This window comes from Drosophila persimilis, unplaced genomic scaffold (genome assembly GCF_003286085.1).
Source record: "Drosophila persimilis strain 14011-0111.01,24,50 unplaced genomic scaffold, DperRS2 tig00001355-arrow-arrow-pilon, whole genome shotgun sequence".
NCBI classification, from domain to species: Eukaryota; Metazoa; Arthropoda; class Insecta; order Diptera; family Drosophilidae; genus Drosophila; species Drosophila persimilis.
Window position 1 is genome coordinate 192,643 of NW_020825472.1, and position 72,089 is coordinate 264,731.

Consider the following 72,089-nt stretch of genomic DNA (forward strand, 5'->3'; position numbering starts at 1 on the left):
AATTTGGAACTTAAAGACGTCTTCGTGTGGCAGCCACGATATTCCTAACGCCTTAGTAGACTCTGAGTCCGAGATCGTTATCGGTTTAACTGTTCTCTCGGATGCGGTAACCTCAGGTGAGTTCGAAAACCATTTAGTCAATTCAAACCCAGCGGTTTGAAGAACCTGAGCCACATCAGACTTAATTGTCTTTAACTCCTCTACGCAACCAGAACCAGTCAACATGTCATCGACATAGAAGTCGGAGTCAATAACTTCAGCAGCTTTAGGGAATGAGAGTTTTGCAGACTCACTCAACCTCTTCAAACACCGAATAGCCAAAAATGGGGCTGGTCCAGTCCCATATGTTACGGTGTTGAGCTGGTATATTCTCAAGGACTCAGACGGGTCTCTTCTCCACACTATGAGCTGGAATTGTCTATCCGCATCAGCGACCCAGACTTGGCGATACATCTTCTTGACATCGGCTGTCAAGGCGTACCTGTGTAGTCTGAATCGGAGCAATGTCGAATACAGCTCATCCTGTATCGTAGGACCGACCATCAATATGTCGTTTAAGGCCACGTGAGAGGACGTTTTACAAGACGCATCGAAAACGACGCGGAGCTTGATCGACGTGCTTTGGGGCCTTAACACACACTGATGTGGAATGAAATAATGTGGAGTTTTGGGGATTGTGTTGTCCCAGTGACCCAAGGAGAGGTACTCTTCCATGAACTCCAAGACAATCTTTTTTCAAGCGATAAAAACCGCCGTTTAGCCACTTCAAAGGAGTTGCCTAAGATACTGGGATCTGATTTGAACGGCAGTCTTACTTCAAACCGACCTGAAGGCACGACCTGAGTAGTCCTTCTATAATGCTTTTCACATAACTTGTGTTCAGGAGATAAAGAATTTTTAGAAGACGGCAATTCTTCCAGTGACCAAAACTTTTGTAATGTGTTGTCGATGTGTATCACCGTCTCTTCTCGACAACTCAAACAATTCCTCGCTTCTTGGGTGGCAGTCACCTTTGGAGTGTATCTGCCCGACACAATCCAGCCGAGAAGCGTTTTCTGCAGAGTTGGATAGTCAGGACCTTGTCGAATCTGACCAACAGATAAAAGTTCGAAAAATGTTTCTGCACCTATCAACATATCTATCTTCTGTGGCTTGAAGAAATATGGCCTTTCGCATTGCAGTGGCTGCATTGTTGGTTTTTGGTATTCGCGGTGGAACACGCGAATGAGCTCCGATTATGCGGCTTGCTTGGACCAGCTTTCTGCTCCTGCTTTGGTTTGTCCGAATTTTCGGCCGAAAGATGCTGATGTCTGCGATTAAGCAACTTTTCACAGTCCGTCCAAAGTGGCAGTTTGTCATAATCGAGCTGTTCTTCCCATTTCTCTTTGGTCACCGGATCGACTCTGCTCAAGACGAGATGAATAATCAACAACGAACCATATATGGATGAGGCGGTATCGATAAGGTTCCTTAAGGACGATGCTGATTGCTGGGTCATTTCGGGAAGACTAAGTAGGGCATCAATGTGATTTTTAAAGATCAGACAATCATTATCGTAGACCCGTTTTAAGCTAGCCATTGCTTTCTCGTAGTTGGTCTCGGTTACTTGGAAAGCCCTAACTGTTCCCAACGCTTCACCGGAGAGACACGAAAGCAAATGGTTGAAATTTCGATAATTAGAATGCTGTGGTCATTGTGAACTAGAGTCTCAAATAAACCTATGAAGTTTTTAAAGTCCGAAAAGTTGCCGCTGAACTTCGGCAGAGCTAACTTCGGAAGGCGAGCACGAGTTGGGCCACCATAAGCTGGTACTGCCGGTATTGTCTCATCAGCTGTCTTTAATGCGCAAATGAGAGACATTAATTTTGCCTTTGTGACAACTGAGAGTTCTTCCAACTCGACTCCAAATTTATCGTCAATGTCTATATCTTCAATCTTCTCTTGAAGTTCGCGTGCCGTGTCAATGTGTGACGCCCAGCGCCAGGAAAACCAAGCGCCGGCGCCACAAACACCAAACCAACCTCAATAGAATCACCAAGACAAGCCAGGAAGATTAGAAAATAAGTATTAGTAGGATAAGTAGAACATAAGCGACAAATACATGAAGACCTGCCACAGAATAAAAGAAATATAAATAAACAAACAATACAAACAAACAAACCACAGCTGAGCCCCACCAATGGGCCCGTAGCACAGCCAGCCACGGGCACACCCCCAGCTGACCGGACCAAGTGTGGCCATAACCCACGCACCAACGGGCACACTATCAGCCGGCCCGTGCAAACGCGTTAGGGCCCCGCAGCACAACGCGCTAGGGACAGACCGTAAGATCAGCCGCGTTTTGGGAATAAAAGGAGCTCCGCCAGAGCGATCAGCATCAGTTCGGCTCCGGCCAGTGGAGAGGTAAGCATCAGCAGCAGCCACCAGCAGACCCAGCGATCCTCCCATCCTCCTCGGAGGGCATTAAACCTCCGCCTCCCTTCTTCTCCTCGGAGCGCATTAACCCTCCGCAACATTAATTCTCCTCGGAGCGCATTAACCCTCCGCAACATTAATTCTCCTCGGAGCGCATTCACCCTCCGCAACATTAATTCTCCTCGGAGCGCATTAACCCTCCGCAACATTAATTCTCCTCGGAGCGCATTAACCCTCCGCAACATTAATTCTCCTCGGAGCGCATTCACCCTCCGCAACATTAATTCTCCTCGGAGCGCATTAACCCTCCGCAACATTACTTCTCCTCGGAGCGCATTCACCCTCCGCAACATTAATTCTCCTCGGAGCGCATTAACCCTCCGCAACATTTCTTCTCCTCGGAGCGCATTAACCCTCCGCAACATTAATTCTCCTCGGAGCGCATCAACCCTCCGCAACATTAATTCTCCTCGGAGCGCATTCACTCTCCGCAACATTTACTTCTCCTCGGAGCGCATTCACCCTCCGCAACATTTAATTCTCCTCGGAGCGCATTCACCCTCCGCAACATTAATTCTCCTCGGAGCGCATTAACCCTCCGCAACATTTACTTCTCCTCGGAGCGCATTAACCCTCCACAACATTAATTCTCCTCGGAGCGCATTCACCCTCCGCAACATTTACTTCTCCTCGGAGCGCATTAACCCTCCGCAACATTTCTTCTCCTCGGAGCGCATTCACCCTCCGCAACATTTACTTCTCCTCGGAGCGCATTAACCCTCCGCAACATTTCTTCTCCTCGGAGCGCATTAACCCTCCGCAACATTTAATTCGCCTCGGAGCGCATTCGCCCTCCGCAACATTACCCCCCCTCGGAGCGCATTAACCCTCCGCAACCTTTAATTCTTCTCGGAGCGCATTAACCCTCCTCCACAGAATCACTCCTCGGAGCGCAGTAATCCTCCGCAACACCCTTCCCCGCGGAGCACAGACGACCTCCATCGATCCGGCCAGACGACTCCCCGGCCCCGCACGCAACCATCCGCCACGTGCGGCCCAACCGAAGGACGACCCCGAAGGACGAGCCCGCCGCAAAAACACCCGCGCAACTACCAAACTTTGTACCATTAAGCACAATAAAACTAACTCTATCTCTTTTATTACCGATCCAAGCCTGCCTTATTCTTGAACCACGAGACTCTCTTTCAGCTACCACACCCAGAGATCAAACAAATTTCTGTGGAACCCGGAGCGACGAGCATACCCCGGCCGAAGCGCCGTCACAGTGGCGCCCGAGCAGGTTGTGGTAGCATAAGAAACATAATCTCAAAGTCAATATGGCAAAACAATGGATAAACCAAGCAACGAAACTGGAGTTACAAAACTATTGCGAAGAATTCGGATTGGAGAAACTGGAGGGACTAGAAACCCAAAAGAAACAACTACTACAATTTTCAGAGAGAACAGACCTCCCAATACATATGCGAGAGAGGCTAGAACAACTAGCAAATACCCAAACACGAGGAAAAAGCCCGAGAACCAAGAGCCAAAAGTCACCAAAAGGAGGACCACAAAAACCAACAATGGAAGAGAGCCAAGGGGAGACCAGGACAGGCAGGAAGAAATCCCTATTTCCAAAACAAATAAAGAAAGGATCGCCAGAAGCAGTAGCGATAATAGAAAAAATACGCAAGTGGGACCTGATCTTTACAGGAAAAGGAGGGCTGCTAGAATTCCTGAGCAGGATGCAGGAATTAGCAGAAACCTACGGGGTAGAACCGGACCACCTCGTATTCGCAATGCCGATAATCCTGGAAGAAAGCGCACTAGACTGGTGGCACACAAAACCAGCGCCAATCACATCATGGGAGGATGCAAAGGTCGGACTAAAAGAGAACTTCATATCCCCCAGATACCAAGAGGAGCTGGCAAAACAAGTGGCAGAGCGAAAACAAGAGGAAACAGAACCAGTTCGAGACTATATCCAAGAAATAAGGAAGTTAATGAGGTTCGGAACCTACACAGAGCAGGAAAAACTGGAAATAATATACCAGAACTGCCGGCTGCCGCTTAAATTATACGTGAAGAGGAGAGAACTCCAAACGCTGTCCGAATTCATGATCATCACAGAGGAATTCGAAAAAATTGAGACAGATGCCGGACTCTCAAAAATTACAGGGCGCCAATGGAACTATCCACAAAACGACCAGCCAGCTTGGCAAAGGACCCAATACCGACAAAGGAAATGCCAAAGATGTGGCAACTATGGGCACGAGGCCCGAACATGCAACAGGGAACCCGTACTGTACTGCCGGACCTGCAACAAACAAGGAGTACGCACAATAGACTGCTGCAGAAAACAACCGGAAAACACACAGGGCGCAGGACCAACCCGCGAACCTCCTGTGGCCCAAAACCAGCGGAGCGGGACAACACACAACTAATATTTAACAAGAACCAGCTTTTAGGACGGGCCAGGATCGGATCACAACTGATGGATGTAATCATCGATACAGGGGCAACAAGATGCATGATAAACGAAAAGACGGCCGAAAAACTAAAAGAGGAAGGTATCGAAGGAGTGGAAAACAGATTAATCCGGCTAGCGGATGGAAGCACTCGGAGAACAACACGGAGAATCCAACTAACGGTAGAACTAGGGGGAAAAGAGACCAACCAATCATTCCTAATCATGACAGGGGTCCCAGATACCCCCATACTAGGAATGGAATTTTTAAAGGATGCAGTCACATCAATAACGTGTGGAGAAGCCACGGTAAACTTCAACGGGGAACCAAACCCAAACAGAAAGGAGGAAAACGCAAGAAACTCAGTAACAGAACCGACGGACGAAGAAATCGAAAAATGGATTAAAACGGAGGTACAAAAATCCAACACGCTGGAAGGGGTGAGCAATGTTACGAAACATCGGATATTCCTGAAAGATGACAGACCAGTCAAACAGAGGTATTACCCAAGAAACCCAGCACAAATGGAAATCATCAACAAAGAGATCAACGAGCTCATAAAGCAAGATCTAATAGAACCATCACACAGCCCATACAGCTCGCCGATTGTTCTCATAAAAAAGAAAACCGGAGATTGGAGGGTCTGCGTGGATTACCGACTGTTAAACGAAAAAACAGAGAAGAACGCATACCCACTACCACGGATGGACTTTATTCTAAATCAGCTTAAAGAGGCTAAATACATTAGCACGCTCGACTTAAAGTCAGGGTATTGGCAAATCCCAATGGAAAAACAGAGCCGACCCTACACAGCCTTTACAGCTCCAGGGCGAGGATTGTACCAATGGAAGGTCATGCCATTCGGACTCACAACAGCACCGGCTACGTTCCAAAGAGCCCTAGACTCGGTAATCGGACCCGACATGGAACCATTCGCTTTCGCATACCTAGACGACATAATCGTAATTGGGCGGACGAAAGTGGAACACATGCAAAAACTAAAAACGGTATTCGAACGGCTACGGACAGCAAACCTACGCATTAACGCAGCAAAATGTCATTTTTTTTTAAAAGAAACTGAAATACCTAGGACACATGGTAAGCGAGGAAGGAATTCACACAGACCCAGATAAAGTGGCGGCCATTAAAGAACTCACCGCACCAACTACACTGAAACAACTGCATAGTTTTTTGGGCCTGGCGTCTTGGTACCGCAGATTCGTACCAGCGTACACCGAACGGGCAAAAGCGCTACAAGACCTTCTCAAAAAGGGGCAAAAATTTGAGTGGGGCGAAGAGAACAGCTTCCAAGACCTAAAGCTGTGTCTAACGGAAGCGCCAATATTAGCATGCCCGGACTTCAGGAAAACATTCATACTGCAAACAGACGCAAGCGACTGCGGCCTAGGAGCAGTGTTGACCCAGGAAGATGCAGACGGAGAACATGTAATTTCCTACGCAAGCCGCAAGCTCAAAAACGAGGAAACGAAATACTCCGCAACAGAAAAAGAATGCCTAGCCATCTACTGGGGGATACACAAGATGAGGATGTACCTAGAAGGCTACCAATTTATCGTAGTTACGGATCACCTAGCCCTCAAATGGTTAAATTCCATCGAAAGCCCATCCGGACGAGTAGCAAGATGGGCATTGGGACTGCAACCGTTATCATTCGAAATACGATATCGGAAAGGCAAGCTGAACGCAGTGGCGGACGGACTCTCCCGCTTACCACGCGAAGAAACCCGAATAGCAGAAATCGTAGAATGCGCTTGGTATCAAAACAAATGGAACCAAGTAGAGATGACACCAAAAGAAGCTACGGATTATGCCATAAAACACGGCCGATTATACCGACACATACCAAGCCAAGACGATGAAGACGACCAACCCTGGAAACTGTGCGTTCCAAAACAAGAGCGACAGAGGGTACTAACCGAAAATCACACAAACCCAACAGCCGGACATCTCGGGATCAGACGCACGAAAATCCGAATAAGGCTGCGAATAAACACGATTCGTCCGAACATGCCAAAAATTTAAGGTATCGCAACAGGCAGCGGCTGGCAAAATGCTCACCAAAATCGCAAACGCACCATGGGAAACAATATGCGTCGATTTCGTGGGACCACTGCCAAGATCGCCGCGCGGCAACACCGCACTAATCGTATTTATCGATAAATTTTCGAAATGGGTGGAGGTCACACCGGCAAGAAGCGCAACGGCGGACGCATTCCTAAAGGCGTTCAGAGAAAAAATACTGGCGAGGGGAGGTGCACCAAAGCGAGTGATCTCAGACAACGGCGTACAATTTACAAGCAGAAAGACGAAACAGGTAATGAAAACGTGGGGCATCACCCAACAATTCACGGCACCATACACACCACAAGAAAACCCAACCGAACGAGCGAACCGAACACTAAAGACAATGATCGCACAATTCGCGGGAGGGAAACACAACAAATGGGACGAACAACTACCCGAACTAACCCTAGCGATAAATAGCAGCAAGTCTGAATCAACAGGGTTTAGCCCGGCATACCTGATATTCGGGAGAGAACTTAGATTACCGGGCAACCTATTTGACGAGGTAACACTAGGGTCAGGGTTCAACAATCAAACAAACCAAGAAAGCACCGACAAACGGAAACAAACAGAAACAATGGCCAGGCAAAACATGGAAGAAGCAGCAGCAAAACAAGCAAGACATTACAATTTGCGAAAGCGAGCATGGAAACCAAAAAAAGGGGACTTAGTATGGGTACGAAAGCACCCACTATCGAAAAAGATCGACAAGACAACAGCGAAACTAGAACCGAAATACACCGGCCCGTGTAAGGTACTCGAACAAACCTCCCCAGTGATCATAACCTTACAAGATACGACAACGAACAAAAGACTAAGGGCACACGTCTCACAACTAAAACCTGCAAAAATAGAGGAAGCAAAGACAATAACGATGCCCTCTCTCTACCTTTTCAGACAAATGGAAAATAAAGAAGAGAAATTCAACATGTCGGCCCGAAAATTCAAAGAGAGGATGGCACGGGCCAGCCACAAGAACCGAGCGACAAAACTACTACCGGACGCCCTCCCGCCAAGCTCACGGATGAAAGTATCGGGGACAAAGGTGTCAGCGCACAGGAAAGCAGAAACGAACATAACAATGGAAACCACGGCAGGACATCGCGAGACCCAAGGAGAACAAACAGCGACGCACAAGGAAGTAATACCAACAAAAAAGAGGATCAGCTGGGCAAACCAAGCCAACCTACTTTCGAAACTTTCCTGGTCCAAACAAATGGAAGACGAAGAGTCCGACCGGGACGTGCTGGACCTAAACCCCGAGCGGCCAACACCAGAACCGGAAACCCGGAGGCCCATCCATAGAGGCACCATCCCGGGCGAATGGAATGTCCCAGAAAAATTTGAACTAGCGACAACGGCGATCGAACTAGTCAAAGCAAAACTCCTCGACCGCCCAAAACACACTCAACGACGATTCAAAATGTGGAACGAGAAACAAGAGGCGTGTTGGGTGAAGATCGGCCGAGCTGGAGATGTCCGCATAAGCGCATGGTTCCCAACAAAGTCAGGCGGCAACTCTCCACTGGGAAAGGAGGGGGGAGTGTGACGCCCAGCGCCAGGAAAACCAAGCGCCGGCGCCACAAACACCAAACCAACCTCAATAGAATCACCAAGACAAGCCAGGAAGATTAGAAAATAAGTATTAGTAGGATAAGTAGAACATAAGCGACAAATACATGAAGACCTGCCACAGAATAAAAGAAATATAAATAAACAAACAATACAAACAAACAAACCACAGCTGAGCCCCACCAATGGGCCCGTAGCACAGCCAGCCACGGGCACACCCCCAGCTGACCGGACCAAGTGTGGCCATAACCCACGCACCAACGGGCACACTATCAGCCGGCCCGTGCAAACGCGTTAGGGCCCCGCAGCACAACGCGCTAGGGACAGACCGTAAGATCAGCCGCGTTTTGGGAATAAAAGGAGCTCCGCCAGAGCGATCAGCATCAGTTCGGCTCCGGCCAGTGGAGAGGTAAGCATCAGCAGCAGCCACCAGCAGAGCCAGCGATCCTCCCATCCTCCTCGGAGTGCATTAAACCTCCGCCTCCCTTCTTCTCCTCGGAGCGCATTAACCCTCCGCAACATTAATTCTCCTCGGAGCGCATTAACCCTCCGCAACATTTCTTCTCCTCGGAGCGCATTCACCCTCCGCAACATTAATTCTCCTCGGAGCGCATTAACCCTCCGCAACATTAATTCTCCTCGGAGCGCATTCACCCTCCGCAACATTAATTCTCCTCGGAGCGCATTAACCCTCCGCAACATTAATTCTCCTCGGAGCGCATTCACCCTCCGCAACATTAATTATCCTCGGAGCGCATTAACCCTCCGCAACATTTCTTCTCCTCGGAGCGCATTAACCCTCCGCAACATTAATTCTCCTCGGAGCGCATTAACCCTCCGCAACATTAATTCTCCTCGGAGCGCATTCACCCTCCGCAACATTTACTTCTCCTCGGAGCGCATTCACCCTCCGCAACATTTAATTCTCCTCGGAGCGCATTCACCCTCCGCAACATTAATTCTCCTCGGAGCGCATTAACCCTCCGCAACATTTACTTCTCCTCGGAGCGCATTAACCCTCCGCAACATTAATTCTCCTCGGAGCGCATTCACCCTCCGCAACATTTACTTCTCCTCGGAGCGCATTAACCCTCCGCAACATTTCTTCTCCTCGGAGCGCATTAACCCTCCGCAACATTTAATTCGCCTCGGAGCGCATTCGCCCTCCGCAACATTACCCCCCCTCGGAGCGCATTAACCCTCCGCAACCTTTAATTCTTCTCGGAGCGCATTAACCCTCCTCCACAGAATCACTCCTCGGAGCGCAGTAACCCTCCGCAACACCCTTCCCCGCGGAGCACAGACGACCTCCATCGCTCCGGCCAGACGACTCCCCGGCCCCGCACGCAACCATCCGCCACGTGCGGCCCAACCGAAGGACGACCCCGAAGGACGAGCCCGCCGCAAAAACACCCGCGCAACTACCAAACTTTGTACCATTAAGCACAATAAAACTAACTCTATCTCTTTTATTACCGATCCAAGCCTGCCTTATTCTTGAACCACGAGACTCTCTTTCAGCTACCACACCCAGAGATCAAACAAATTTGTGTGGAACCCGGCGCGACGAGCATACCCCGGCCGAAGCGCCGTCACAAATGCTACGCATCAGTGTTTCGAGTCTGCACTCGAGCTCCGTCAATACCAGCGGAATATCCCCCGCTTCTAAACGGCAACTGCGCTTTTTCTTCAGCTCTTTAAGGGCGATATTGTTGGCTTTTGAGGTCATATTGATTCTCAATACAAGCAACTGAAGGCGAAAGATCGTTTTTAATAATCGTATTTAATGCCGAGGCACTCAATGAAATAATGTGTAATTGTACCCAAACGAGGTGAAAAACCAATATACCCGACAAATTTAGGGTAGAGCGTCGCTTGGCTGGCGCGTACACGAAAACCACACAAGAATAGCAACGAACAGCAATGGTGACAAGCGAAAACGAAAAATTTCACCGCTGTAGTTCTGAAGAATGGATGTTGTGTATACGTATGCACCGACAACGATCGACGCTAAATTGATTTCCGAGGCACGACTTTGTCTTAATTGATAGTTGGATGACACCAAACGAATATACCCGACGAAAACAGGGTAGCGCGTCACTTGGTGTTTGGTTTGGATCAAGCGCGCCAAACAAAAGAACAACGATAAGCAACGGTGAAGAGCGAAAGCGAGACGAAAAAATTCACCGCTGCAGCTGCGTATTGGTATGCGTGCTTGGCCAACGACCCAACTATACATATGTATATTTGACACAACGAAAACGAGAAAGGGGAAAGGGGCGACAGCGATTGCAGTTAAAATGAGTTATATGTGTAGTTATTGCGTCCAAGAGGGTTAGATGTACATATGTATATATGTATTAATATATATGCTCAACTCTAACTACAGCATGCAATCGAGCTCTACTATGTCATACGTATGTGCCAAGAATTGAAAGCGAGGTGCAATTGTTTCAGCACAAGACAATAATTGCGAGTTTTTTAATCTTTTCGTCTTCACTAGAGCTTTCAATTTTTTGCACAAATACCTCTTGAGAGTTATGCTGGATGCTCCACTTGGATCTCCTTTGGTAGATGGTATATGTATATATCTCCTTTTGTATATAGCTGCAGACAGGGTATTGCACGACCGACGCGGTGATTTTTAGTTTTGTTTGTTCAATTTAGCGCACATATGTATGCATGTAGGTATAATAGATTTTGGCTATTGATCTTTTCTCCACTGTCACTGTCACTTTTGCCTTCCACTTGAATTAATACGTTTAAATTGCAAGTCCACCCGGGGGCGCCATGAAAATTTAGAATAGTTTTTCTAAATAAAAGATACCGAAAAAACTTGGGGGACTGCAAATTTGTATTTTAAAACGACGAAAAAAAAGGAGTGCGTGCGTTCGTTTTCATAGATTTTTCTCGACTTTTCTTCCTATATTCAAACAATTTCTTCTGCGCCTATCTTACCTACGGTGGCAAAGCGGGGCGAATTCGCCAAGAGCGAGAGAGCGAGCTTTTATTGCGCTCCCGCTTTGCCCTAGCCTAACTTACACTAGACTTCATAAAATACGATCCTAATAACAATTATTATTAGCCAAATGGCGCTACACTTGTATCAGTGACATATCACAGAAGTCCGGATTAAAAATTTCGTTGCTCTAGCTCTTATAGTCTTTGAGCACTAGGCGCTGATAGACGGACAGACAGACAGGGCTCAATCGACTCGCCTATTGATTCTGATCAAGAATATATATACTTTATGGGGTCGGAAACGATTCCTTCTGGACGTTACACACATCCACTTTTACCACAAATCTAATATACCCCATTACTCATTTTGAGTATCGGATATAACAAGTGGAGTTTAAATTCATTTCTCACAGTGCTCCATCGTTTGGCGGCCTCTGGGAAGCGGCGGAAAAATCAGCAAAAAGCTGTTGATAACAACCATCAACACAGCCTCATTAACATTTGAAGAATTGAAGTTGACGCTACCTCTGGCCTCAACAGCTCAGCTCGAAGTCTTCAGCATCATCCCAATTCCGTTTTAGGATTCAACAAGTTGGAGGTCAAATACCTCAAAACCACCATAGTAACTGCGAACATCCACCGGGACCAGTTGATTGACACTACCCAAGAGGAATTCCGACGTTGTCTTAAAGTACACAACGAGGAGTTAATCTGCTTTGACCATCAGACGATCTTCAATGTGGATAATCGCTGTGAGTTTCAACTGTTTAACAATAAAACAGAAACACAGTGTCAGGTAACACACACAAAGGCTGACATGGTGTGGCTAAAAACTCAGCATCCAAATAAATAGATCTTCGCAACGCATTCCACAACTAAACTTTAAGCAGTATGCAACGGAGTTCCGTCAACCACAACACTGGAAGGAACTGGTCTACTCTCCATGTCCCTTGGATGCACTGCTCACAATACTGAGGTAAGCATCAGCACCTTCAGTACCACAATCAGCGAAGTAATGTCAATATGTCAACTGAAGAATCAGACATCAGACTATCATCAAGAACTTGATGATCTACGCCAGCAACTATCAGCCATCAATCATCACGAGCTGCCACACCATCTCACCACCGTGCAGCACCATCAACTCGTTGCCTTCGAGCCTTCGTGCGTGCGAGAGAGACAGAAAATCAGTCTGTGCGTGACGTCGGGCGCTGCGTAGCCAGTGCAAATTGATTTGTTCCTATTGGCTATAATTATCTGATCTGATCCAGATTCAGCAATCTGATAGATATGGCCATTATTTATGATTCTGCGTTTGGTGGATGCAACAGATTTTCGTCCTTTGGGGGGGTGGGGCGAAATGGATACCAAATTTGGTTGCTCTTAAACTCATATTTTGTAATTGGCAAAACCGACCATGAAACCTGTGCGAGAGAGACAGAGCTAGAAAGAATGAAATTGTTTTCTTGATTCTGGCTATAATAATTATACGATCTGGTTCACTCTTTTACTCTTTTACACTCTAGAACATATAGTCATCCTCTACGATTCTGCGTTTTCAGTTTTCTTGTGTCCTCAATATGGTGGATGATCTGATTCAGATTCAGCAATCTGGTAGATATGATCATTATCTATGATTCTGCGTTTTTAGTTTTCTCGTATCCTCAATATTGTGGATGCAACAGATTTTCGTCTTTTGTGTGGGCGGAAGGGGGTGGGTCGAAATTTTGAGATATACGTTTTATAGCGAGATCTAACAGGAGTGCGGATACTAAATTTGGTTACTCTAGCTTTAATAGTCTCTGAGATTTGTGAATATCCCCAGACTTGCATCCTTTGCGGGGGCGGAAGGGGGTGTGGCAAAATTTTGAAACAAACTCGTCTCGGTCCGATATATTAGGAGTGTGGATACCAAATTTGGTTGCTCTAGCTTTTATAGTCTCTGAGATCTAGGCGCTAATGTTTTACTCTAAGCAAAGCCGCCTATGCTACGTGTGTGTTAGAGAGAGACAGGGCGAGAAAAAATGAAATTGTTTTCTTGATGCTGGCTATAATAACAATACGATCCAATTCAGATTCCGTAGTCTAAAAGATATCGTCATTCTCTACGATTCTGCGTTTTTGGTTTTCTCGTATCTTTAAAATTGTGGATGCCAAAGATTTTCGCCCTTTGTGGAGGCGGAAGTGGGCGGGGCAAAGTTTTGAAACATTCTTGTTGAAAATTTAGAATAGTTTTTCTAAATAAAAGATACCGAAAAAACTTGGGTGACTGCAAATTTGTATTTTAAAACGACGAAAAAAAAGGAGTGCGTGCGTTCGTTTTCATAGATTTTTCTCGACTTTTCTTCTCGGGGCGAATTCGCCAAGAGCGAGAGAGCGAGCTTTTATTGCGCTCCCGCTTTGCCCTAGCCTAGACTTCATAAAATACGATCCTAATAACAATTATTATTAGCCAAATGGCGCTACACCGGCCCCGTTGAAGGCCTGGAAGGCAGAAGCGCCAACTTGTGGATTGGCCTCCTGAACGTGGCTCCGCTGCTCGTCCTTAGGTCGACCACTCTGACCCTTCCGTTCCGCCCGGCGGTTGTTCCGTCCACCCTTCCGAGGAGCCACTGTTGAGGGGGCAGGTTGTCCTCGGCGACGATTACGAGGTCGCCTTCCTTTATGTTTGGCTCCTTCTGGTGCCACTTGCATCTTATTTGCAATCCCAGCACATACTCCCGGGACCATCGCTGCTAGAACATTTGCCTGGCTGACGAGACAAGCCACCATCGCTTTAAGCAGCTCAGACCCTCCTGGTCCGGGGTCCTGGGTGCTGGGGGTGCGATGAGCGGCCCGCCTGTCAGCAGGTGCCCGGGAGTCAGCGCGCCTCCGTCGCTTGGGTCTGGGCTTAGGGGTCCTAGCGGGCGCGAGTTGAGTACCGCCTCGATCCCGACCAGCACGGTCTCCAGCTCCTCTGCGGTGAGGAGAGCGCTTCCGACTGCCCGTAGGAGTAGGCCCTTGGCAGACTTCACACCGGCCTCCCAAAGTCCGCCCATGTGCGGTGCTCGAGGCGGTATGAAGGCAAACTCGCACCCGCTTCTTGACGCAAATTCGCGTATCGCGTCCGCGTCCGCTTCTATTTTCTTCCGCACTTCGCTGAAGTGGCGACTTGCTCCGACGAAATTTTTCGCGTTGTCGCAGTTCACGCGTTGCGGACATCCTCGACGACCGACGAACCTTTGCAATGCCAACAAGAAGGAATTAGTCGTCAAATCGGAGACAATTTCTAAATGAACCGCCTTGGACGCAAAACAGACAAATAACGCTATGTAGGACTTATAAGGGGGCCTTCCACGAATTTTCAGAGTCGTATAGACTGGGCCACAAAAATCAACGCCACATACTGAAAATGGGCGGAGAGCACGGAGCCGGTCTGCGGGTAAGTTGCCCATCATTTGGGTCTGGAGTAGCGGCTTGCATTTAAAGCAACGAATACACGACCTAACTGTCGCCCTGCAGACCGCCTGAGCATTCACTATCCAAATGCGCTGTCTAAGGATACTCACGAGTGCTCGTGGGCCGGCATGAAAATTCGTTTGATGCAGATAGCGAACGTATGTCTGCACAAACTGCGAGCGATTTGTCAATAAAAAGGGAAACTTGGCATTATATGACATAGGAGCGTTAACTAGTCGCCCCCCAACTCGCAACAACGAAAAAGAGCACCATGTCCCAGCCTCTTCATGGATGAAGGGATTCAAGCGCTGAAGACTGCTCAATATCTTCTTGAGACTCATTTTTCTGTGTTATTTCGACTATTTTTAGAAACGCCTCGTCGTATTCTACGGATGACGGAATTTTTCCAAAGTTGAGACTTTTGTCTTTGCATTTTCGGATGAAGCGGAACACGAAAACGAACACTCTTAGCAGTTTGAGGTGTGACGAGTATCCCTCGATTACATCCACTAAATAATTTGGCTTGGCCGCGACGGTCAGTCCGACCGATTTCTTCCGACTTTCCATCTGTAGCTTCGGAAAGCTCGAAGTGTGGATTTCTGGGACAGCTCTCTTCTTCAAACTTTAAGAACTCTGGTCCACCAAACCAGATCGACTGCACGATTTCCTCTACGTCACAACCTCTCGAAACTATGTCTGCTGGGTTCTGTTTTGTTGGCACATGCCGCCACGTAGCTTCACTTGACCACTCTTGAATCTCCGCTACTCGGTTCGCAACGAATGTTGACAACGACGAAGGGTGGGATCTGATCTGATCTGATCCAATGAAGAGTAACTTCTGAATCTGACCAGAATATCATTTTCTTAATTGGAACCTTGAGCAGTGATTTGATTCGGTGACAAAGGTCTGCTAGAAGGTGAGCGGCACATAACTCAAGCCTTGGGAGCGTTTTCGTCTTGAGTGGCGCTACTTTCGACATTGCAGTCAACAAGGAGACCTTGAAACCTTCTGCAGTCTTTCTACGGATATAGACGCAGGCTCCATAAGCTCTCATGGATGCGTCGGCAAAGGCATGTACTTGAATCGGTGACATGGGATCAGTATGCACAAATCGAGGTATGGTAATCTTCTCCAACTGACCCAAGGATTCTTTTAATAAGTTCCATGCTGTTTCCAAGTTCATTGGAATTGACTCATCCCAATCTAGCTTGTTAAGCCAAAGCTCCTGCAGTAGGATCTTTCCCTTAATTACTAAAGGACTTAACAAGGCAAGGGGGTCAAACAGCTTTGATGTCATATGATGTAATATGTTCCGTTTTGTCGCTCGGATACCCATAACTGACGTGTCAATTTGGAACTTAAAGACGTCTTCGTGTGGCAGCCACGATATTCCTAACGCCTTAGTAGACTCTGAGTCCGAGATCGTTATCGGTTTAACTGTTCTCTCAGATGCGGTAACCTCAGGTGAGTTCGAAAACCATTTAGTCAATTCAAACCCAGCGGTTTGAAGAACCTGAGCCACATCAGACTTAAATGTCTTTAACTCCGCTACGCAACCAGAACCAGTCAACATGTCATCGACATAGAAGTCGGAGTCAATAACTTCAGCAGCTTTAGGGAATGAGAGTTTTGCAGACTCACTCAACCTCTTCAAACACCGAATAGCCAAAAATGGGGCTGGTCCAGTCCCATATGTTACGGTGTTGAGCTGGTATATTCTCAAGGACTCAGACGGGTCTCTTCTCCACACTATGAGCTGGAATTGTCTATCCGCATCAGCGACCCAGACTTGGCGATACATCTTCTTGACATCGGCTGTCAAGGCGTACCTGTGTAGTCTGAATCGGAGCAATGTCGAATACAGCTCATCCTGTATCGTAGGACCGACCATCAATATGTCGTTTAAGGCCACGTGAGAGGACGTTTTACAAGACGCATCGAAAACGACGCGGAGCTTGATCGACGTGCTTTGGGGCCTTAACACACACTGATGTGGAATGAAATAATGTGGAGTTTTGGGGATTGTGTTGTCCCAGTGACCCAAGGAGAGGTACTCTTCCATGAACTCCAAGTACATTTTCTGTAACTCGGGGTCACGACACAATCTTTTTTCAAGCGATAAAAACCGCCGTTTAGCCACTTTAAAGGAGTTGCCTAAGATACTGGGATCTGATTTGAACGGCAGTCTTACTTCAAACCGACCTGAAGGCACGACCTGAGTAGTCCTTCTATAATTCTTTTCACATAACTTGTGTTCACGAGATAAAGACTTTTTAGAAGACGGCAATTCTTCCAGTGACCAAAACTTTTGTAATGTGTTGTCGATGTGTATCACCGTCTCTTCTCGACAACTCAAACAATTCCTCGCTTCTTGGGTGGCAGTCACCTTTGGAGTGTATCTGCCCGACACAATCCAGCCGAGAAGCGTTTTCTGCAGAGTTGGATAGTCAGGACCTTGTCGAATCTGACCAACAGATAAAAGTTCGAAAAATGTTTCTGCACCTATCAACATATCTATCTTCTGTGGCTTGAAGAAATATGGGTCTGCAAGTTAAGTGTTTGATCAGGGTGATACCCCGAAATGGACCTTAAAATCCAGAAATCAACCGAAAACTCACTACCAGTAATTCGCGACTTCACCACCGTGTGTATCTTTTTCTTTACTTGTGAATTGGATTCACCAATACCAAGCAAGTTGATACACGACTCCTCCCTACGGATCTGTAAGCGCTGTGCTAAGTCCTCAGTTATAAAATTGGTTTGAGACCCCGAGTCAAGCAGAGCTCGGGCCAAAACATGTTCACCATTATTTGTTCGGACGCTTACGATCGACGTAGCCAGAATAACTCTATCCATAGCTGTCGCATGGAGAGCATGCGAAGTGGAAGGTTGATTCTGATTGGGAGGAGGAGAAGAATTCTCTGGGGGTGATGGTAACGCCAGACTTTTATTCGCCACTGTGTACCTATGCAATAAGGTATGGTGTGAGCAGCCACACACTCGACACTTCTTAGCTTTGCATCGTACTACAGAGTGGCCTGGCTGCAGACAATTGATTCACAAGGATGCAGTTTTTGCGAATTCGAACCTTTGCATTACTGCCAGCCGACCAAATGGACTGCAATCTGTCAACAAATGGCCTTTCGCATTGCAGTAGCTGCATTGTTGGTTTTTGGTATTCGCGGTATTCTGCGATTAAGCAACTTTTCACTGTCCGTCCAAAGTGGCAGTTTGTCATAATCGAGCTGTTCTTCCCATTTCTCTTTGGTCACCGGATCGACTCTGCTCAAGACGAGATGAATAATCAACAACGAACCATATATGGATGAGGCGGTATCGATAAGGTTCCTTAAGGACGATGCTGATTGCTGGGTCATTTCGGGAAGACTAAGTAGGGCATCAATGTGATTTTTAAAGATCAGACAATCATTATCGTAGACCCGTTTTAAGCTAGCCATTGCTTTCTCGTAGTTGGTCTCGGTTACTTGGAAAGCCCTAACTGTTCCCAACGCTTCACCGGAGAGACACGAAAGCAAATGGTTGAAATTTCGATAATTGGAATGCTGTGGTCATTGTGAACTAGAGTCTCAAATAAACCTATGAAGTTTTTAAAGTCCGAAAAGTTGCCGCTGAACTTCGGCAGAGCTAACTTCGGAAGGCGAGCACGAGTTGGGCCACCATAAGCTGGTACTGCCGGTATTGTCTCATCAGCTGTCTTTAATGCGCAAATGAGAGACATTAATTTTGCTTTTGTGACAATTGAGAGTTCTTCCAACTCGACTCCAAATTTATCGTCAATGTCTATATCTTCAATCTTCTCTTGAAGTTCGCGTGCCGTGTCAATGCTACGCATCAGTGTTTCGAGTCTGCACTCGAGCTCCGTCAATACCAGCGGAATATCCCCCGCTTCTAAACGGCAACTGCGCTTTTTCTTCAGCTCTTTAAGGGCGATATTGTTGGCTTTTGAGGTCATATTGATTCTCAATACAAGCAACTGAAGGCGAAAGATCGTTTTTAATAATCGCATTTAATGCCGAGGCACTCAATGAAATAATGGGTAATTGTACCCAAACGAGGTGAAAAACCAATATACCCGACAAATTTAGGGTAGAGCGTCGCTTGGCTGGCGCGTACACGAAAACCACACAAGAATAGCAACGAACAGCAATGGTGACAAGCGAAAACGAAAAATTTCACCGCTGTAGTTCTGAAGAATGGATGTTGTGTATACGTATGCACCGACAACGATCGACGCTAAATTGATTTCCGAGGCTGGATCCTACTGACACCAAACGAATATACCCGACGAAAACAGGGTAGAGCGTCACTTGGTGTTTGGTTTGGATCAAGCGCGCCAAACAAAAGAACAACGATAAGATACGGTGAAGAGCGAAAGCGAGACGAAAAAATTCACCGCTGCAGCTGCGTATTGGTATGCGTGCTTGGCCAACGACCCACCTATACATATATTTGACACAACGAAAACGAGAATGGGGAAAGGGGTGACAGCGATTGCAGTTAAAATGAGTTATATGTGTAGTTATTGCGTCCAAGAGGGTTAGATGTACACATGTATATATGTATTAATATATATGCTCAACTCTAACTACAGCATGCAATCGAGCTCTACTATGTCATACGTATGTGCCAAGAATTGAAAGCGAGGTGCAATTGTTTCAGCACAAGACAATAATTGCGAGTTTTTTAATCTTTTCGTCTTCACTCGAGCTTTCAATTTTTTGCACAAATACCTCTTGAGAAGATTGGAAATTCCAGGTGCTGTTCTCTCCTCTTCTTATGCTGGATGCTCCACTTGGATCTCCTTTGGTAGATGGTATATGTATATATCTCCTTTTGTATATAGCTGTAGACAGGGTATTGCACGACCGACGCGGTGATTTTTAGTTTTGTTTGTTTAATTATTTGCACACACGTCGCGGTCAATTTGGCAATTTAGCTGCAGCACATTTGTATGTACATGTAGGTATAATAGATTTTGGCTATTGATCTTTTCTCCACTGTGTCACTGTCACTTTTGCCTTCCACTTGAATTAATACGTTTAAATTGCAAGTCCACCTGGGGGCGTCATGAAAATTTAGAATAGTTTTTCTAAATAGAAGATACCGAAAAAACTTGGGTGACTGCAATTTTGTATTTTAAGACGACGAAAAAAGGAGTGCGTGCGTTCGTTTTCATAGATTTTTCTCGACTTCTATTCCTATATTCAAACAATTTCTTCTGAGCCTATCTTACCTACGGTGGCAAAGCGGGGCGAATTCGCCAAGAGCGAGAGAGCGAGCTTTTATTGCGCTCCCGCTTTGCCATAGCCTAACTTACACTAGACTTCATAAAATACTATCCTAATAACAATTATTATTAGCCAAATGGCGCTACACATGCCAAATAGTAAGCATTAATAATTTAAAATTTGAATCACTTTCGAAGTACGAGGTAGTTCAAAATCTCATAGACAATAGAAAAGAGTCTGTAATTAATACATTAAAGAAAAATTTTCCAACTTTGTTTAAGAAACAACTTGAAGAAATATGCACTCAGTATAGCGATGTGTTCGGACTTAAAAGCGAACCAATCACAACGAACAATTTCTATAAGCAAAAACTGAGACTTAAGGATGATGAAAAAGGATATGTAAAAAATTATCGATGTCCGCAAAGCCAAATAGAAGAAATCCAGCATCAAGTTGAAAAATTGATTGAACAAAATATTGTTGAACCGTCTGTTTCACCCTATAATAGCCCACTTTTATTAGTTGACGATATTCTTGATCGAGCTAAATATTTTTCATGCCTTGATCTAATGTCAGGCTTCCACCAAATCGAACTTGAGGAAAACTCAAGTAACGACTTTTTCAACATTTCAAACTTTGTAGAAAACACATTACATCTGAAATTACATCCAAAAAAAGTTCATTTTTTATGCACGAGGTGACGTTTTTAGGTCACAGATGCAAAGATAAAGGAATCTTACCAGATGACAAAAAATTTTACGTCATCAATAATTATCCTGTCCCTACGGACGCAGACAGCGCTAGAAGATTCATGGCATTTTGCAATTATTATAGACGTTTTATAAAAAACTTCGCCGAATATTCAAGGCGCATAACAAGATTATGTAAAAAGAATGTCCCATTTGAATGGACAACAGAGTGTGAAAAAGCATTTCAGTACCTAAAAAATAAACTTGTTCAGCCAAATTTATTACAGTACCTAGTATTGCCGCGCCGGGCAACGCCTCCAAATCTGGGGCCGTACGTTTGATAAGCCTCCCGTGTTCAATACGCCTCCCGTGGTTTTGTTCTTTAAATCGGTTTTATTCATTTGTTTGTTTCACTTATTTATTCATTTACAATGTCGGGCGGGTGTTAAACTACGAGAGCTAGCGCTAAAAAACTTGTACCGCTTCAGTGCTTTTTCTGCTGCCTTTTGTTTTCGTTCTTCCTTCTTCCTGCCTTTGTCTGCCCTTCGCCCTAATTAACCCTTTGCTCAGCGCTGTTAATGTTTGTGCTGTTAACGCAGTGATATTCAGGGCTGTTAGGCGCAGTGATATTCAGGACTGTTAGGCGCAGTGATATTTAGAGCTGCCGCTGCGGTTTCTGCCGTAACATTCCCCCCTTCGCAAACTTCGTCGCTTGTCGTGATGTTTGCCAAACTTCTGGTTACGCCTTGATCCATTAGTGTGTTCGTTGTCCTCACGTCTAACTTGGCCAGTTTAACTATTGGCCGAGTTAGCAGTCCAGATGCAGTGCGGATCACCGCGCTTCGGGCGATCCCGTCCTTGGCTACTCGAAGGTCCATGATGACGCCTTTCCTCCACTGCACCTTGGGGCTTGTTTCGTCCGCTAGAACCACGACGTCTCCGAGTTGGATAGGGTTGGTTGGGGGTCCATGCCATTTGGTTCGTGTCGTCAGGCACGGTAGGTACTCCTTCAGCCATCGTTTTCTGAAGCTGTCCACGATCTGCCCTGCAATGCGAAAACTCTTACCAAGCATAGCTCCTATTGCGCTGCCGTCGCTCTTTGCTGCCATCGAGCTGGTCTCTGCTCTCAGAAAGTGATTCGGTGTAAGTACGTCGGCTTCCGGACACTCCAGCGGCACGTAAGTCAGGGGTCGGGAATTTAGCATATTTTCTATCTTTGCTAGTGCTGTTCTCAGCACTGGTTCTTGTACGTGCGTCTCCTCTAATATTTCGGCTAGTATGGATTTCACCGATCTGATCATTCTTTCCCACGCACCTCCCATGTGGGGTGCTCCTGGGGGTATGAAGGACCACTCTATTTGCGGGTACTTGGTTTCCAGTTCGTTCGGTAGAATTCTTTCAATTTCTTCTCGTAGTAAGCGGCTGGCTCCTCGGAAGTTCGTCCCGTTGTCCGACACGATTCTCTTGGGGACTCCTCGACGGGCTACGAACATTTCCAATGTTAGCATGAAGGCGTCTGTTGACAGGGAGTTTGCCAGCTCGATGTGTACTGCTCGCACGGTGAGGCACGTGAATAGTACTCCCCATCGTTTCTCGCGTCGTCTTCCTACGTTTACCTCCAGTGGTCCGAAGTAGTCGATACCTGTGTTTGTGAATGGCAATTCGTTGATTGCTAGCCTCTCTGGTGGTAGGCTTCCCATCTCCGGTGCCTCTGGAAGCGCTCTTTTATTGCGACATCTTTGGCAGGTTTTCGCTACGGCGCGAACTCTTGCTCGCAGTCCTGGTATGTGGTACAATTGTCGCATCTCGTTGACGACGATCTCAGTAAGCTGATGCTGAAACTTCCGATGGAAATAATCAATGAGAAGATTAGTGACGTTATGTCCTCCGGGTAGAATTACTGGCCGTTTCAGGTTCCTCGTTATGCCGATCGACTTATCTATACGGCCGCGTATTCTCAGTACGCCTGTTTCATCGAGGTACGGCGATAATTTGTAGATCGAACTTAACTTACTCACGATTCTTCCTTGTCGTAGAAGAGCCATTTCTTCAGAGTAAGCCTCTTCTTGTACCATCCGGTATATAACGATGTTGACATCTTCCATGTTGCGAAAGCGTGCGGCTAAATTTGCCTCCTCTGATGCGAAATCTCTTTTGCGTATTTTGTCCAGAAATCTCATCACGCATCTCAGGGCTCCCGTGAACTTTGCCCATTTGCTAAAGCGACATACATTTGGGATTATGCTACTCAGCTTTGATGGTGGTTTCGGCGTATCTGTCCATTCGTGTACGTGTATCCGTTCCAGATTACTCGGGTTGAGCTGTGTAGTTGGCCAGTGTTCTTCCTCGTCAAATAGGAACGGCGGACCGGAGAACCATCTCGCTTCCGGTTGGAAGCTCGACTCTTTGGTCCACTTCGTTCCATCGTCTGCTACGTTCAGAGTGGATGGAACCCATTTCCATTCTGATATGTCCGAGGTTTCCAAGATCTCTCCAATTCGGAGCGCGACGAACTGATGGTACTTTCGGGCGTCTGAACATATCCAATACAACACGTTCTTGGAGTCGGTCCAAAAAACACGTCGCTTGACCTCGACGGAGAGCTCCTGTGTTATGAGTTTAGCTAGTCGTAGGCCGAGGATCGCTGCCATAAGCTCCATCCTGGGAATCGAAATTGGTTTCAATGGTGCCACTCTTGTCTTGGATGCGAGTAGTGTGCATCTGACTTCTCCTCTTTGTTCGATCCTTATGTAGGCGACGGCTGCAAAGGCGTTTATGCTCGCGTCTGTAAAGATGTGTAATTGGATATTAGATGTTTCTTTCGTTAGACCGAGATATCGTGGAACCCTTAATTCTTCGATGTTTTGTAGTTGCCGTGCCCATATCATCCAACGTTGACGTTCGCTTTCTTCGACCTGTTCATCCCAGCGTACGGCCGACCTCCACACGTCCTGCAGTATTATCTTTGCCTGTATAATATAGAACCCCAGTAGTCCTAAGGGATCGAAGATGGTCATGACTGTACGTAGAATTGACCGCTTCGTCACAGTTTTCGCTTCGTCGTATATGTCATTCGGAAACTTATTGACGAAGGTGAAGTAATCATTCCTTGGATGCCACCACATGCCAAGCACTCGTTCTCGTCTTGTTGAGTCCGTCATCTCAATGGGTCGTTCTTGATGATCTCCGTCTCCTGAGAGCGCTCTCATCACAGTGCTCGAGTTAGATATCCATCCTCTCATCTCGAAGCCTCCTTCTTTGTGTATGTTCCTCACTGCCAGCGCTAGACGGACCATTTCGTCTTCTGAGTCACAGCTTTGGAGCCAGTCATCTACAAAGGTGTTGCGAAGTATGGCCTCTACTTCCTCTCTTTGTTCCTCGATGAACCTTTCAGCGTTCCTATCTCTCACGTAGGTCGCTGCTGCTGGGGAACAAGAAGCACCAAAGGTCATTACGCTCATTACGTACCTATCCGGTTCTCGACTGGTGTCACCATATCTCCAGAGAAACTGCTGTGAGCTTTGATCCTCCGAACGTATCCTAACCTGGTGAAACATTTCTCTAATATCTCCGCATATGCCAATAGACTTCTCTCGAAAGCGCGATATTACTCCTACCAGCGATGGCAATTGGTCGGGGCCCTTTAGTAGCATTGAATTAAGAGCGATGCCTTCCACTTTGGCTGCTGCATCCCATACGAGTCTTAATTTGCCTTTGTTCGGGTTCTTAGTCACGAATACGGGCAGATACCAGGAGCGTTTGCCTTCGACCATTTCATCTTTTTCCAGTTTTCGGACGTAGCCGATGTCTTCGTACCTCTTAATCTGTTCGTTTACGAACTCTCGTAGCACCTTATCGCGTGTCATACGAGATTCTAGGCACCGAAGTCGTCGCATTGCCATCTCTCTGGAGGAAGGAAGTTCCACGTTGTCGTACCGCCAGAGGAGTCCTGTCTCCCATCTCTTCATTTCGCTGCTAAACCTCGTGCAATTTTCCAGTATTGTTTTTGCTCTTTCGTCCTCTTTGGACCTGAGTGTGCTCTTCGCCATGTTTATGCCAACCGCGTCTAATGAGAAACTCTCTTTTACAAGAGTGTCCAGCTGTGGGTGTTTATTACATTCGCATACGTGCATTACCCTCGGACTCGCTGGCCCGTCGCCCTTTCTGCGGCCGTAAACAGACCACCCCAACCTGGACTTGGCGGCGATAAATTCGGAATTCTCGCGTTCTTTGACGGTCAGTGGCACTCCAAGTTTCACGTTGTCCAATCCGATGATCAATGACGCTCTCACGTCCTTGTAGCTGAGTATCGGTAGCTTTTCCAGGTGCGAATGGGATTTTAGGATTGAGTCGTCCAGCGTCTGCTTCGGCAGATCCAGGTTTTTTACTGTTCTCACGTTTTGAAGCGTGAATCTGCGAGCCGCATTGTCCCTTGGAGAGATCGCTAGGCTTATCCATTTGGATTGAGATTCTCTCTGCGTGATGTCTCCAGTCCAGCGTAGGCATAGCTCGTCCGAGGGGCCATCGATACCTAGTTTTTCCGTTATCTCCGTCTCGATTAGGGTACAGGCGGATCCTTCGTCTATCAGTGCGAACACTTGCATTTGGCCGTTCGGTCCATACAATGTTAAGGGGACGTATCTAAACAACGCAGCTTCGTTCTGCATCGTGTGCAGTACCGTAGTGCTTTCCTTCGGTCTATTCTCTACCCTAGAGCTTTGCTGGTTACTGTTGTGGAGGAGAAAATGGTGCTTTCTCGAGCAGCCGTCGACGGAACATACTCTTGTTGACTTACAGTGCCTTATAAAGTGTTTGCCAAGGCACCTCCAGCATAGCTTATTTTCTCTGACGAAGTTCCATCTACCTGGCCCTTCTAGCTCCAGGAACTGCTTACAGTCCTCCAATTTGTGGGCCCCATTGCACCTACGGCAGGGCGGTTGTGCGCTGCTATCATTGTGCACCATAAGCCGGATTCTTGGGTTCTTCTCCTTCGTGCAGACTTCTTTCTCGGGTGATACTGGCATCACGGTGCTTGCGCACGATGCGACTCGGAATAGCCAATCGTCGAAAACAGCGATATTTACCCTCGGAAGTCCAGCGCTTTGTCTGGCCCAATCCAGTTTCAAGTCGAATGGGAGTTTCTCCACAAGGTCGCGAAGTAACATTGGGTCGTTCAGATAGGCGGACAGTCCTATCGCGTCAACAGTAGCGCGATAATTTTGCACCGACAGCGCCAGGCGCACTAAGCTTTCGATGCTGCTCGATTTCACGGACGGCTCCATTCTTAGCTTCGTCTGCAGGGTGTGATATATGGCCTCTGGTCGGCCGTATAGCATTCGAAGAGTCTCGATGGCTAGTCGAACTGTTGCGGGCATCATTAATTTTCCTCGTACTGCTTCCAAAGCAGCACCTTTCAGGCACCTTTGCAGCCTCATGAGATTCTCTTGATCGCTGAGTCCGCAGCGTTCTGTGGATTGCTCGAAGTTTACTATGAACATGGGCCATTCCTCGGGGTTTCCAGAAAAGCATGGTAGGTCCTTGTTGATGACTTGTCTTGCGGCTATCTGGGATGCTGTCAAGCATCTCTCCGCCCCCGCTGGCGCGACCGCTTGATTACTCCCGTACGCATACGGGTCCGAAATATTTCGACTCGTACTTGGGTAATACTGTGCAGTCGGGGCGCGAATGAAGGGGTTTTGCCCATGCAGGTTGGTACCCAGCGCCGGTGCGGCCATTGGATGCCACATAGCGCCGACTGGCATTGTCTCGTTCGGATTCAGCCCAGTAGGCATTCCAATCCGCGTGGCTTCCGTGGGTCCTGACATGTGGACTCCGGTCCAGTTGGGAACTGCTCTGTCCCAGCCTCCGTTGATTACCGTGGAGCTCATGAGCCCTCCTGCTTGAGGCAGTCTGGAATGCGTCGGGATGGAGCGCATTCCCTCGAAGGCCGTGGCGTACGTCGGCCTTCCTAAAGCATCCGCTCTCTGCTGAGCGAACGTTTCCCAGCTATCTAAAAGGCTCGTTCTTGGTGAGAAGGCTTGATCCACCCCTCCTCCTTGGTTGGTATGCTCTGGTGCTTGATGGCTCGTTGGGGCTGTGGTGGACACGTTAGGTGTGGACGTTGTTGCCGCCGAGATCACATCTATATATGTATCCCTAACGCGATGAGTTTCCCTTGCACCTCCCTCAGTCTCAGAACACGCACCAAGCATCTTTTCTGGCACATTTATTTCTCCTAATCCACACGGGGTCTCACCGCCAGATTCCGACTGCTGACCTTTGACGCCGTCCATTTTACTCCGGTGTCTTTTTTGTACAGTCCTGGTTTGAGGTTATACACGAACCACGTGTCGCTCGAATGTAAGAGATTAGCCTTTCTGTCCAACTGTATGAGGATATCTCACCTGCAAAGTCGAATCCCTCGTGACGCAGCTGACTGCGTCGCACGCCGATCTTCTTTCTGTCGGTCGTAATTATTCGATTTGCGCTCTGTTGCGCAGGAAAAGTTTTTTAGAATATTGCCGCGCCGGGCAACGCCTCCAAATCTGGGGACGTACGTTTGATAAGCCTCCCGTGTTCAATACGCCTCCCGTGGTTTTGTTCTTTAAATCGGTTTTATTCATTTGTTTGTTTCACTTATTTATTCATTTACAATGTCGGGCGGGTGTTAAACTACGAGAGCTAGCGCTAAAAAACTTGTACCGCTTCAGTGCTTTTTCTGCTGCCTTTTGTTTTCGTTCTTCCTTCTTCCTGCCTTTGTCTGCCCTTCGCCCTAATTAACCCTTTGCTCAGCGCTGTTAATGTTTGTGCTGTTAACGCAGTGATATTCAGGGCTGTTAGGCGCAGTGATATTCAGGACTGTTAGGCGCAGTGATATTTAGAGCTGCCGCTGCGGTTTCTGCCGTAACACCTAGATTTAAGCAAAGAATTTTGCATAATCAATGATGCAAGCAAGCAAGCATGTGGAGCAGTTTTAACTCAAAACTATAATGGACTCCAACTCCCAGTTGCATATGCATCAAGAGCATTCACTAAAGGTGAAAGCAATAAGAGTGCTACAGAACAAGAACTAGCAGCAATACATTGGGCAATAACACATTTTCGACCATATATATATGGCAAATATTTTACAGTTAAAACATATCACAGACCTTTAACATATTTATTTTCTATGGTAAACCCAAGTTCAAAATGAATACGCATGCGATTCGAGTTAGAAGAATATGATTTTACAGTAGAGTATCTGAGAGGGAAAGATAATTTTGTGGCAGATGCCTTGTCAAGGATAACAATATCCGACCTAACTGACATGAATAGAAAAGTCCTGAAAGTCACTACCAGACAACAAAGTAGACAAAACGATAGGAATAAATAATAAAGGAAATAAACAAGAACTATTGCCAAAGTAAAGTCTTGAAAAAGCTTCTAAGCCCAACGAATACGAAGTCATCACAAATGACGAGGTATGAAATACCTTGCGAATAACAGAATCCACATGTTTATTGAAACATAGAAAAACAGTTGTAGCAAGAATTAATGTTATCGATTTGTACTCCAATGGAATTCTCGACTTAGGTTAGTTTTTCCAAAAGTTTTTAAAATCATTAAGAGTAGCGCTACTCAAGCCGGTGACCCAAATAAATAATGAAAAAGAAAAAGAAGCAATATTGTCTACATTTCATAACGATCCTATTCAAGGAGGTCATACAGGCATAAATAAAACGCTAGCAAAAATAAAGAGACAATATTATTGGAAAAACATGACTAAACATGTAAAAGAGTACATAAATAAATGTCCAAAATGCCTGACGTCAAAAACGACGAAACACACCAGATGACCTATGATACTAACCGAAACACCACAATATGCTTTTGACGGAGTGATAGTAGACACAATTGGTCCACTACCACGTTCAGAAAATGGAAATGAATATTGCGTATTTGACAAAGTATTTAGTAGCAATTCCAGTTGCAAACAAAAGTGTAACAACTGTCGCAAAAGCCATAATCGAATATCTGAAGTACGGTCCAATGAAGACGATCATTACGGACATGGGAATAGAATACAAAAATTCCATTATAACTGACTTGTGCAAATATTTAAATATAGACAACATAACGTCTACAGCACACCACCACCAGACATTAGGTACCGTTGAAAGAAGTCATAGGACATTCGATGAGTCATTCGTTCATATATATCAGTAGATAAAACTGACTGGGAATATTTCGTGTATTGTTTTAACACAACACCATCAGTAACTCATAATTATTGTCCATATAAACTATTATTTGGAAGGAAAAATAACTTACCAATACAATTTAAAAGCGTAGATATCATAGAGCCTATATATAATATAGAAGATTATTCTAAAGAAGTCAAGTTTATACTAGAAAACTTTTAGAAAAACATAAAATTAATCAAAAAGAAATAATTGATAAGAAAGTATCAGAATTTAAAATAGAAATAGGAGACCAGGTTTACTTAAAAAACGAGGGGGAACGTTGTGAGTTCCGATACTAAGTCAGTATGGCTCTCCTCCGGCAGACGCCGCAAATATTAAACGACACGACAAAGAGTGCGTGCGAGAGAGACAGAAAATCAGGCTGAGCGTGACGTCGGGCGTTGCGTAGCCACTGCAAATTAATTTGTTCCTTTTCGCTATAAAAATTATCTGATCTGATCCAGATTCAGCAATCTGATAGATGTGGTCATTATCTATGATTTTCTTGAATCTGCAATATTGTAGATGCAACAGATTTTCGTCCTTTGTGTGGGCGGAAGAGGGTGGGGCGAAATTTTGAAATATTCTTGTAGCAGTGACATATCACACAAGTCTGGATCCAAAACATCGTTGCTCTAGCTCTTATAGTCTTTGAGCACGAGGCGCTGAAGGGGACGGACAGACGGACGGACGGACAGACGGACAGACAGACAGGGCTCAATAGACTCGGCTATTGATGCTGATCAAGAATATATATACGTTATGGGGTCGGAAACGATTCCTTTTGGACGTTACACACATCCACTTTTACCACAAATCTAATATACCCCAATACTCATTTTGAGTATCGTGTATAAAAATGAAACAGGTCATAAATTAGAACCCTCTGAAATAGGACCTTTTGAGGTCGTTGGTATAGAAAAAAATTATAACATAATTATAAAGAACGAGGGGGAACGTTGTGAGTTGAGGCGGACACCGCAACTCTACAGTTATACCCGATACTTAGTCAGTATGGCTCTCCACCGGCAGACGCCGCGAATATTAAACGACACGACAAAGAGTGCGTGCGAGAGAGACAGAAAATCAGTCCGAGCGTGAGGTCGGGCGCTGCGTAGCCACTGCAAATTGATTTGTTCCTTTTGGCTATAAAAATTATGTGATCTGATCCAGATTCAGCAATCTGATAGATAGGCCATTATTTATGATTCTGCGTTTTTAGTTTTCTCGAATCTGCAATATTGTGGAAGCAACAGATTTTCGTCCCTTGTGTGGGCGGAAGGGGCTGGGGCAAAATTTTGAGATATACGTTTTATAGTGAGATCTAACAGGAGTAGGGATACCAAATTCGGTTGCTCTATAGTCTCTGAGATTTTTGGATGCCCCAGATTTTTGTCTTTTGCGGGGGCCGATGGGGGTGTGGCGAAATTTTGAGATCAAATGGTCAAGGTTCGATATCACAGGAGTGTGGATACCAAATTTGGTTGCTCTGGTTCTTATGGGTTCTGAGATCCTTGATCCCATATTTTGTAATTGGCAAAACCGACCATGAAACCTGTGTGTTAGAGAGAGACAGAGCTAGAAAGCATGAAATTTACTCTTTTACTCTTTTGCACTCTAGAACATATAGTCATCCTCTACGATTCTGCGTTTTCAGTTTTCTTGTATCTTTGAAATTGTGGATGCCACAGATTTTCGCCCTTTGTAGAGGCGGAAGTGGGCGGGGCAAAGTTTTGAAACATTCTTGTATCAGTGACATATCACAGAAGTCCGGATATAAAATTTCGTTACTCTAGCTCTTATAGTCTTTGAGTACTAGGCGCTGATAGACGGACGGACGGACTCGCCTATTGATTCTGATCAAGAATATATATACTTTATGGGGTCGGAAACGATTCCTTCTGGACGTTACACACATCCACTTTTACCACAAATCTAATATACCCCAATACTCATTTTGAGTATCGGATATAACAAGTGGAGTTAAAATTCATTTCTCCCAGGGCTCCATCGTTTGGCGGCCTCTGGGAAGCAGCGGAAAAATCATCAAAAAAGGTGTTGATAACAACCCTCAACACAGCCTCATTGACATTTGAATGTTGAATTTTATGCCTCGGCATAAATAAAACGTACCTGAAGAATCATTAGTTTTGGTAAAGGAAGACAACCTTCCAGTAATGAAGTAGCCAATGGGTCGCATCATTAAGACATATCCTGGACAGGACAACACAATGGTACACAATGCGCAAACAAGCCTGGAATATTCAACACTTTCAACATGTGTATAACGAGCTACAAACAGGAAGCGTTTTAATGATAGATAGCCGCTGGATATCATAGGAAATGTAGCAAGCAGTTTTTTTTGGTGTTCTCGAAGCAAAATACGCTGAGGAGATGACTCAAGTAATTGAGAAAGTGAAAGCCAATGAAGACTTTCTACTACATCTACTCCAAAACCAAACATCAATTGTCGACGTAGTCAGAAAAGACAAAGTATCAACTGATAATCGCCTAAAAATTTTGGAATAGCATATAGCTACTATTAACCGAGAAAGAGGGTCAATCACAGCGATCATCTGACTCAAGCGCACTTAGGACTAATAGCACAATTATCCCTGCTCACAACAAGTCTCCAACGAATGCAGTCCGACATATCTGATGTTCTAATCGCTATTCATCATCGGAGAATAAGCCCCACGCTGGTGTCTCCCGAGCAACTAAGAGACCAACTAGACCAGATACGGGATCATTTGCCGCAAGAGCAAATGCTGCCGGTCACAACGAAAGAAGTGATTCAACTATACAGAATCATGCGAGCCGAAGGAACCCCGACTGCAAAACACGTCATCTTCAAGTTGACGCTACCTCTGGTCTCAACAGCTCAGCTCGAAGTCTTCACCATCATCCCAATTCCGTTTTGGGATTCAACAAGTTGGAGGTCAAATACCTCAAAACCACCATAGTAACTGTGAACATCCACCGAGACCAGTTCATGGGCACTACCCAAGAAGAATTCCGACGTTGTCTTAAAGTACACAACGAGGAGTTCATCTGCTTTGACCATCAGACGATCTTCAGTGTGGACAATCGCTGTGAGTTTCAACTGTTTAACAATAAAACAGAAACACAGTGTCAGGTAACACACACAAAGGCTGACATGGTGTGGCTAAAAACTCAGCATCCAAATAAATGGATCTTCGCAACGCATTCCACAACTAAACTTCAAGCTGTATGCAACGGAGTTTCGTCAACCACAACACTGGAAGGAACTGGTCTACTCTCCATGTCCCCTGGATGCACTGCTCGCAATACTGAAGTAAGCATCAGCACCTTCAATACCACAATCAGCGAAGTAAAATCGACCTACACTCGGTTTGGTGACGTGAGCCCACCGAAGACATGACCCTCGCCACCAATATGTCAACTGAAGAATCAGACATCAGACTATCATCAAGAACTTGATGATCTACGCCAGCAACTATCAGCCATCAATCATCACGAGCTACCACACCATCTCACCACCGTGCAGCACCATCAACTCGTTGCCTACGCAGCCCTAGCAATATCAATTCTATTGATCATTGCCTACATTTTCCGGAAAAAGTATCAACTATGGAAACCAAGGCCATCAAATCCCGATCCAGCCATGTCATCACCCCCTATCCTCTCGCACGCCGATTTGCCGTCGACTTGAACGATGGTTGAACACCGTTTCAACGGCCGGGAGAATATTCAGTTGCAGTGTCGGGTCAAGCAGCTTAAATATTTTAAATTATTGCCAGTGGTGCGGCCCAAAGGAAATGCATTTTGGTGTTGTCGTTTCCAATGCCCCCACTACAAAGATCATTTGCTACCGCATATGCGCATGCAGCGGTCGCAATCTCTCGGACTCGGCTTTACAGCATCCCCGAGCAGCTCTAACGCTCTCGGGCTATCATACGCTTTCGCTCGCGTCTAAGCTTGCTGCATAGGGCCCGGCAGATTGGCCCGTCAGCCCTTAGATTAACATCCTCGCATCAATAGTTCGCCCAATCATTGCCATATGTACATACGCGATAAGTTGGTTTACATATACAAATAAATTGTGAATTATAAACAGCCTCTCGACTTTCATTAACTTCAAATTGCAACAGTTATTAAAAACGCTTAATAGCTTAACATTTGGTGACCCCGACGTGATTGTGCAATAAATAATCCATCAGTGCAATCACAAACTAATATAGCATTCAAAGATCTAAACTAATTGCCATCTCAACCAGTGTCATCGACCACATAAGTTATCCATACATATATACACCGGCCTCCCTTGCATATTCGGTAGTGCACGTAGCTGTTGGCTTGCGCTTCCCTTTTCGGTCATCTTCCCGCAAGAAAAGTTTCTTACACCGGTCGCCTTTGTATATACAGTTCGTACATAGCTGTTCGCTTGCTGGGCTCGGTTCTTGTCGATCGTGTTACTCTTTGCGATCACCTTCCCGCTAGTGACTTTGGTCTTTCGGCTAACGCTGCCGCTACCATGGAAATTAATGCAGCTAACGAAATTCCAATGACAGGTGACCAAAACAGGGTGTCTTTTTTGAAGCTTAAGTCAACGGAATTATGCGAGAAAATGAAAAGGTTAGCTACCGCTTGGCAGAATGAGTCGTTTGACTGTGACTACTACATGCTCGTGGTAAAGCAAGAGCAAGTCGAGAAGTTGATCGGCAAATTTGAGACGTTTCAAGGCGAGCTTGAGGAATTGGATCGAAGCGAAATACACAGTGGTTTGTGTGACATTTTTGAGTCACTGCAAGCTCGCTGAAGGCGGCGATTATGAGGGAAATGGCTAAGAGTAGCGGCCGCATGCCGTTTCATTCTACCTTGGCTGGAGGAAACACTACGGTTGAGTTTGCCGGCTCGCAATTTCTACCTCACCGTAGACAAGTACCATCCCTACCTCCTATACAATTGCCGACGTTTTGCGGCGGGTATGCGAACTGGACGGACTTTTATTCAATGTTTGCCACCATCATCGACAGCCATCCGGACTTAACAAACATAGAAAAGCTCCAGCATTTGCGTTCCTGTCTGCGGGATTCGGCATTGGAGACATCTCAGATGGCAATTATGCTGTGGCATTAGATTTGTTGGAAAACAGATTCAATAATCGGCGATTGGTTTTTCAGGCACACATCAATAAGATCTTGGCGCTTCAGGCTGTGGAACCTGGGTCAGTGGTCATACTTCGGGAGCTTTCAGACAAATTCAATTCACATATGCGCGAGCTCCAGGGTTTGGGCACCACTGAACAGATCGCAGGATGCATCATCGTGCAGGAGCTTCTCCGAAAACTGGATCCAGCGAGCCAAGAGAAGTGGGAGGAACGATTCAACGACCCCGCATTCGCCAACTTAATTCCGTCGTGGGAATCTATGGCCTCGTTCTTGGAGCAGCGATGCAGATCATGGGAGACGATGGACTTTTCTATGGCAAGCTATGCGTTGAGCAATCAGGTGGGCAGAAGTAGAAAGCATAATAATTCTAGGTCCACATTGGTTACAACGAACCAAACCGTAGCACGCTGCGCGCTGTGCAACGATGGTACTCACGAGGTCCAACACTGTCAGAAGTTTAAAGCGCTGTCCCCCACAAATCGCCATAAAGAAGCCAAGCGGCTTTCGTTATGTATAAATTGTCTCAGAACAGGGCATCGATTACTTCAGTGCACCTCGAGCAACTGTCGTACCTGCGGGGGTAGACACCATACCCTCCTTCATTTTGGTAGCCCTGAAGGTACCGCAGTCCAAGGGAAATCAGCGCCGTATGAGACAGACTCGAACTGGGTTTCTGGATGTCCGGAAACAATTTGTGGCTCTCAACGAGAATTTTCTTGCCCTTGAATCACAGTTTCTTGGGCTCAAACTCTTGAGCGAATCGCCTAGACGGAAAATTCCGCATAATGATACCAATCTCTTGCAACCTAATCCGATTGGTACGCCTGCCTCCCACCTTCATCTAACGGCAGCATTTCCGTGTAGTCATGTCACGCCGTTGTCTGTAAATCCGCCAACGGCGGCTCCAGAGTTCTTTACACCGAGCAATGTGGCCGTCACTTCTAACGCGGTGAGTGCTCCTAGTGCGGGTGTGCTGGTTGCTGACGACGTCTTGCCAATTCCTGCTCCAATTCCTGCTCCAATTCCTGCCCCAATTCCTACTCCGATTCCTGCTACAACCATTGCTGCCAATTCCTCTGCCCTTGGACCGAGATCTCTTTTAGGAGTGGCTCCACCATCTCGATCTCGCTCGGGACTTCAACTTAGAGCAGTGGTCCCTCGGAAAGCAATATTTGTTTCTCGTCTTATTCCTGAGGCTACAACAGAGGATGTTAAACAACATCTTTCCTCTAAACTTAACACTTCGCCTGTTGATATAGTTGTGACTAAATTTACATTTAAACATAAGCGCAACATATCATCATTTAAAATTCTTCTCCCTGATTCTTTACTATCCCGTTCTCTAGAACCGTCAATATGGCCTGAGCATACAATTGTGCATGAGTTCCTTCTCAAAGATTCGAACTCGAATCCAAGAATTACCGAACATGCTCCAAAAAACTGATGTACTATTTTCCATGCACTATCAGAACGTTCGCAGTTTGCTGGGAAAATTGCGTCAAATTTATACTAATAGCGCGTCCTTTGATTTCGATGCCATCGCGTTTACCGAAACCTGGCTTAACTCCTCTGTCAATGATCATGAAATTTTCATTGATAGTTACACTATTTATAGAATGGACCGCCCATCTTTTGCAGGTGGGGTTCTGATTGCAGTTAAATCTGTTTTCTCATCTGAGTTATTCCCATTTAATAACATTCACGGAATTGAATTTGTTGCAGTCAAAGTTCGTGTTGGCTCCGCATTTTTCTATTTAACCTGCTCTTACATTCCTCCCAGGTCTGATGCTGAGCTTTACTTACAACACCTCTCAGCAATTAATATTGTTGTTTCTGCATTAGGGTGCAATGATCGAATTATTGTCATGGGGGACTTTAACTTCCCATTTCTTTCTTGGCTGTCTTGTGATGATGCTAACCTGTTGTTTCCCAATTGCCATAACGACTTTATGAATGGGCTAACGGATATTTCCCTTGTCCAAATTAATGCCGTTAAAAACATTAGGGACAGACTTCTTGACCTCGTTTTTGTTAACGATGGTTCTCTTGCTACGGTATCCTGAGCAAGCCCAATATCTCTCCCTGAAGATCCTCACCATCCAACTTTGTTGATATCACTGGAGTGTACTCAATCTGGAGGTGCTGACAGTTCCATGGCTCCTTGTCACATAAAGTGTTTTCGCAAAACAAACTTTATCGATTTAGATCTACATCTCTCGCGTGTTGATTGGTCGTTTCTTTATTCATTACCGAACATAGATGCAACTGTTAACTCGTTTTATAGTTCTATTTACTCCGCCCTAAATATGTTTGTTCCAGATATCACTGTACCTGTATCGTCCAAGCCTCCCTGGTTCTCCAAGTATTTGTCATACTTAAAAAATAATAAATCCCGGCCTTAGCTCTATACTCCTCCGCTCGCTCTCTATTCCTTGCCGTCAATAGTCAGTGTTATAATCATTACCTTTCACAATGTAGTAGAAACTTTCGTAGTGATCCTAAAAAATTCTATTCGTTCGTTAACTCTAAGCGCAAGTCAAACGGTTTTCCTCCGTCCCTTCATTACCAGAACAAAACAGAAGCTTCTGCTGTTGGTATTGCAAATTTATTCGCTAACTTTTTTCAAACAACGTACTCGTCTCATATCTACAACGCATCCACTCCGTATCCGTACCAGCTACCTCAAGCTAACAGCATTTTTCTGCCCTTTTTCGAGGAAAGCGTTGTTCTGGAAGGTTTGTCATCTATGGACATGTCGTTTTCTGCGGGTCCAGATTAGGTACCAAGTTGCATCTTAAAACACTGTGCCCAGTCCCTTTGCAAACCCTTGACCTTTCTCTTCAACCTCTCCTTGGAACAGTCTTGTCTCCCAGTAATTTGGAATGAGTCCTATATCATTCCGCTTCACAAAAAAGGTTCAAGATCAAACATTGAAAACTATCGTGGTATCGCAAAGCTTTCCGCCATCCCGAAGCTTCTTGAGTTCCTGGTCACCCGGCAACTGCAACATCTTTGTTGCAGCTTGATATCTCCGTCGCAACACGGTTTTTTCAGACATCGTTCAACATCGACTAACCTTCTTGAGTTTTCTAACCTAATCCACCCTGGTTTTCAAATTGGTTTGCAGACGGATGTAGTTTTTACTGACTTCAGCAAGGCATTCGATTCTGTGAACCATGCTCTGCTTATTCACAAGCTCTCTCTATTAGGGTTCCCAACGAATCTTCTAGATTGGATTTTGTCCTATCTCTCTAACCGTACTCAACGTGTTTTGTTTTCTAACGTGTTGTCAAATACTGTAAATGTTACTTCAGGTGTGCCACAGGGAAGTCATCTGGGCCCGCTTCTGTTCATTTTATTTGTGAATGACCTTCCTCAAGTTATAACATACTCTACTACACTAATGTATGCTGATGATGTCAAAATCTGTCTTTCTCACTCTGATTGGTATTTGCACACACGCCTTCAACTTGATCTAAGTGAACTACTATTGTGGTGTTCAACTAATCATCTTTTTCTGAACCTTTCCAAATGCAAACTTATGACATTTTACCGTTGCGCTCCTCATTTTGTCCCATATGTTCTAGGAAATCATGTCCTTGAGCGAATTTCGAGTTCAAATGACCTCGGAGTCCTTTTTGATCATAAGATGTGTTTTAACACCCATATAGCGGCAACTGTAAATAAAGCTAAGGGTGTTTTAGCGTTCATCAAGCGTTGGTCCAAGGAGTTTGACGACCCGTACGTTACGAAACAACTGTACATCTCGTTAGTACGTCCTATATTGGAGTATTGTTCTTGTGTGTGGAGCCCGCAGTATAAAGTACAGCAGGCTGTTATTGAATCCGTGCAAAAGCAATTTTTAAATTTTGCCCTTCGGAACTTTAACTGGGACTCAGGTAGAATCTTGCCACCCTACCGGTCTAGGCTAAATCTTATTGACCTGCCGTCGTTGCACCATCGCAGAACATGCAATGGCGTAATGTTCGTGCACAAGCTCCTTCTTGGGACTGTTGACTCCCAAACTCTCTTGGGTCAGATTGACTTGGCCGTTCCATCTAGACCTACCCGTACTTTTAGGCCTATCCGTCTACCCATATGTAGGTCTAATTATGCTGATCATGAACCTTTTAGGGTTTTATGCCATAATTATAACTCCCTCTGTCAAACCCTATCCCCTGAACTGTCTCTTAAACTAATTGCATGAAATATTTATAATCATTTAAATTTAGCTAACTTTTAACTTATCTTTTTCCGCCTTTAGTAACTAAGTATCATTATTAACAGATAATTGTTAATTTAATAAATAAATACTCCATCTCAGTCTGCGCTGTCTGAGTCTACGCCGTCTGAGCATACCACTGAGCCCTCTACTTCAGCGTCGTCCTCGTCTGCCCTTATTGCCCAAGATCTCAGGAATGGTGTTGTTCTACTTGCCACGGCCACGGTCTTAGTCAAAAATCGTTCCGGAGTTTTAGTTCCCTGCCGAGCGTTGCTGGATTCCGGCTCCCAGTTGCATCTAATAACTTCTCGTTTCGCGAATCAGCTTCAGCTTCGAAAAATGAAATCATCGACTGCAGTCTCGGGAATAGGCGACTCTAGCTTCGTCAGGGATGGATTTTTGGTCAACGTTAGCCTGCACTCTCGCTCATCGGATTACTCAACTCTCATCACTGCCATTGTAGCCTCTAGCATTCCATCTAACATACCACTAGCTGATCCGGAGTTTTATAAGCCGCAGCGCGTCGATCTGCTAATTGGCGCAAGTCTGGTTTTCGAGCTCCTGTGTGTTGGTCAGGTCAAGCTACTGCCAGGATTGCCTTCAATTCAGAAGACGCGCTTGGGATGGGTCGTGTCTGGAAGTTGTTCACGTTTAAAAGGTTCCTCGTTGATGGTCTCTCGCGCTCGGGCCGTAGCTGCTGAGGATAATAGTACAGAAGATCGGCTTGAGGTGCTTCTTCGGAGGTTTTGGGAGGTAGAAAATTGCATCGAACCAATAATAAAGTCTACCAAAGAAGAGCTAGATTGTGAAGCACACTTTGTGCAGCATTTCCGTCGACTACATAAAGGCGATTATTGTGTTCGGCTGCCAGCAAAATATAATTTGGATCTCCTTGGAGAATCTTACAATCAAGCGCTTCGTAGATTCCTGACCCTTGAGAGAAAGTTAGATCGTCGCCCTGATGTTAAATCTCAGTATGCAGCATTTATAAAGGAGTACCTTGATTTAGGCCATATGTCTCAGGTTCCTACCCAGTCAATTAGCAACTGCCGATATTTTTTGCCTCACCATTGCGTCATGAAGGAAGATAGTTCTACGACCAAGCTTCGCGTCGTTTTTGATGGATCCGCTTCAACCTCATCTGGATATTCCCTGAACGACGTTTTAATGGCTGGTCCCGTAATCCAACCCAAACTGTTTCATATTCTTGCTCGATTTCTGTCATACGCCGTTGCGATAACGGGAGATATATGTAAGATGTATCGTTGTGTAAGAGTCTCGACCGAGGATAGCAACTTGCAGTGTATTCTGTGGAGAAACTCCAGGGAAGAAGACTTGCGTGTGTTTCAATTGGACACCGTTACTTATGGAACGAAGCCTGCTTCCTATATATCTGTGGGAGCGATGCATCAGTTGGCAATGGACGAGCAGATGGCGTTTCCAGGGCTACTAGGGTGTACTCGTTACAGTTAAGGGACGCTCTATGATCGATGTGATACTGTGTAGGGCCATTTCGGTGGATCTTCCCTTCCGATAGGAATGCTAGGAGTCTGAGATTAGACTAGGCGGAATATTCACCGTCAGATGCATCCCCAAAAGCCGTTCCATCTTCTTCTGAAGGAAAGACGGGTCTGAAATTTTTGGGGGCAGTGTGCGAGGTCTTGCCTGCCTTGGGAATGATGACGACTTTGTTATGAAGCCAGGTTTCCGAAATATATCCATGGGAGAAGATTTCTTCGTATACCTTTTTTTAGCCATTAGTGGCTTTTTGTCCAGCGTGAATCAGTTAGGCAGGGATGATGCCATTTGGTCCCGCAGACTTGTATGGTTTGAAGCTTTTGATTGCCCAGGAAATGTTCTCCTGGCTTAGCAGGTTCATGATATCACTTGAGGCAACGGAAGGAGCCGCGATGTAGTGTGGTCTGTTTTCATCGCAGCCGTAAAGTGGGTGTTAAGGAGAAGATTGATCGACTCATTTCTGGACGTTGTCCACGATTGGTCGGCATTCTTCAGGAAGCCCAGAGTGGGTGTAGTCTTTGAAAGAAATTTGCGCAAGCGCGAGGCTTCTGAGTTATTCTCAATGTCGCTACAGAACTTACGCCATGAGGCGCGTTTGGCTTTTCTCAGTTCTTTATTATAAGTTGACAGACTGCCCTTATATTCGTAAAGAACGACATGCGGGTTTTTATGAGACAGACTCATACTGAATTCGCTGCGCTCAACTCCGGATACAAAATGCTACAGGATAAGTTTCTTGTGTTGGAGTCTCATTTCAAAAATCTAAAAATTTTGACTGAGTCGCCAAAGCGAAAGAAGGTTACCAATTATTTGCCAATCTCTAATCCGGTCGTTTCTCTTCCAGTCCCGGGATCACCTGCACCGCAATCTCGATCACCGTCACTTATAAATTCTGACGCCATGGACCTTTGTTATAATGGTTACATTGCGCCGACTACGACGGTGGCCTCATCTGCAGTCTCTCCTGCAGTCGCACCTGCCGCCACTCCCGCGCCCGTGTCTGACCAGGACGTCGGTCCGAATGTCATCGAGGAAGCCATCGCAATCGCTTCCGTGGTCCAACTTAAAGCCGCTAACGCTGCCGTCCGGAGGGATGTTGAGGCTCCCCAACTAACACCTCTACGTCCACTGCTCCCGTCTCAAAAAATAATTCTGTGACCCCCCTATCTGTTCTTACTGCGGTTGCTCCTTCAAAACCTATTTTCGTCTCTCGACTCATGGCATCGGCTACGGAGGTCATGGTCCGAAACTTTATATTGTCTAAACTCAACATAGATAGTTCTGCGGGTCTCGTAGTTACCAGTGGTGCCAGTGGTGCGGAAATGCATTTTGTTGTTGTCATTTCCAATGCCCCCACTGTAAAGTTCATTTGCTACCGCATATGCACATGCAGCGGAATTCTTTCGTCTCTTAATATCGCAATCTCTCGTACTCGGCTTAACAGCGGCCCGAGCAGCTCTAACGCTCTCGGGCTATCCTACTCTCTCGCTCGCGTCTAAGCTTGCTGCATAGGGCCCGGCAATTTGGCCCGTCAGCCGTTGCATTGTCAGTCTTGAGCTAATCGTCGCAGCTATTAGATTAACATCCTCGCATCAATCGTTCGCCCAATCATCCTCATATTTACATACGCGATAAGTTGTACATATGCAGTACAGCATATGCAGTACGCAGCATATAAGTACATATGCAAATAAATTGTGAATTATATATAACCTCTCGACTTTCATTAACTTCAAAAATTGCAACAGTTATTAAAAACGCTTAATAGCTTAACAATCTCCATGCTAGGGATCTCCGGGGGCTCCAGTTCTGGCTCGACCTTCGGTTGCATGCCCTTAGAGTCGGACTTGTACGAGGTAGTCTTCTTGTAGCCGTAGTCCAGTGCCCTCCGTGACGTGCAGAAGTCTAGCCGACTCCTCGTTCACGACGAGGATGATTTGGCGCCTCTGTCCGTTGCTCTCCTCTACCTTGGCCACCTTCTAATCGTCTGTGGGAAGGTGGGGGTTGCAGACCTGCAGAATCCGGAGAATCTTATCCGGTTCTGCAGGCTTCGCCGAGACCCACGCTCTGACCCTCGGCTTGCTGGGGATGTCCTTCCACTTCACGGCCTCCAGCTTGGCTCCTGGGTAGACCTCCTTGAGCGATGCTACCGGCTGTGTAAGACTGCAATTAGGGTTTTTCCTCTCGCCACCTCGGCAAACGAGCTCAGTGTTTTCGTCCTCTTGGCCGGTTGGAATTGCGTGGTGGTGTCCTCCGCCTCCCTCCGTTGCCGCTTGCTTGGGGCCTTGGCTGCGGCCTTGCCAGCTTTGGATGGCTGGTAGTCGGGCAGGACCGTCTTGGCCCATCGCCGCGATTCGATTCCCTGGGCCCTCCGACGTGGATTGGCCCGATTGCATTTTCGGTCCTCTCCTCGCAGCGCCTGCTGCCTCGAGACGGTGGACCGACTTAGTCTCCTTAGACTTAGACGTCGTTTTGGGCACTGGTTTCCCAGATGCGTTATTATAGGGATGGTCAGTTCCCTCCAGCAATTTAGGAGGAGTGCCGAGCTCCTTTGCGGTGTTTTTTGTATGTATAGTAAAGTTTGGCATAGTTGGTCCCACGAGTAGGCGTTAGTCGCCCGGGGCATAGCCCGCGTGCCCCGGGAAGCCTTATTAAAACTGGAGGTCGGAAGGTATCCAGAGTCCGCATATAAACGACCGAGCACCCCCTCTGCCATTCATCTCTCGGCATATGACAGTGTCACCTTGGATTGGAGTTATTTCACTGAGAGTTATCTTCTCATCGCCCGACTATAGTTAGCCAGCATCCTGGCAGACACATGACCGTACCAGGACCTGTTCCAGCCGCCCTCGCGGAGAGAGTATAGTCGCACTTCCGCCGGCGTGTACAGTTACGGTGGGTGCCGGTTGGCTCGTGCCAATTAGTGCTAATTTTTCTCGAATATTAATCTAACAGATATCCTTCCTGCATGCTCGCGTAACAGCCTTCTGCTGGTTTCAGACGGGAAACTTGACGGTGCAGTAATTACATTGCCTCCTGCAAGATGCAAGAGTAATCTTATAGTAGATAATTATTTTTACTGAACTGAAAATATGTTTCGTAGAAATAATATACACTGCAGATAGTTGCACATAGTCACAGAGTATATATGTATTCAACGAAACCCAATTGCCTTTCCTTTCTGTGACGACTGAAAGGAGTTAAACTGGAACATACACCTCGTCGTTGGATAATTGATTCTCGATCCGGCCCCCTACACTCAATCACTTTTCAGTTTAAACGACTGAGGAAGAAAGTGATAAATCAGCTATTTTCTTTAGATTTTCTTTAAATATTGATTCTTTTCTTGCGATATCCATTGCAATCCAACCTAGCTTGCTTCTGCGTAAACGATTGTGCATCAGGATCATCAGATGAGTCCCTGCAGTGCCAATAAAGTGGTTTACAGATCCCAATTACACCAAAAAATAAACTCACTGAACTACAGAGAAATCACTTAAATCGCCATAATCTATTGGGCGATGACACAGGCAGCATTTGTTGTTGGATTCGCTGAAACACCTCGGGCAGAAGACACCTTTGCGTCCTAGTGAGTCGCAATTTATGCGGGTGGAACTGGAGGACAGAATGAAAGTCTGAACAATAGCAGAACAAAATATTGACGAATTACCTACGAGCTTAAGGACTTGGCGCAAATGATGCAGATATCACTACTCATGGCACCAACCAGACAGGCACAACAGCAGCATCTAATGGCGAAAGTTTCAATTAAATATGTGGAAATGTCTGCTCCGCGAATCTCACCGATTCAGATTGCCCCTGAACGAGCTGATGTGCCCTTTTCGATCCTGGTACATTAAGGCAGCGCGGATCTGGCGACGGGCCAACTTGAATACGCTTATTTGCTCAGTCAAGATCTTGTTGTGCAGATACATGGCCCTCTCATGGTCTCGCTCCGGGTAGAAGCAACGCATAATCACATGACGTAGGCGCAGGAAATACGGCTCCGTCAGCAGGACCAGCCAGGCGAATAGACAGAGTCCCAATATCTCAGCATATCTGTAATGGTTCGGTTCTACAGGCTGAGGCAAACATTCACTCGTTTCCAAGACGGTTTTCTGAGTGAGGGGCCGAAACCCCTTGGATATCCCTCGCATTATTTCAACCAAAAACCCTCCACCTTTGATCTTCAGATCTGTATAGGCAGGCACTTCTAGTCCGGACTTCTGATGGCCATAGTACGACATGGTGGCCAGCATCCAGAAGAGGCTATAATCCAAAAAGCAAATGGAAAACAATTGCAGGGAGGTAAAAATCATGAAAAAGGAACTCTGGCGGGTCAAGCAGCTTAAAGAGATCTATCGATATCTATCGTTGCTGATGGTCGCGTCTTTACTTCGCTCCGCCTAATAGTTATTTTTTTCCGTGATTTAAGGAGACGTGATTTATAAAACGTTTATTGTGTTTGTAATTAATCGAGCATTCTGTTTGCTACATGTGCATAACCAGTACTCCTGTTTTCGTGTAGTTATTCCCAAATTTTTAATCCAATTTGTGTTTTCTTTCCTACCCCGTCATTCTTAGTCACCGGCAGCTGCATTGTTGTTGACATATGTATTGTCGATGCACTCTATCTGAGCCGCTCTCTCTTCTTATCTACATTTTAATCTTCTCCGCATAAATACTAACACAGTCGTATTGCGTTTGCCGCCTCCCTCTCCGCGTCGGACGCTTTGTGTTTTTCGTGTTCGTTTTGTGTTTGTGATTTTGCGACGGCCAAATCGTTGTTCGTTGTTGTTGCTGTATTGATCTACGTAATTGTTTGTGCTACTTGATCATTATTAGTTTCGACTTAAAGTCATCGCTCAAGCATTTTCCTCGAATAATCTCACCTTTCTCATATTTATTTTCCTCATCTTTTCATAATGAGTATTTGTTGTGCTAAACGCTGCCGCTCAGCTGCCACACGGCAAACATTCACCTTCTGCTGTTTGTGTGATAACATGGCACACATTGTTTGCGCCGACTTTGGGCAAATTGGAGGACGCGTAGTCGACCTCATAAAGACTCGCTGCGGTAAAGAACGACATGCGGGTTTTTATGAGTCAGACTCATACTGAATTCGCTGCGCTCAACTCCGGATACAAAATGCTACAGGATAAGTTTCTTGTGTTGGAGTCTCATTTCAAAAATCTAAAAATTTTGACTGAGTCGCCAAAGCGAAAGAAGGTTACCAATTATTTGCCAATCTCTAATCCGGTCGTTTCTCTTCCAGTCCCGGGATCACCTGCACCCCAATCTCGATCACCGTCACTTATAAATTCTGACGCCATGGACCTTTGTTATAATGGTTACATTGCGCCGACTAGGACGGTGGCCTCATCTGCAGTCTCTCCTGCAGTCGCACCTGCCGCCACTCCCGCGCCCGTGTCTGACCAGGACGTCGGTCCGAATGTCATCGAGGAAGCCATCGCAATCGCTTCCGTGGTCCAACTTAAAGCCGCTAACGCTGCCGTCCGGAGGGATGTTGAGGCTCCCCAACTAACACCTCTACGTCCACTGCTCCCGTCTCAACAAATAATTCTGTGACCCCCCTATCTGTTCTTACTGCGGTTGCTCCTTCAAAACCTATTTTCGTCTCTCGACTCATGGCATCGGCTACGGAGGTCATGGTCCGAAACTTTATATTGTCTAAACTCAACATAGATAGTTCTGCGGGTCTCGTAGTTACCAGTGGTGCCAGTGGTGCGGAAATGCATTTTGTTGTTGTCATTTCCAATGCCCCCACTGTAAAGTTCATTTGCTACCGCATATGCACATGCAGCGGAATTCTTTCGTCTCTTAATATCGCAATCTCTCGTACTCGGCTTAACAGCGGCCCGAGCAGCTCTAACGCTCTCGGGCTATCCTACTCTCTCGCTCGCGTCTAAGCTTGCTGCATAGGGCCCGGCAATTTGGCTCGTCAGCCGTTGCATTGTCAGTCTTGAGCTAATCGTCGCAGCTATTAGATTAACATCCTCGCATCAATCGTTCGCCCAATCATCCTCATATTTACATACGCGATAAGTTGTACATATGCAGTACAGCATATGCAGTACGCAGCATATAAGTACATATGCAAATAAATTGTGAATTATATATAACCTCTCGACTTTCATTAACTTCAAAAATTGCAACAGTTATTAAAAACGCTTAATAGCTTAACAATCTCCATGCTAGGGATCTCCGGGGGCTCCAGTTCTGGCTCGACCTTCGGTTGCATGCCCTTAGAGTCGGACTTGTACGAGGTAGTCTTCTTGTAGCCGTAGTCCAGTGCCCTCCGTGACGTGCAGAAGTCTAGCCGACTCCTCGTTCACGACGAGGATGATTTGGCGCCTCTGTCCGTTGCTCTCCTCTACCTTGGCCACCTTCTAATCGTCTGTGGGAAGGTGGGGGTTGCAGACCTGCAGAATCCGGAGAATCTTATCCGGTTCTGCAGGCTTCGCCGAGACCCACGCTCTGACCCTCGGCTTGCTGGGGATGTCCTTCCACTTCACGGCCTCCAGCTTGGCTCCTGGGTAGACCTCCTTGAGCGATGCTACCGGCTGTGTAAGACTGCAATTAGGGTTTTTCCTCTCGCCACCTCGGCAAACGAGCTCAGTGTTTTCGTCCTCTTGGCCGGTTGGAATTGCGTGGTGGTGTCCTCCGCCTCCCTCCGTTGCCGCTTGCTTGGGGCCTTGGCTGCGGCCTTGCCAGCTTTGGATGGCTGGTAGTCGGGCAGGACCGTCTTGGCCCATCGCCGCGATTCGATTCCCTGGGCCCTCCGACGTGGATTGGCCCGATTGCATTTTCGGTCCTCTCCTCGCAGCGCCTGCTGCCTCGAGACGGTGGACCGACTTAGTCTCCTTCGACGTCGTTTTGGGCACTGGTTTCCCAGATGCGTTATTATAGGGATGGTCAGTTCCCTCCAGCAATTTAGGAGGAGTGCCGAGCTCCTTTGCGGTGTTTTTTGTATGTATAGTAAAGTTTGGCATAGTTGGTCCCACGAGTAGGCGTTAGTCGCCCGGGGCATAGCCCGCGTGCCCCGGGAAGCCTTATTAAAACTGGAGGTCGGAAGGTATCCAGAGTCCGCATATAAACGACCGAGCACCCCCTCTGCCATTCATCTCTCGGCATATGACAGTGTCACCTTGGATTGGAGTTATTTCACTGAGAGTTTTCTTCTCATCGCCCGACTATAGTTAGCCAGCATCCTGGCAGACACATGACCGTACCAGGACCTGTTCCAGCCGCCCTCGCGGAGAGAGTATAGTCGCACTTCCGCCGGCGTGTACAGTTACGGTGGGTGCCGGTTGGCTCGTGCCAATTAGTGCTAATTTTTCTCGAATATTAATCTAACAGATATCTTTCCTGCATGCTCGCGTAACAGCCTTCTGCTGGTTTCAGACGGGAAACTTGACGGTGCAGTAATTACATTGCCTCCTGCAAGATGCAAGAGTAATCTTATAGTAGATAATTATTTTTACTGAACTGAAAATATGTTTCGTAGAAATAATATACACTGCAGATAGTTGCACATAGTCACAGAGTATATATGTATTCAACGAAACCCAATTGCCTTTCCTTTCTGTGACGACTGAAAGGAGTTAAACTGGAACATACACCTCGTCGTTGGATAATTGATTCTCGATCCGGCCCCCTACACTCAATCACTTTTCAGTTTAAACGACTGAGGAAGAAAGTGATAAATCAGCTATTTTCTTTAGATTTTCTTTAAATATTGATTCTTTTCTTGCGATATCCATTGCAATCCAACCTAGCTTGCTTCTGCGTAAACGATTGTGCATCAGGATCATCAGATGAGTCCCTGCAGTGCCAATAAAGTGGTTTACAGATCCCAATTACACCAAAAAATAAACTCACTGAACTACAGAGAAATCACTTAAATCGCCATAATCTATTGGGCGATGACACAGGCAGCATTTGTTGTTGGATTCGCTGAAACACCTCGGGCAGAAGACACCTTTGCGTCCTAGTGAGTCGCAATTTATGCGGGTGGAACTGGAGGACAGAATGAAAGTCTGAACAATAGCAGAACAAAATATTGACGAATTACCTACGAGCTTAAGGACTTGGCGCAAATGATGCAGATATCACTACTCATGGCACCAACCAGACAGGCACAACAGCAGCATCTAATGGCGAAAGTTTCAATTAAATATGTGGAAATGTCTGCTCCGCGAATCTCACCGATTCAGATTGCCCCTGAACGAGCTGATGTGCCCTTTTCGATCCTGGTACATTAAGGCAGCGCGGATCTGGCGACGGGCCAACTTGAATACGCTTATTTGCTCAGTCAAGATCTTGTTGTGCAGATACATGGCCCTCTCATGGTCTCGCTCCGGGTAGAAGCAACGCATAATCACATGACGTAGGCGCAGGAAATACGGCTCCGTCAGCAGGACCAGCCAGGCGAATAGACAGAGTCCCAATATCTCAGCATATCTGTAATGGTTCGGTTCTACAGGCTGAGGCAAACATTCACTCGTTTCCAAGACGGTTTTCTGAGTGAGGGGCCGAAACCCCTTGGATATCCCTCGCATTATTTCAACCAAAAACCCTCCACCTTTGATCTTCAGATCTGTATAGGCAGGCACTTCTAGTCCGGACTTCTGATGGCCATAGTACGACATGGTGGCCAGCATCCAGAAGAGGCTATAATCCAAAAAGCAAATGGAAAACAATTGCAGGGAGGTAAAAATCATGAAAAAGGAACTCTGTCGGGTCAAGCAGCTTAAAGAGATCTATCGATATCTATCGTTGCTGATGGTCGCGTCTTTACTTCGCTCCGCCTAATAGTTATTTTTTTCCGTGATTTAAGGAGACGTGATTTATAAAACGTTTATTGTGTTTGTAATTAATCGAGCATTCTGTTTGCTACATGTGCATAACCAGTACTCCTGTTTTCGTGTAGTTATTCCCAAATTTTTAATCCAATTTGTGTTTTCTTTCCTACCCCGTCATTCTTAGTCACCGGCAGCTGCATTGTTGTTGACATATGTATTGTCGATGCACTCTATCTGAGCCGCTCTCTCTTCTTATCTACATTTTAATCTTCTCCGCATAAATACTAACACAGTCGTATTGCGTTTGCCGCCTCCCTCTCCGCGTCGGACGCTTTGTGTTTTTCGTGTTCGTTTTGTGTTTGTGATTTTGCGACGGCCAAATCGTTGTTCGTTGTTGTTGCTGTATTGATCTACGTAATTGTTTGTGCTACTTGATCATTATTAGTTTCGACTTAAAGTCATCGCTCAAGCATTTTCCTCGAATAATCTCACCTTTCTCATATTTATTTTCCTCATCTTTTCATAATGAGTATTTGTTGTGCTAAACGCTGCCGCTCAGCTGCCACACGGCAAACATTCACCTTCTGCTGTTTGTGTGATAACATGGCACACATTGTTTGCGCCGACTTTGGGCAAATTGGAGGACGCGTAGTCGACCTCATAAAGACTCGCTGCGGTAAAGAACGACATGCGGGTTTTTATGAGTCAGACTCATACTGAATTCGCTGCGCTCAACTCCGGATACAAAATGCTACAGGATAAGTTTCTTGTGTTGGAGTCTCATTTCAAAAATCTAAAAATTTTGACTGAGTCGCCAAAGCGAAAGAAGGTTACCAATTATTTGCCAATCTCTAATCCGGTCGTTTCTCTTCCAGTCCCGGGATCACCTGCACCCCAATCTCGATCACCGTCACTTATAAATTCTGACGCCATGGACCTTTGTTATAATGGTTACATTGCGCCGACTAGGACGGTGGCCTCATCTGCAGTCTCTCCTGCAGTCGCACCTGCCGCCACTCCCGCGCCCGTGTCTGACCAGGACGTCGGTCCGAATGTCATCGAGGAAGCCATCGCAATCGCTTCCGTGGTCCAACTTAAAGCCGCTAACGCTGCCGTCCGGAGGGATGTTGAGGCTCCCCAACTAACACCTCTACGTCCACTGCTCCCGTCTCAACAAATAATTCTGTGACCCCCCTATCTGTTCTTACTGCGGTTGCTCCTTCAAAACCTATTTTCGTCTCTCGACTCATGGCATCGGCTACGGAGGTCATGGTCCGAAACTTTATATTGTCTAAACTCAACATAGATAGTTCTGCGGGTCTCGTAGTTACCAGTGGTGCCAGTGGTGCGGAAATGCATTTTGTTGTTGTCATTTCCAATGCCCCCACTGTAAAGTTCATTTGCTACCGCATATGCACATGCAGCGGAATTCTTTCGTCTCTTAATATCGCAATCTCTCGTACTCGGCTTAACAGCGGCCCGAGCAGCTCTAACGCTCTCGGGCTATCCTACTCTCTCGCTCGCGTCTAAGCTTGCTGCATAGGGCCCGGCAATTTGGCCCGTCAGCCCTTGCATTGTCAGTCTTGAGCTAATCGTCGCAGCTATTAGATTAACATCCTCGCATCAATCGTTCGCCCAATCATCCCCATATTTACATACGCGATAAGTTGTACATATGCAGTACAGCATATGCAGTACGCAGCATATAAGTACATATGCAAATAAATTGTGAATTATATATAACCTCTCGACTTTCCTTAACTTCAAAAATTGCAACAGTTATTAAAAACGCTTAATAGCTTAACAATCTCCATGCTAGGGATCTCCGGGGGCTCCAGTTCTGGCTCGACCTTCGGTTGCATGCCCTTAGAGTCGGACTTGTACGAGGTAGTCTTCTTGTAGCCGTAGTCCAATCTAACAGCTATCTTTCCTGCATGCTCGCGTAACAGCCTTCTGCTGGTTTCAGACGGGAAACTTGACGGTGCAGTAAGTACATTGCCTCCTGCAAGATGCAAGAGTAATCTTATAGTAGATAATTATTTTTACTGAACTGAAAATATGTTTCGTAGAAATAATATACACTGCAGATAGTTGCACATAGTCACAGAGTATATATGTATTCAACGAAACCCAATTGCCTTTCCTTTCTGTGACGACTGAAAGGAGTTAAACTGGAACATACACCTCGTCGTTGGATACTTGATTCTCGATCCGGCCCCCTACACTCCAATCACTTTTCAGTTTAAACGACTGAGGAAGAAAGTGATAAATCAGCTATTTTCTTTTATTTTAAAATCATCCAACATATGTAAACAATATTAAATATTGATTCTTTTCTTGCGATATCCATTGCAATCCAACCTAGCTTGCTTCTGCGTAAACGATTGTGCATCAGGATCATCAGATGAGTCCCTGCAGTGCCAATAAAGTGGTTTACAGATCCCAATTACACCAAAAAATAAACTCACTGAACTACAGAGAAATCACTTAAATCGCCATAATCTATTGGGCGATGACACAGGCAGCATTTGTTGTTGGATTCGCTGAAACACCTCGGGCAGAAGACACCTTTGCGTCCTAGTGAGTCGCAATTTATGCGGGTGGAACTGGAGGACAGAATGAAAGTCTGAACAATAGCAGAACAAAATATTGACGAATTACCTACGAGCTTAAGGACTTGGCGCAAATGATGCAGATATCACTACTCATGGCACCAACCAGACAGGCACAACAGCAGCATCTAATGGCGAAAGTTTCAATTAAATATGTGGAAATGTCTGCTCCGCGAATCTCACCGATTCAGATTGCCCCTGAACGAGCTGATGTGCCCTTTTCGATCCTGGTACATTAAGGCAGCGCGGATCTGGCGACGGGCCAACTTGAATACGCTTATTCGCTCAGTCAAGATCTTGTTGTGCAGATACATGGCCCTCTCATGGTCTCGCTCCGGGTAGAAGCAACGCATAATCACATGACGTAGGCGCAGGAAATACGGCTCCGTCAGCAGGACCAGCCAGGCGAATAGACAGAGTCCCAATATCTCAGCATATCTGTAATGGTTCGGTTCTACAGGCTGAGGCAAACATTCACTCGTTTCCAAGACGGTTTTCTGAGTGAGGGGCCGAAACCCCTTGGATATCCCTCGCATTATTTCAACCAAAAACCCTCCTCCTTTGATCTTCAGATCTATATAGGCAGGCACTTCTAGTCCGGACTTCTGATGGCCATAGTAACGCAACAAGGTTCCAATCAAGTGCTACGTCTGCGTCTTCATTTGTTTCGCTACCAAGGCTGTTCATCTGGAGCTTATAAAAAACTTATCCACAGTGTGATGGACCTATTTCAGGCTGAGGTAAGCTCAGTCACGTCCAGGGGTCAATCCACAAGAAATTTGTAGAAATGGATGGAACTTCAAGGGAGACGTCGTGGGTGGCTTATCGTAGAGTAGATGGATCGGGGCTTGGGCGGGCGTTGCTAGCGTTGTGTATCGAATGGTGTATGTGGACGTGGAGTGGTGTGGAGTCGGTGCCTCGGCTACGTTGAAATGACTTATGCGGTGGACATTATTGGGATAATCGGATAAATACTTTTAGCACTTTCTTAAACTCTTAGATGAATACTACGTCGATGTTCTGGGCCGGGTTTTGCGTAAGTTTTGGTACAACGACCGTACTGTGAGCCGGATTTCTGCGTAAGCTCCCTTTTGGTTTCGTTTGGCGTCTATTTATACGCCAATGGGCGCTTCCGCGTAGGGCTCGCTCTTGCCGATTCGGCGATCGTGGTTTGACCTGGTTCTGTCTCTTCGCGTTTTTGGCGAGCTGGCGGGTTTGCCGTTGGGTGCTTGTCGTAGGCTTCCGCGGTGTCATCTTTTTGTAGTCGATGAACCAATGGTCGATGGTCTGGAGTGGGGGAAGTCCGCGTGACCTGGTGTGTTCGGTCAGCGTTATGAAGACGGCGCGTGTCAATCGGTGGCTATGTGTGGAGGGGGGTGTTCGTGTAGTAAATAATGCATGCGTTCAATTTACGTTGGGCGAGGTGCTGCAATTTAGTAGCAGGTTGTATGTTTTATTGGGCGTTGGGAGAGGCGTTGTAGCGAACCCTTTTGGGTTCGTTACAACAGTTGCTTTTCTACATGGACTAAAGCGCTTCATATGTACCAGACGAAAGCCTCGGCAAATTTGGTCAGACAACGCAACCAATTTTGTCGGCGCTAAGAATGAGCTGATGGAATTAAAGCGCCAGAAGGCGCTGCTGGATTTTTGCTTGGTCGAGGCTATAGACTGGCATTTCATTCCTCCGCGCTCCCCTCATTTTGGTGGTCTATGGGAGGCTGCAGTGAAGACGGCCAAGTACCACTTCTACCGTGCGATAGGCAACTCGGTTCTTGGATTTGACGAGCTGCGGACGCTGTTGTGCCACATCACGGCAGTGATTAATTCAAGACGTTTAGTTTCAATTTCAGAGAGCCCTGCCGATCTAGATATTCTAACTACAGCGCATTTCTTGAATGGTGGCCCTCCTGCTTCGTTCGCTGAGCCTGACGTCACGCAGCTAAACTTCGATCGCCTGGACGGCTGGCAGCGCGTTTCGTTCCTGCAGCAGCTCTTTTGGTCCCGGTGGAAGGCGGAGTACATAACGTCACTGCAGCAGCGCTCAAAGTGGCGCACTGCGAAGCCTAGTTTAGCTGTCGCAGATTTCGTTCTTGTCAAGGATGAGAATCTTCCTCCCATGAAGTGGCCACTGGCGAGAGTGGTCGAGCTTTTGCCTGGACGAGATGGCGTTTCCCGAGTTGCTGTGCTGAAGACGTCATCTGGAATCACCAAGCGCGCCGTCAACAAGCTGTGCCTGCTGCCCCTTAAAGATGCAGTTGAAAGTCAGGCTTCCAACGGGGGGAGTATATCGGGTCAAGCAGCTTCAATATTTTAAATTATTGCCAGTGCGGCCCAAAGGAAATGCATTTTGGTGTTGTCGTTTCCAATGCCCCCACTACAAAGATCATTTGCTACCGCATATGCGCATGCAGCGAAATTCTTTCGTCTCCTTATGTCGCAATCTCTCGGACTCGGCTTAACAGCATCCCCGAGCAGCTCTAACGCTCTCGGGCTATCATACGCTCTCGCTCGCGTCTAAGCTTGCTGCATAGGGCCCGGAAGATTGGCCCGTCAACCCTTGCATGGGCAGTCTTGAGCTAATCGTCGCAGCTATTAGATTATTTATTTATTTGTATATATATATTCCTAACGCGACAGTATTTCTACTTTATGTTAATGCGCTAGTCACATGGAGTTCACATAGTTGTGTGCTTTAAGCAGAATGATTTTCTTATTCTAACATTTTTAGTATGACTTATATTTTTATTATTATGACTAATATTTGTATTATTAATACTAATACTAATTCTAATTTTTTTTATTTTTATTTTATTTTTTTTTATGGGTTTATCAAGTGTTTCTCTAATTTATCCCTAAATTGCGTTGCTCTACTAATATTTTTAATATTGAAAGGTAACTCATTCCATAACCGAATAGCATTTGTTAAAAATTGTTTTCCTGAATTGGCAAGTTGTACCTTATGGTTACCAGATTCAACGTTCTATTTGATGAAGCAAAGGTTAATTTATCATATAAGTAGCTCGGCTGTCTGGTATAGATTATTCGATGTAGAAAAATAATTGTTCTGTACCCTATCCATGTCATTAAATCCATTTTGAATATTTGTCTTGCTAAGATTGAGATATGATCGGTTCGTCTCTTATTATATATGTAGCGGGCAATGTTGTTAAATGTTAATTTTAGTTTTTTTTGAGATTCAGCGTCACAATTTCCAAATATTTCAATACCATAGAATAAGGTGGGTGTCAAATATGTCTTAGCTATCATTAGTTTGAGTATATCTGGTAGGTATTTTTGTGTTGGTGCGAGTTTTCTTAGTAGACTATATGTTCTACCAGTAGCTTTCACTACTTGGCTACTCCAAGAAAGCGTATTGTTAAATGTTAATCCTAAGTTTTCCACATGATCTACGTAATTAATTTGTTTTCCTTCGATTTCAAGTTTTGGATAGGCCATCGTATTTAGTTGCTTCTTGTATATAATTACACATTTACATTTATCTGGATTAAGTGCCAGACCATTACGCTTCGCCCAGCTACTCACATTGAGCAAATCACTGTTACACACACTTATACACTCATCAATTTTACTCAATGGACGACTAACATACATTTGGACGTCATCCGCATACATATGACTTTTACAATTTAACAGGACGTCTGGCAGGTCATTCACATATAATGAGAACAAAAGCGGGCCAAGAACTGAACATTGAGGCACACCACGTGCAGTGCTCATCATTGAAGAAATTCTACTTCCACTTACCACAACCTGTCTTCTATCCGTTAAATACGATTTTAATAGCTTTATAGCTACTTTACTACAGTTGAAAAAGTTAACTAATTTACTTAATAAGATTTCGTGGTTAACCGTGTCAAATGCTTTACTGAAGTCAAGTAGTACTAATAGCGTCACATTTCCTTCATCTTGTTTTAATCTAATGTCTTCCGTTGTATTTACTATTGCCGTAGTACAGCTTCTTTGTCATCTGTAACCTGACTGTTTGTCACTTAGTAGTGCATTGTTATCTAGGAAAGTTCGAATTTGTTGTGACATTAATTGTTCAAGAACTTTTGACAAAAACGATAGAATTGATATAGGTCTATATTCATTTTTTCCTTTAGGGACCGGGGTTATTTTCGCAAGCTTCCATGTACTTGGAAATATTGATTTTGTTAAGACAGTGTTGTAAATATAAGTCACATGTGGTAATATTTTCGGAAGTAAGATTTTTAGAAATTTTGGATGTATTTCATCCAGTCCGATTGCATTTGACTTAATTTTAAGCACAGATTCAAGGACATCACACTGACTGGCACACATGAAGCTAAAGTTATTATCACAGGAACTATTCGGTATATTGTCAAGATAATGATTATATGCTACTTCAGGTACCCCGTTTATCACAAATTTTCTATTTAATTCATCTATGTCTACATCAATTTTGGTGTTATTTGTCCTCTTCCCTATTCCCAAGTCTTTAAGCTCCCTCCATGTCCTTCTTGTTAATATTGCACTTTGAAACCTTACAGAATAAAAAGACTTTTTAGCTGTCAGTATTAAAAGGTTGGTTTTTTTTCCTTAAAGTTTTAAATTCTTGATACTGAACAGACGTTCTGTAGCGTTTCCATTTGTTATATGCTTTGTCCCTTAATGATATATTGTGTGCAATATACTTCTATAAAAAGGTATTCTATTTCACTTTCTGGAGCTTGCTTGCATATTAATTTGGATTTGAGTTTCTTGTTTATGTATACAGCAACACCCCCACCATTTCCTTCCCGATCAGATCGGTATAGATCAAATCCGGTACACAAAATAACATTATCACATAGATGCATGAACCACGTTTCCGAAACACAAACTACATCAACATTCGATTGTTCAAACATATATCGGAACTCATCAATCTTACCATACAGACTCTGATCATTTATATGACAAATATTTAAGCCATCTTTTGTTTAGCCAGCGTACAAATCAATATCCTACTATTCGTTGGAAGTCTATTCATATTATGGACCATTTAAAAGTTACTAAATAGCATATTAGCAGCACACGCAATATACACAAATCAATTATAACTATATAAAAACATAAAACCTTAAACTTCAACATTATATTACTATGGCTAAGGGAAGTTTTACTAACGAAAAAGGTTATTCTGGTCTGTCTCAACTGGCCTGTTAACTGCACCTGGATCAACTGCTGCAAGCTCATCCTCGGAAGTATCCCGCAATGTTTGCAGGTCATGCATGTTATCCACTCTAAAAATCTCTCCAGCTGGATGCTTCTTAACATGCACGATCGCCCGACGAGTGAAAACAGCCGATAGTACTTTTCCTTTTTTCATTTTCATCGCCTCTTTGAAAACAGCCAGATTCTCTTTAGACAGCTGCTCATTAATATAAAACGCAGCCTGCGAGTCGAATTCCATTAGGTCCAGAGATAGCAGTTTTTTCGATTCCCTGCGATAGTTGCCAACAGCTCGCATCAACGCCGCCTTCACTCTCACACTCTCTAGTCGCAGGATTATCACTGGATCAACAGCTGTTCCGTGAGTTCTCTGTCGGATCCTAAAGATGTCTTTCACCCTTGGGAGGGGTGTTAGGTTAAGGGCAAAGCACATCTTGTTGAATCGGACCTTCAACATTTCACCTTCTTCAAAGGGTATTCCATGAATACGGAGATCACACGCAATGTCCGCTTTGGCGCGCTCAACACATTGTGTGCTTAGATCTCTAACTTGCGCACGTATTTCTTGCATACCATGTACCTCATTTTTGAGTTTGATAATCTGCTGCTCCATTTCGTGGATTACCTCACCCGCCTTTTCCAATTGCAGGACACGTTCAGTAAGTTTCTTCACATCTACTGCCATACCAAGAATTTGATTGGTCATAGCTGTGAACTTTTCCTCTATGGCCTGCAATACACCCTAAGACTTTAACGTATTTTCCGTGATTAGTTCAACCTGCTTAGCAAACATTCTGCCCAGGGCTTTCTGAATATTTTCTGGTATTTCCTCAGAACTCTTCGAGCCCTTGAGATCAGTTCCAGATTTTTCTCGCAGACGTTTTGAAACTGGAGCCATGTTCAAAACGTTTTTCCGTTACGGTGCTGCTTTTTATACTGCTTTATACTGCTTGAAATGCTGCTTTGCCGACTCTTTACAATGCCAATCACTTTGCTGTCTGCACAGCTTGCAACCTTTTATTGGGTATGGCTACGTTATTCTCTCAGTGACTCCGAAAGATCAAATGCTGGTTTACAGAGAGTGGTTCAGAACAATAACAAATATTCTTTTTCCACAGCACAACCAATAACAAATATTTTCCACTGTATTTTATTAAAATTGGCGTTGTAGCGTTATCTTCAATTATTTCCACCGTCAATTGTTGTCTTTCAATGCGGACACAGTTTATGATGTGAACAAAACACTCTGTTTAATAAATAATAGTGTATCACTTGAGCTTTTCACGATTTTGTTCCTCTGTATGTTGTACACGACTTGCTTGCTTGACCGATAGAGAAGCTCATCATTGCATATCGGGGTTTCCGATTTAGCATCTACCACAGGTTTGATCCGAGATATATTCCGTTTTATATTGCTCCGTTGGCGTTTTAAATCTTTGAGCGTTTTGTTGTGTAGTGTAACTACGCTGACACAGATCTAGAGCTTCCAAAAATAACACAGGGAACAACAACAAACGAGGGGGAACGTTGTGAGTTGCTGCGGACACCGCAACTCTACGGTTATACCCGATACTAAGTCAGTATGGCTCTCCTCCGGCAGACGCCGCTAATATTAAACGACACGACAAAGAGTGCGTGCGAGAGAGACAGAAACTCAGTCTGAGCGTGACGTCGGGCGCTGCGTAGCCACTGCAAATTGATTTGTTCCTTTTGGCTATAAAAATGATCTGATCTGATTCAGATTCAGCAACCTGATAGATATGGTCATTATCTATGATTTTGCGTTTTTAGTTTTCTCGAATGTGCAATATTGTGGATTGCCAGATTTTCGTCCTTTGTGTGGGCGGAAGGGGGTGGGGCGAAATTTTGAGATATACGTTTTATAGTGAGATCTAACAGGAGCACGGACACTAAATTTGGTTACTCTAGTCTTAATACTCTCTGAGATTTGTGCATATCCCCAGATTTGCATCCTTTGCGGGGGCGGAAGTGGGTGTGGCGAAATTTTGAAACAAACTCGTCTCGGTCTGATATATTAGGAGTGTGGATACCAAATTTGGTTGCTCTAGCTTTTATAGTCTCTGAGATCTAGGCGCTAATGTTTTACTCTAAGCAAAGCCGCCTATGTTACGTGTGTGTTAGAGAGAGACAGGGCGAGAAAAAATGAAATTGTTTTCTTGATGCTGGCTATAATAATAATACGATCCAATTCAGATTATGCAGTCTAAAAGATATAGTTATTCTCTACGATTCTGCGTTTTTGGTTTTATCGTATCTTTAAAAATGTGGATGCCACAGATTTTCGTCCTTTGTGGGGGCGGAAGTGGGCGGGGCAAAGTTTTGAAATATTTTTGTAGCAGTGACATATCACAGAAGTCTGGATCCAAAATATCGTTGCTGTAGCTCTTATAGTCTTTGAGCACTAGGTGCTGAAGGGGACGGACAGACGGACGGACGGACAGACAGACAGGGCTCAATCGACTCGGCTATTGATGCTGATCAAGAATATATATACTTTATAGGGTCGGAAACGATTCCTTCTGGACGTTACACACATCCACATTTTCCACAAATCTAATATACCCCAATACTCATTTTGAGTATCGGGTATAAAAACGCAGCAAAGCAGCAGCAGCTAGAGCACAAATCCAACGGTGAGAGCGATGGCAGCAAAGATGAGCGCAGTTCCAAAGCGGAGAGTCAGTTCCAGCAGCGGCAACGAAAGCGGAGACCGCAATTCTATATTTATACCCGATACTTAGTCAGTATTTCTCTCCTCCGGCAGACGCCGCTATTATTAAAAGACACGACAAAGAGTGCGTGCGAGAGAGACAGAAAATCGGTATGATCGGGACGTCGGACGCTGCGGAGCCACTGCAAATTGATTTGTTCCTTTTGGCTATAATTATCTGATCTGATCCAGATTCAGCAATCTGATAGCTATGGCCATTATTTATTTATGATTCTGCGTTTAGGTGGATGCAACAGATTTTCCTCCTTTGCGGGGGTGGGGCGAAATGGATACCAAATTTGGTTACTCTTAAACTCATATTTTGTAATTGGCAAAACCGACCATGAAACCTGTGCGTTAGAGAGAGAGACAGAGCTAGAAAGAATGAAATTGTTTTCTTGATTCTGGCTATAATAATTATACGATCTGGTTCACTCTTTTACTCTTTTACACTCTAGAACATATAGTCATCCTCTACGATTCTGCGTTTTCAGTTTCCTTGTATCTTTAAAATTGTGGATGCCAAAGATTTTCGCCCATTGTGGAGGCGGAAGTAGGCGGGGCAAAGTTTTGAAACATTCTTGTATCAGTGACATCACAGAATTTCGGATATAAAATGTCGGTGCTCCAGCTCTTATAGTCTTTGAGCACTAGGCGCTGATAGAGGGACAGACAGACAGGGCTCAATCGACTCGCCTATGGATTCTGATCAAGAATATATATACTTTATGGGGTCGGAAACGATTCCTTCTGGACATTACTGTGATGGACCTATTTCAGGCTGAGGTAAGCTCAGTCCCGTCCAGGGGTCAATCCACAAGAAATTTGTAGAAATTGGATGGAACCGTAAGGGCGGCGTCGGGGGGCGGCCTATCGTAGAGGGACGGATAGAATGGGCGTCGCTCGTCGTGCATACGATACGGCTGCGTGGACTCGGGGCGGGGTGGCGTCGGTGCCTCGACTGATTGGAGTGAACTTACGCAATCGGGTGTTTTACTTTGATAATTTGACACTTTATTGTACTTATTAGTAGTTTAAATGATCTTATTTTACTTCGTCGCCGATGTCTTCTCGTGAGTTCCGGGTACCGCGTCTGTAATCCGGACCGGGTCTCTGCGTAAGTTGCTCTTTGGTTCTCGTCGCCGTCTTTTTATAGGCCCGTATTGCTGGGTCGGCGGGTTTGACAAATGCACTTCCGCGTCGGGGCGCACTTTGCCGTTCTTGGTGATCGTTGCAGATTTTGACGGCGCCGACTTTCCTCTGTCGATGAACCCGGAAGACCGCTGATGTGACCTGATGTCTTTGGTCATCGTTCTGGAGTTGGCGCGTGTTGATCGGTGGTTGCTTGCGGAGGGGGCGCTGGTTGTGGGGTGCGGTGCGATGCGCTCATTATAGGTCGGGGGACGGATTGTATCGAAACCTTTTAGGTTCGTTACACCCTCCCCTTTCTTCCCCGACGAGAGTTACGAAGACTCGTGCGTCGGGTGCGCGGCGGTGGGTCCTGTACCTTTGTTCGAACCACCAACTGTCGAATAGGGTCCGACCCCGCGGCTCTAGTCGCCACCGTACCTCCTGGATTAGAGGCGTCGGCAGGATCCGGTTGGCGGTGTTCGTTGTCCACTCTGGCGGAGCCACCGTCCAACGGGCGGCGTACTCGGCAGCAGATGTCGGTCGGCGTAATGTTCGTAGGACGTGATGTTCGTGGTGTGGCTCAAGTATCCGGGCCTGTCCCAGATGACGACGTCACCGTCGACGATCGGGATGTAGCTCGCCGTGGAATAGTCGTTCAGTTTGACCGATGCTTGGGCGGAAACCGTGAGTGTGAGGAGTGCTAGGAGGGTATTCATGACTTGGGCGTCTCTTCGTCGTGGGGCGATACTCGGACGTGGCGTTTGGTTGGGTGAGTCTTTGACTGAGGGTCGCTGGCTCGGATGGCTTCGTCTTTTCTGGGTGAGAGTGCACTGATCGATGTGGGCCAGCGCCGCGGCTATTTAACCGTTCTTTGGGGCTGTACTCGCGGAGCACGCTCTTCTTTTTCGCTTCCGTGTTGCACCGGGGGTGCGTTTTGGGATCGCCTGCCGCTTTGCTACCATCTCGTTTCTTGCCCCGTCGGCGGGTCTGCGTTGGGGTTTCCGCGTTTCTCTTCGCTTCATCAGTGGATGGTGGTCGCGTGGTTCGCTGCGCTTACATTCTCGGCGGTATTATGCCATCGGCCTCGTTTATGCCGGTGCTGTCTTTTGGCCGGGTGTCCCGGGTTTTGTTGACTCAGCGGTGTCGTGGTTGGGGCGTTGGGTTGAGGTCTCGTTGCTTTCTTCGTCGATGTCAGCGTTCTCGACTAGGTCGGTGGGTTCTTCGGACTCTTGTTTGTGGAACTCTCTCAGGTCGTTGATATTTGCGGTTTTGTGTTTCCGGCTTTCGCAATGTTGTAATTTGGCGATGTTGGGCGATGAAAAACTCTTGACCCGGTAGCGGCCGTGGAACTTCAGGGCTAGCTTTGCCGCAAAGCCCTCGGCGGCGTTTGAGGGGTGGTGTTGGCGTAGTAGTACCAACGATCCGACGGCGGGGCGCCATAGTCGCCGGCGGAGGTTGTAATGTCTCCCTTGCTCTTGACCGGCTCTCTGGATGTTATTCCGGACGATGGCGAATACTTCTTTCAGCCTCGTCGCTTTGCTGGGGCCGTCTCTGGCGTACTCCCTGTCCCGGGCGTGACTTCGTCGTAGAGGGCGCCGGGGAGTCGGGGCTCTCTTCCTTGCAGGAGGAAGGCGGGGCTGAATCCGGTCGTCTCGGAGACGCTGGAGTTGATCGCCAATGTCATCTCGGGTAGGAGCTCGTCCCAAGTATTCTGGTGGTCGTCGACGAACTGGGCGATCATCGTTTTTACAGTCCGATTGGCTCTCTCCGTCGGGTTTTCTTGGGGCAATACGGGGCTGTGTGTTGTAGGTCCACGCCTGCGGTTCGCAGGAATGTTTTAAACGATCGGCTGGTGAACTGGGTTCCGTTGTCGCAGACGAATAGTTTCGGCACGCCGAAGCTGCTCAGTATTCGTTCTCTGAAGGCTCGTTCGAGGTTTGCTGTTGTCGCTTTCTTGAGGGGTACCAGTTCCACCCACTTGGAGAAAGTGTCGAAGAATACCAGTAAGATGGTGTTCCCGTGCTTGGATCGTGGTAATGGTCCGACGAAGTCGGCATACAGGGTGGCGAAGGGTTCTTCGGCTTTACGTGTGAGCATCCTGCCCACGGCCTTACGCTGCGTGGCTTTGAACTTCTGACAGCTTACGCAGCCCTGCACGTACCGTCGCACGTCTCGGTGTAGACCTGGCCAGTAGTATCGTTGTGTTGCCCTCAGGATGGTTTTCCGGACGCCAAGGTGTCCTGCCGTTGGTTCGTCATGGCATTCGCGGAGTACTCTCGTCCGGCCATTTTTAGGCACGCATAGTTTCCACGGTATGTGGTCGTCGTCGTCGTCTGTTTTCGTGCGTGTAGTCCGGGTACTTCTGGGGTTCGTTTTGGACTTGTTGGATCCTTTGCTTCAGCCAGGTGCATGCTGTGTCGTCTTCCATCTTGCTACTCTACCGTAAGGGCTCTCGAGGGTATTCAGCCACTTTAGTGCGAGATGATCGGTTATGACGTCGAATCGGTAGCCTTCGAGATAGCATCGGAAAATTTGACGTTAAAGTCTGGGCAGGCGAGTACCGGTGCGGTGGTGAGTAGTGTTTTCAGCTCGTCGAAGGCGTCTTGTTGTTCTTGGCGGCCTCAGATCCTTTACGGCTGCGATTTTGTCGGGGTCCGTGTGGATACCTTCTTCGCTGATCATGTGGCCCAGGTATTTTATCCGGCGTTGGAAGAAGGCACACTTATCCGTGTTGACCCGTAGGTTGGCCTTCCGCAGTCGTGCGAAAACTTCTTTCACGTTGTTCAGGTGTTCCTGCAAGCTTTTCCCGACGATGACGATGTCGTCGAGATATGCGAACGCGAATGGCTCCATGTCTGCGCCGATAACGGCGTCGAGGGTCGTTGAAACGTGGCTCCCGCGGAGTGTAATCCGAAAGGCATTACTTTCCATTGGTATAATCCTCGGCCGGGTATCGTGAATGCCGTGGCTTCCCGGCTGTCGCGGCCATTGGTATCTGCCAATACCCGTTTTTCAGGTCGAGGGTCGTGATGAAGTGGGCATTTCGGAGTCGCTCGAGTATGTAGTTGATCCTGGGTAGCGGGTACGCGTCCGGGATAGAACGCTCGTTTAGCTGCCGATAATCTACACACATGCGCCATCTCCCGTCCTTTTTCCCCTTCCTTTTTCCCCTTGGAGTGGGGGAAAGCTCGCGTGACCTGATGTCTTTGGTCATCGTTTTGGAGTTGGCGCGTGTTGATCGGTGGTTGCTTGCGGAGGAGGCGCTGGTTGTGGGGTGCGGTTCGATGCGCTCATTGTAGGTCGGGGGACGGATTGTATCGAAACCTTTTAGGTTCGTTACATTACTCACATCCACTTTTACCACAAATCTAATATACCCCATTACTCATTTTGAGCATCGGATATAAATTAGATTAATTTCTACCAGTGCTCCATCGTTTGGCGGCCTCTGGGAAGCGGCGGAAAAATCAGCAAAAAAGCTGTTGATAACAACCATCAACACAGCCTCATTAACATGTGACATTTGAAGAATTCAAGTTGACGCTACCTCTGGTCTCAACAGCTCAGTTCGAAGTCTTCAGCATCATCCCAATTCCGTTTTGGGATTCAACAAGCTGGAGGTCAAATACCTCAAAACCACCATAGTAACTGCGAACATCCACCGGGACCAGTTGATTGACACTACCCAAAAGGAATTCCGACGTTGTCTTAAAGTACACAACGAGGAGTTAATCTGCTTTGACCATCAGACTATCTTCAATGTGGACAATCGCTGTGAGTTTCAACTATTTAACTATAAAACAGAAACACAGTGTCAGGTAACACACACAAAGGCTGACATGGTGTGGCTAAAAACTCAGCATCCAAATAAATGGATCTTCGCAACGCATTCCACAACTAAACTTTAAGCAGTATGCAACGGAGTTCCGTCAACCACAACACTGGAAGGAACTGGTCCGCCCTCGCAAAAGACAAAAATCTGGGTCATCCACAAATCTCAGAGACTAGAGGCTAGAGCTAGAGCAACCAATTTTGGTATCCCCACTCCTGTTAGATCTCACTATCAAACGTATATCCCACCCCCTTCCGCCGCAACAAAGGACGAAAATCTGTTGCATCCACGATATTGCAGATTCGAGAAAACTAAAAACGCAGAATTATAGAGAATGACTATATATATCCGGTTGCGGAATCTGGGTCAGATCGGATAATTTGTATAGCCAAAAGCAACAAATCAATTTGCAGTAGCTACGCAGCGCCCGACGTCTAGCTCAGACTGATTTTCTGTCTCTCTCGTACGCACTCTTTGTCGTGTCGCTGAATATTAGCGGCGTCTGCCGGAGGAGAGCCATACTGACTAAGTATCGGGTATAAATGTAGAGTTGCGGTGTCCGTAGCAACTCACAACGTTCCCCCTCGTTTGTTCTTGTTCCTTGTGTTATTTTTGGAAGCTCTAGTTCTGTTTCAGCGTATTCACATTACACAACAAAACGCTCGAAGGCAACGAGTTGATGGTGCTGCACGGTGGTGAGATGGTGTGGCAGCTCGTGATGATTGATGGCTGATAGTTGCTGGCGTAGATCATCAAGTTCTTGATGATAGTCTGATGTCTGATTCTTCAGTTGACATATTGGTGGCGACGGTCATGTCTTCGGTGGGCTCACGTCACCAAACCGAGTGTAGGTCGATTTTACTTCGCTGATTGTGGTACTGAAGGTGCTGATGCTTACCTCAGTATTGCGAGCAGTGCATCCAAGCGACATGGAGAGTAGACCAGTTCCTTCCAGTGTTGTGGTTGACGGAACTCCGTTGCATACTGCTTAAAGTTTAGTTGTGGAATGCGTTGCGAAGATCCATTTATTTGGATGCTGAGTTTTTAGCCACACCATGTCAGCCTTTGTGTGTGTTACCTGACACTGTGTTTCTGTTTTATTGTTAAACAGTTGAAACTCACAGCGATTGTCCACATTGAAGATCGTCTGATGGTCAAAGCAGATTAACTCCTCGTTGTGTACTTTAAGACAACGTCGGAATTCCTCTTGGGTAGTGTCAATCAACTGGTCCCGGTGGATGTTCGCAGTTACTATGGTTGTTTTGAGGTATTTGACCTCCAACTTGTTGAATCCCAAAACGGAATTGGGATGATGCTGAAGACTTCGAGCTGAGCTGTTGAGACCAGAGGTAGCGTCAACTTGAATTCTTCAAATGTCAAATGTTAATGAGGCTGTGTTGATGGTTGTTATCAACAGCTTTTTTGCTGATTTTTCCGCCGCTTCCCAGAGGCCGCCAAACGATGGAGCACTGGTAGAAATTAATTTAAACTCCACTTGTTATATCCGATACTCAAAATGAGTAATGGGGTTTATTAGATTTGTGCTAAAAGTGGATGTGTGTAACGTCCAGAAGGAATCGTTTCCGACCCCATAAATTATATATATTCTTGATCAGAATAAATAGGCGAGTCGATTGAGCCCTGTCTGTCTGTCCGTCTATCAGCGCCTAGTGCTCAAAGACTATAAGAGCTAGAGCAACGCAATTTTATATCCGGACTTCTGTGATATGTCACTGATACAAGTGTAGCGCCATTTGGCTAATAATAATTCTTATTAGGAGCGTATTTTATGAAGTCTAGTGTAAGTTAGGCTAGGGCAAAGCGGGAGAGCAAAAAAAGCTCGCTCTCTCGCTCTTGGCGAATTCGCCCCGCTTTGCCACCGTAGGTAAGGTAGGCACAGAAGAAATTGTTTGAATATATGAAGAAAAGTCGAGAAAAATCTATGAAAACGAACGCACGCACTCCTTTTTTTTTCGCCGTTTTAAAATACAAATTTGCAGTCACCCAAGTTTTTTCGGTATTTTTTATTTACAAAAACTATTCTAAATTTTCATGGCGCCCCCGGGTGGACTTGCAATTTAAACGTATTAATTCAAGTGGAAGGCAAAAGTGACAGTGACACAGTGGAGAAAAGATCAATAGCCAAAATCTATTATACCTACATGCATATGTGCGCTAAATTGAACAAACAAAACTAAAAATCAAACGACCGCGTCGGTCGTGCAATACCCTGTCTGCAGCTATATACAAAAGGAGATATATACATATACCATCTACCAAAGGAGATCCAAGTGGAGCATCCAGCATAAGAAGAGGAGAGTACAGCACCTGGAATTTCCAATCTTCTCAAGAGGTATTTGTGCAAAAAATTGAAAGCTCGAGTGAAGACGGAAAGATTAAAAAACTCACAATTATTGTCTTGTGCTGAAACAATTGCACCTCGCTTTCAATTCTTGGCACATACGTATGACATAGTAGAGCTCGATTGCATGCTATAGTTAGAGTTGAGCATATATATTAATACATATGTACATATGTACATCTAACCCTCTTGGACGCAATAACTACACATATAACTCATTTTAACTGCAATCGCTGTCACCCCTTTCCACTTTCTCGTTTTCGTTGTGTCAAATATATGTATAGTTGGGTCGTTGGCCAAGCACGCATAACAGTACGCAGCTGCAGCGGTGAATTCTTTCGTCTCGCTTTTGCTCTTCACCGTTGCTTATCGTTGTTCTTTTGTTTGGCGCGCTTGATCCAAACCAAACACCAAGTGACGCGCTACCCTGTTTTCGTCGGGCATATTCGTTTGGTCGTGCCTCGCAAATCAATTTAGCGTCGATCGTTGTCGGTGCATACGTATACACAACATCCATTCTTCAGAACTACAGCGGTGAAATTTTTCGTTTTCGCTTGTCACCATTGCTTTTCGTTGCTATTCTTGTGTGGTTTTCGTGTACGCGCCAGACAAGCGACGCTCTACCCTAAATTTGTCGGGTATGTTGGTTTTTCACCTCGTTTGGGTACAATTACGTTTATTAAAAACGATCTTTCGCCTTCAGTTGCTTGTATTGAGAATCAATATGACCTCAAAAGCCAACAAGAGCTGAAGAGCTTGAAGAGCTGAAGAAAAAGCGCAGTTGCCGTGTCAAAGGCATTCGTTTATTAGCGGACCTTTTAGAAGCGGGGGATATTCCGCTGGTATTGACTGTGCAGACTCGAAACGCTGATGACACGGCATGCGAACTTCAAGAGAAGATTGAAGATATAGACATTGACGATGAATTTGGAGTCGTGTTGGAAGAACTCTCAATTGTCACAAAGGCAAAATTAATGTCTCTCATTTGCGCATTAAAGACAGCTGATGAGACAATACCGGCAGTACCAGCTTATGGTGGCCCAACTCGTGCTCGCCTTCCGAAGTTAGCTCTGCCGAAGTTCAGCGGCAACTTTTCGGACTTTAAAAACTTCATAGGTTTATTTGAGACTCTAGTTCATAATGACCAAAGCATTCCAATTATCGAAAAGTTCAACCATTTGCTTTCGTGTCTCTCCGGTGAAGCGTTGGGAACAGTTAGGGCTTTCCAAGTAACCGAGACCAACTACGAGAAAGCAATGGCTAGCTTAAAACGGGTCTACGATAATATTTGTCTGATCTTTAAAAATCACATTGATGCCCTATTTAATCTTCCCAAAATGACCCAGCAATCAGCATCGTCCTTAAGGAACCTTATCGATACCGCCTCATCCATATATGGTTCGTTGTTGTCGATAGGCGATGATAAAAAGATCTCGAATGCGATGATTATTCATCTCGTCTTGAGCAGAGTCGATCCGGTGACCAAAGAGAAATGGGAAGAACAGCTCGATTATGACAAACTGACACTTTGGACGGACTGTGAAAAGTTGCTTAATCGCAGACATCAGCATCTTTCGGCCGAAAATTCGGACAAACCAAAGCAGGAGCAGAAAGCTGTGCCAAGCAAGCCGCATAATCGCATAATCGGAGCTCATTCGCGTGTTCCACCGCGAATACCAAAAATCAACAATGCAGCTACTGCAATGCGAAAGGCCATTTGTTGACAGATTGCAGTCCATTTGCATAGGTACACAGTGGCGAATAAAAGTCTAGCGTTACCATCACCCCCAGAGAATTCTTCTCCTCCTCCCAATCAGAATCAACCTTCCACTTCACATGCTCTCCATGCGACAGCTATGGATAGAGTTATTCTGGCTACGTCGATCGTAAGCGTCCGAACAAATAATGGTGAACATGTTTTGGCCCGAGCTCTGCTTGACTCGGGGTCTCAAACCAATTTTATAACTGAGGACTTATCACAGCGCTTACAGATCCGTAGGGAGGAGTCGTGTATCAACTTGCTTGGTATTGGTGAATCCAATTCACAAGTCAAGAAAAAGATACACACGGTGGTGAAGTCGCGAATTACTGGTAGTGAGTTTTCGGTTGATTTCTGGATTCTAAGGTCCATTTCGGGGTATCACCCTGATCAGACACTTAACGTGAGTGACTGGAAAATCCCAAAGAACTTACCACTTGCAGACCCATATTTCTTCAAGCCACAGAAGATAGATATGTTGATAGGTGCAGAAACATTTTTCGAACTTCTATCTGTTGGTCAGATTCGCCAAGGTCCTGACTATCCAACTCTGCAGAAAACGCTTCTCGGCTGGATTGTGTCGGGCAGATACACTCCAAAGGTGACTGCCACCCAAGAAGCTAGGAATTGTTTGAGTTGTCGAGAAGAGTCAGTTATCCACATCGACAATACATTACAAAAGTTTTGGTCACTGGAAGAATTGCCGTCTTCTAAAAAGTCTTTATCTCCTGAACACAAGTTATGTGAAAAGAATTATAGAAGGACTACTCAGGTCGTGCCTTCAGGTCGGTTTGAAGTAAGACTGCCGTTCAAATCAGATCCCAGTATCTTAGGCAACTCCTTTAAAGTGGCTAAACGGCGGTTTTTATCGCTTGAAAAAAGATTGTGTCGTGACCCCGAGTTACAGAAAATGTACTTGGAGTTCATGGAAGAGTACCTCTCCTTGGGTCACATGTCTACCACAGACAACACAATCCCCAAAACTCCACATTATTTCATTCCACATCAGTGTGTGTTGAGGCCCCAAAGCACGTCGATCACGTCGTTTTCGATGCATCTTGTAAAACGTCCTCTCACGTGGCCTTAAACGACATATTGATGGTCGGTCCTACGATACAGGATGAGCTGTATTCGACATTGCTCCGATTCAGACTACACAGGTACGCCTTGACAGCCGATGTCAAGAAGATGTATCGCCAAGTCTGGGTCGCTGATGCGGATAGACAATTCCAGCTCATAGTGTGGAGAAGAGACCCGTCTGAGTCCTTGAGAATATACCAGCTCAACACCGTAACATATGGGACTGGACCAGCCCCATTTTTGGCTATTTGGTGTTTGAAGAGGTTAAGTGAGTCTGCAAAACTCTCATTCCCTAAAGCTGCTTAAGTTATTGACTCCGACTTCTATGTCGATGACATGTTGACTGGTTCTGGTTGCGTAGAGGAGTTAAAGACAATTAAGTCTGATGTGGCTCAGGTTCTTCAAACCGCTGGGTTTGAATTGACTAAACGGTTTTCGAACTCACCTGAGGTTACCGCATCCGAGAGAACAGTTAAACCGATAACGATCTCGGACTCAGAGTCTACTAAGGCGTTAGGAATATCGTGGCTGCCACACGAAGACATCTTTAAGTTCCAAATTGACACGTCAGTTATGGGTCTCCGAGCGACAAAACGGAACATATTATCGGTGACATCAAAGCTGTTTGACCCCCTTGGCTTGTTAAGTCCTTTAGTAATTAAGGGAAAGATCCTACTGCAGGAGCTTTGGCTTAACAAGCTAGATTGGTATGAGTCAATTCCAATGAACTTGGAAACAGCATGGAACTTATTAAAAGAATCCTTGGGTCAGTTGGAGAAGATTACCATACCTCGATTTGTGCATACTGATCCCATGTCACCGATTCAAGTACATGCCTTTGCCGACGCATCCATGAGAGCTTATGGAGCCTGCGTCTATATCCGTAGAAAGACTGCAGAAGGTTTCAAGGTCTACTTGTTGACTGCTATGTCGAAAGTAGCGCCACTCAAGACGAAAACGCTCGCAAGGCTTGAGTTATGTGCCGCTCACCTTCTAGCAGACCTTTGTCACCGAATCAAATCACTGCTCAACGTTCCAATTGAGAAAATGATATTCTGGTCAGATTCAGAAGTTACTCTTCATTGGATCAGATCCCACCCTTCGTCGTTATCAACATTCGTTGCGAACCGAGTAGCGGAGATTCAAGAGTGGTCAAGTGAAGCTACGTGGCGGCATGTGCCAACAAAACAGAACCCAGCAGATATAGTTTCGAGAGGTTGTGACGTAGAGGAAATCGTGCAGTCGATCTGGTTTGGTGGACCAGAGTTCTTAAAGTTTGAAGAAGAGAGCTGTCCCAGAAATCCACACTTCGAGCTTTCCGCACTCTTTGTCGTGTCGTTTAATATTAGCGGCGTCTGCCTGAGGAGAGCCATACTGACTTAGTATCGGGTATAACTGTAGAGTTGCGGTGTCCGCAGCAACTCACAACGTTCCCCCTCGATATGTATATAGTGACATATCCATAATTCCCCACCCCATCCACACAAGTAACAGGACCCCACTCAAGAATCAATAACTGTTTCTTCCCATACTCCAAGCTAGGGCCCCCCATAATATAAACAATGGACCCCATTGTTTCATCAACATTAGAATCACGCCACTCTCGAGAAATCGATTCTTTAGAATCACGCCACTCACCCCCTTCCGCCCCCGCAAAGGACGAAAATCTGGGGCATCCACAAATCTCAGAGACTATTAAAGCTAGAGTAACCAAATTTAGTATCCGCACTCCTGTTAGATCTCGCTATAAAACGTATATCTCAAAATTTCGACCCACCCCCTTCCGCCCACACAAAAGACGAAAATCTGTTGCATCCACAATATTGAGGATACGAGAAAACTAAAAACGCAGAATCGTAGAGGAATCTTCTAGAGTGCAAAATCTGAACCAGATCGTTCAATTATTATAGCCAGAATCAAGAAAACAATTTCATTCTTTCTCGCTCTGTCTCTCTAACACACAGGATTCATGGTCAGTTTTGCCAATTGCAAAATATGAGTTCAAGGATCTCAGAACCCATAAGAGCTAGAGCAACCAAATTTGGTATCCACACTCTTGTGATATCGGACCTTGACCGTTTTGTGTCAAAATTTCGCCACACCCCCTTCCGCCCCGCAAAGGACGAAAATCTGGGGCATCCACAAATCTCAAAGACTATTAAAGCTAGAGTAACCAAATTTAGTATCCGCACTCCTGTTAGATCTCGCTATAAAACGTATATCTCAAAATTTCGACCCACCCCCTTCCGCCCACACAAAAGACGAAAATCTGTTGCATCCACAATATTGAGGATACGAGAAAACTAAAAACGCAGAATCGTAGAGGATCTTCTAGAGTGCAAAATCTGAACCAGATCGTTCAATTATTATAGCCAGAATCAAGAAAACAATTTCATTCTTTCTCGCTCTGTCTCTCTAACACACAGGATTCATGGTCAGTTTTGCCAATTGCAAAATATGAGTTCAAGGATCTCAGAACCCATAAGAGCTAGAGCAACCAAATTTGGTATCCACACTCTTGTGATATCGGACCTTGACCGTTTTGTGTCAAAATTTCGCCACACC

The 72,089-nt window shown here is 45.7% G+C and overlaps 3 protein-coding genes across 3 annotated transcripts; all 3 read right to left on the reverse strand.

The window, feature by feature from the left end:
• Positions 1 to 43,323: 43,323 nt before the first annotated feature.
• LOC6604225 (DC-STAMP domain-containing protein 2) lies at positions 43,324 to 44,315 on the reverse strand. Its single transcript, XM_002029110.1, has 4 exons — positions 43,801 to 44,315; positions 43,671 to 43,745; positions 43,474 to 43,611; positions 43,324 to 43,417 (listed from the first exon to the last, which is right to left on the reverse strand). The coding sequence occupies exons 1-4, from the start codon at positions 44,313 to 44,315 to the stop codon at positions 43,324 to 43,326; spliced, it is 822 nt and encodes a 273-aa protein (XP_002029146.1).
• Positions 44,316 to 48,287: 3,972 nt separating this feature from the next.
• Positions 48,288 to 48,740, reverse strand: LOC113566951 (DC-STAMP domain-containing protein 2-like; the record flags this gene model as incomplete). The annotated part of the gene is made up of 1 exon (XM_026994192.1): positions 48,288 to 48,740. A coding segment is annotated over exon 1 (453 nt), but the record flags the coding sequence as incomplete, so codon positions are not given.
• Positions 48,741 to 51,381: 2,641 nt separating this feature from the next.
• On the reverse strand, positions 51,382 to 52,044 carry LOC113566952 (DC-STAMP domain-containing protein 2-like; the record flags this gene model as incomplete). Its single annotated transcript, XM_026994194.1, has 3 exons — positions 51,382 to 51,427; positions 51,487 to 51,561; positions 51,617 to 52,044. Coding segments are annotated over 3 exons (549 nt in total), but the record flags the coding sequence as incomplete, so codon positions are not given.
• Between the last annotated feature and the right edge of the window lie 20,045 nt (positions 52,045 to 72,089).

Excerpts from the sequence above, each read along its gene's own strand:
- LOC6604225 (XM_002029110.1), bottom strand. The coding sequence starts at position 44,315 with ATGATTTTTACCTCCCTGCAATTGTTTTCCATTTGCTTTTTGGATTAT. Across the intron at positions 43,746-43,800 it reads TTCAGGGGCAATCTGAATCG|ATGCTGCTGTTGTGCCTGTC; the intron begins GTGAGATTCGCG and ends TTTCGCCATTAG. Across the intron at positions 43,612-43,670 it reads TGCGCCAAGTCCTTAAGCTC|TTCCACCCGCATAAATTGCG; the intron begins GTAGGTAATTCG and ends TCTGTCCTCCAG.